The sequence below is a fragment of the Panthera onca genome, chromosome C1 (assembly GCF_046562875.1).
Source record: "Panthera onca isolate mPanOnc1 chromosome C1, mPanOnc1 haplotype 2, whole genome shotgun sequence".
In the NCBI taxonomy this organism is placed as follows: Eukaryota; Metazoa; Chordata; class Mammalia; order Carnivora; family Felidae; genus Panthera; species Panthera onca.
Window position 1 is genome coordinate 201,614,170 of NC_138346.1, and position 70,324 is coordinate 201,684,493.

The 70,324-nt window shown below is 51.8% G+C and overlaps 1 protein-coding gene across 7 annotated transcripts; it reads right to left on the bottom strand.

Moving 5' to 3' along the window:
• Positions 1–1,328: 1,328 nt before the first annotated feature.
• RPS6KA1 (ribosomal protein S6 kinase A1) lies at positions 1,329–57,595 on the bottom strand. 7 transcript variants are annotated; one of them, XM_060622618.3, is made up of 22 exons: positions 57,371–57,595; positions 36,750–36,794; positions 28,241–28,357; positions 27,894–27,975; positions 25,858–25,938; positions 25,586–25,665; positions 23,700–23,806; positions 22,932–22,969; positions 22,494–22,636; positions 22,015–22,085; positions 21,611–21,699; positions 20,534–20,598; positions 20,182–20,284; positions 18,595–18,725; positions 17,461–17,586; positions 17,147–17,236; positions 16,596–16,754; positions 6,852–7,013; positions 6,284–6,360; positions 5,908–6,025; positions 4,855–4,992; positions 1,329–4,516 (listed from the first exon to the last, which is right to left on the bottom strand). In XM_060622618.3, exons 1-22 carry the CDS (start codon positions 57,419–57,421, stop codon positions 4,394–4,396), a joined length of 2,196 nt encoding a protein of 731 aa, XP_060478601.3. In that variant the 5' UTR covers positions 57,422–57,595; the 3' UTR covers positions 1,329–4,393. The 7 variants fall into 7 exon arrangements, with proteins under 7 accessions (XP_060478601.3, XP_060478600.1, XP_060478605.1 ...); XM_060622617.3 differs by lacking the exon at positions 57,371–57,595 and adding an exon at positions 42,994–43,235; XM_060622622.3 differs by lacking the exons at positions 36,750–36,794; positions 57,371–57,595 and adding exons at positions 30,532–30,614; positions 31,075–31,098.
• Between the last annotated feature and the right edge of the window lie 12,729 nt (positions 57,596–70,324).

Below are 70,324 nucleotides of genomic sequence, written 5' to 3' on the forward strand. Positions count from 1 at the left end.
ACGTATGGATTCACAGTTTGTTCCCCCCAAGCCAGGTTATTTCTATCAGTGGGCTTTGCCCAGGGAGTCAGCACCTCAGAGAAGCAAATTCCTGGCTGAGATGCTGCTGGTGGCGAACTGTGTTTCTGGAATCCAGAGGTCCTGGGGAGCTGTCTTGACTTTGTGAACATTAGAACAAGCTTAATGGTACAAGCTGCACTTTCAATTTCCTAAACGTATGCATATTCATTTGCTCATTGATCTTCAGGTGACATGGTGAGATGGACATGAATTATGTCCCATTTAGCAAGTGGGGAAACTGAGGCTCAGAGAGGCGAGTTATTTTGTGCTTTAGAGTTTAGCTGCTAAGTAAACACCTATGGGCTCCCATCCCACCCATCACCGATTCCTGGTTCTTGATTCTTCCCTTTGGTGCCTGGGGCCAATACGGACTGTTTTGGGCCTCAGAGCACCAGCTTCTCTTCCTCCTCCCCAGATGCAGTTCCAGTCTCCTGCAACTCTGAGGGTATAGTTTCTTTCTTTCTTTCTTTCTTTTTTTAAGTTTATTTATTTATTTGGAGAGAGAGAGCGAGCAGGGGAGGGGCAAAGAGGGAGAGAGAGAGAGAGAGAGAGAAAATCCCAAGCAGGCTCTGCACCAACAGCACGGAGCCCGACGTGGGGCTCTAACCCATGAAGTGTGAGATCATGACCTGAGCTGAAACCAAGAGTCAGGCATTTAACCGACCGGCCGCGCCACTCAGGCGCCCCAAGGACATAGGTTCTATGCTTCCCCCAGTCCCACCATCAAGTCCCTATTCCTGTTTTCTCTTGTGCTCACCCATTCAACAAATGCTAGCTAAGGACCAAAATATTGTGGGCCAGCCCTGATGCTTGGTGCTTGGGGTACAGAAATGAACAAAACACGTCCACATCCTCAAGTTCACAGTCTGATGTGTGTGTCTGGTGGGGGGAAGACATCATCAGCTTTTTCCAAACAGTGTGATGTACAAAGAAATGGAGCATGAGCGTGTCTGGGGATCCCAAAGGAGGATTACCGGAGTCTGTGGGGTTCTTGGAAGTGTCATTCAAATTTTCCTAAAGAATGAGTATGAGTCAACCAGAACATGTCACAGCGGAATCCAGGGGAGGCAGGAGCATGGCAAGTTCAGGTTCTGTGAGCAGCCGAAGGGCAGGTTCTGAGAGCTGATGCTCAGCAGGGGCCAGATCCCACAGGACACTGTCAGCCTGATCTCCATCTTGTGGACGATGAGGAGCCAATCCAGGCAGTTGCTGGGTCAGATTTGTCATTCTAATTGTTATTTTTTAAATGTTTGTTTATTCTTGAGAGAGAGAGAGAGAGAGAGAGAGAATAAGCAAGGGAGGGGCAGAGAGGGAGACAGAGGATCTGAAGCAGGCTCTGTGCTGCGGTGCTCAGACCCAAAAACCAGGAGATCGCGACTTGAGCCGAAGTTGGATGGTTAACCGACTGAGCCACCCAGGTGCCCCCAGATTTGTAATTCTGAATGGAGGGTGTTGGGGACACAAAAGACTGGAGGGAATTAGTAGGTTGTGGCAAAGAACAAAAATATGAGGACGGGGAGGATGGAGACGGGGAGATAAATCCCCCCCAATATTTAGGAGAGAGAATTGATGGGGTGAGGATGCAGATTGGATGGGAAGTGGGGGAAGGAGTCAGGGATGATGCCCAGGATTCCAGGTGGGGCGAGGGGGTCCAGGGTGAACAACCCCGGGTGGTGGGCAGGACAGGGAATGTTGGTTTCACTGCACAGTTGGGGGAAACTGAGTCTTAGGGGAGTGGAACATACCCAGGTCAGGGGCTCAGCACTGTGTGCGTCAGTGGGTGCTCAGGAGGGTTCCTCAGCCCCTGGGACTCCACTACTGCCTTCCCTGCTCCTATGGGGAGGTGGCTAGCTCAGAATCCGCATGCTTAGGCCAATTCTGAAGCTGGGCTGCTAGGGTCAGAAACTCCTTCTATCCTAACAGGATTGATTCACTTCATGGCCCTGGTTTTCTAACCTGCAGAGTGGGAAGGCTGAGACATAACAGGAGCAAAAGCCCTGGTTCGTAAGGCTTCGAATCTTGCCAGACTGGCAGGTCTCGCTCGCTGGCTGTCTCCTCTGCTGGCTCTCCCTTCTCTGTGCCGCCCCGAAGTGCTAGCATGCTCCAGGGCTCAGTGGCGGTCCCTTTTCTTCTCTGCTCTCAGTCCCCAGAACAGCACTTCTCAAACTTCGCTGTGCACACAAACCATATGCGGATCTCGTTAAAATGTAGAATCTGACTCAGTAGGTCTGGGGATGGGCCTGGGATCCTGCCTTTCTAACAAGTTCCCAGACGCCGCCGCTGCTGGTCCGTGAGCCACTCTTGGAAAAGCCCGGCCTCTTGGCTCTACAAGTTTCTTCCAAGCTAATGACTCCCAGATTTATAATTCCAATCCAGACCTCTCTCCAGAACTCCGACTTCTGGTTACGACTCTTAGTTGACATTTCTATTTGGAGATTTAAAAGATATCTCCCACAGGCGTCTCAAGCCTCTGCCTCCACAACTTTCCCCTCAGTATTCAACTGCTCCAGTCAGAAATCTGGAAGATCTCACGAATCTCCGTTTTCTCTTAGCCTCTCTACCCAAACCGCCAGCAAATGCTGTCTACTTTCCCTACAAAGCATATCCTACCTGCCCACCTCCTCCCCATCGCCGCTCTCACCGTCCTAGTCCAGGCCACCTCATCTCTTATCGGAGCCACTGTAGTGGCCACTGACCTGCTTCCTCTTGGAACTAAACCCTGACTCCTTACCCTGGGCCACAAAGCCCAGCATGACCGGCCCCACCTTCCTTTCCAGCCTCATCTCATGCAAACCTCCGGCCCTGATAGCACAGCCATATCGCCTTTTCTTTGGTCCTTCCCTGAACATGCTCGGGCTGTTTCCCCCTTGGGGCGTTTGTCCCGACACTACCCTGTCTCCCGGTCTTGGACAGCCCCTTATCATTCGATCTCAGCTTCTGGGTCACCTCAGAAGACCCCAGGGAGGTCTTCCTGATCATGCCATCTCGCATCTCAATTTAATTCTGCATACGTCTTATTCATAGCTGACCTCAGTTTGCCCATTTCCCCTGTTAGGAGAGAAGACCCATGAAAGCAACGAATGACCTTATTTTCTACCTGGTTCGCCAGTGTCTGGAGCAGGGCCAGGGCAGGTGCTCAGAAAATACTTATTGTGGAGAAAATGTCATTCTCCTCTCTCGGCCCGTTTCCCCATCTATAAATGGAGATAATAAAAGAAGAGCATTGACCTCACAACATTAAGATCAAATGAAATATACATGTGAGACCCAGGCCCAGTGCCTGACACTTGGTCACTGGTGGCTAATAACACCGTCACTATCACCAATACCATAACGGGAACCCCCAGTGGGAGTCCCACCTGCTCCCCAAGTGACCTGAGCTCTAAGCAGCTGGGCTCGCTGGCCCTGGCCCATTGTGGCTGCAAAGTCCTCAACACCCAACAGCAGAGAGGGCAAATTCAGGGATGAGAAGAGAGGCAAGTGTGCTTCAACTCAACTGAAAGTTTATTAGGAAGGCCATGGACAGGTGAACCCTGAGATACCAGCTGAGGAAGAAATGAAAAAGAGCCCCTGCCTCTCTTGGCCAGCCCCACAGGCCTCCTGCGAACTCTGTCCTGTAGCAGACTCCAACACAAGTCGGCCAAAAAGTGCTTTCTCGATCCTCCTCCTGGGGCTGCCCAATCTCACTGCAGGGAACCCACTGGCAGGGCCGGTGTGGATGCTGGTGCCTGGAGCTGGGAGCCACGGAGTCTCGGTCCTCTCTTCTAGCAGGAAGAGGTTTAGACCCTTCCCCTGCCCCAGCAGAACAGAACGGAAAAGGAGCTGACTGCGGATAGAGCAAATTCTGCTAAACAGCCAAGGGCTTTGGAAGGTGGTGCTGGACTGCCTTGGAGGTATGTGCAGATGGCTACAGATGGCCAATCGTGGGGTTCCCCGGGGGAGGATGCCAAAGCTCTAAGGAGTCTCAGCCACAGAGAGCCCTAGTATGACTCAGTGCCCCTCCTGGGGCCTCACTGGCTATTTCTGCTCCCAGAAAGGCAAATGGATCTTGTAAAAATCCATGGCAGTTTGATGCCATTTTTCCCTTAAAAAAAAGGTAAGAGTCTGTACAGTGAATTGATTTCAACCGGCAGAGCATGAGCCGAGAAGAGTCCATCCCGGGGAAGGAGAAGGCACTTCTCACACCCTCATTGGGGGTGATCCGGGCTGGCTGCTTCCTGGGTCCCTCGGGGGCTCCGCTTCCTCTGGCCCCGTGACTCAGGCCTGCTCCCTCTGGGAAGTATGCTGCCTCCATCGAGCTAGCACCGCCCTGCGGCCTGGACGCCCTGGCCTCTCACAGGGTGGTGGACGGAAGCTTCCTCACCCGCCGCTGGGCCAGAATAGAGGACTCGATGGGCTTCAGCTGGGGGGTGGGCTTGTTGCTGTTGAGAGCAGAGTACGTAGCTGCCATGGCTCCCTGGGAGAGAGGGTGGGAGGTCAGATCACAACGGTGGGAGGTATAGGCGGGAGGGGGGACGCGTGCTCCCCAGCCTCTCTGTGTTCCACACCCGCCCAGCCATCTCTTAATTCAGCCTTGGCGTTCCTTCGTGGTCATTAGTCCTGCCTCCTCCACCACACTGGAGGCTTCAGAGTCGGAGCCTATGTCCCCCAGAGGACAGTTGACACTCTTGCATGTTAGACTGGGGCTCCCTGAGGACAGACAGATATGACACCTCCTGGCTCTGCCACCCAAGTTCTTACCCATGGAACCCTGGCCTGGACCACCAGATGCCCAGCAGCCCGGAGTGGCCATACCTTCACGAGCTGCAGGTCTTGGTGGGACAGCTGGCTCTGCGGGAGCTTGTCTTTCTGGGTGATCCATGGGTGCTGCAGCACCTGCTTAGCTGTGAGGCGCTGGTGGGGGTCCACATGCAGCATCTTGGACACCAGGTCCTGGGGGGCACAGCAAACAAGAGGGCTGGTGGGAGGAGCTGGCAGGGGAGCCCAGGCTGTGTCCCACTGGTGAGAAATGGACAAGGCGGCCATCTCCCACCATCTCCTGCCTGAACCCTTGCAGGAGCCCCTGCGATCCATGTTCCAGATCATTCCAAGGCCTCCCCAAGCACATGCCCTTCTTTGGGACTTCCTGGAACATCCTTTCCTTTCTCTTTCACCTTCTAGAAGCCACGCAGGAAGGTGGGGAGAACCTAAGACTGGGATCAGGTAGGCTCAGGTTCAAAACTTGATTCTTCTGCTGATCAACTGAGTATCCTGGGCAAATTACTTCAACCCTCCGAGCCTCAGTTTCCCCTCTGAGAAAGAGGGATAACAAATATCTGCCTCATAAGTTTGATGTGAGGTACTATTGAGTAAGGCCTTAACCCATTGCCTGGCACAGAGGCTCCCTTAACTGGAAACTTGCTAATACGGAGAGCTCAAATGTTCCCTCCTCTGAGAAGGCCTCTGTGCTTCGCATGGTCAGTAACTCTGCTCCATGCCTTTAATGCCTGCACCCCTGGAGGAGGGCCTGCCTTTCTCTGCTGCCAGACATCTCCGCTCCTTGTGTGCAAGCCCGTATCTCTCCGCACACCAGGTTCCCACAAGGCAGGGGCTGCGATTATGCAGCCTTCTGTCCCCCACAGGGCTCAGAACATGGGAAGGGCCACTGATGATCACCAAGGTGTCCAAACAAGGCAGGAGGGCAGTCCTTCTGGGAGTCTTCCACTTGGAGAAATACGGCAACAGGGATTTATGGAACATTCCACTTGGAGAAACCAGGTTGCAGGCCATCTGTTCATGAACTGCTAAAACACCCTAGGATGGGACCCTGCCTCCCCATCCCAGATGAGCTGGGCCTCACAGACTTACCTTGGCTGTCTCTGAAACTGTGTTCCAGTTTCCGCCACTCAGCGTGAACCTCCCACTGCCGATCCGGGACAGGATTTCCTCTGGTGTGTCACTGGGTCCATTGGCAAATGGAGTGTATCTGGAGGAAGGTCCACCCAGTTTGGGTCTAGCCTCTGGCCCCCATCCTGGGGCTAAGGGTGGGATGGGGGGGCTGTGTCTCCCCCCCAGGCTGAGTATTCCCCAGGGCGGTATCTTCCCCGTCCCGGTGAGGCTCCCGAAGGCAGGGCTACATCTGAATCTTCAGACCTTCCTGAGCAGAGCTGAGTCTCTCCCATCAGACCACCCCAGCCCGTGCACTAGGGCTGGAGGAATGGGCTGGGGGGAAGGGGACACTCACCCCGCCAGCATGGTGTACAGCAGAACGCCCAGGCTCCAGATGTCACAGCCTTCATCGTAGCCCTGGCGTTTCAGCACCTGGCAGGAAGGTAGGGGAGGGTGGTTAGTCAGACGTGCAGCACCAAGTGGCCCCGAACACTTGCGTGGTCCCCACAGAGGGTAAGACAAGGATCCCAACCATGGGCTGGATCCTCTCTCTCTCTCTCTCCCTCTTTTTTTTTTAAAGTTTTGTTTATTTATTTTTGAGAGACAGACAGAGAGAGTGAATGGGGGAGGGGCAGAGAGAGAGGGAGAGAGAGGGAATCCCTAGCAGGCTCTGCGCTGTCAGCACGGAGCCCGATGCGGGGCTCGAACTCACACGCCGCGATATCGTGACCTGAGCCGAAACCAAGAGTCGGACTCTTAACCAACTAAGCCACCCAGGCGCCCCAAGGCTGGATCCTCTCTTGGTACCTAGGCCAAGACCATACAGACTAGAATCGTGGATAGCGTGGGGCCTCTGTAAAGGGCACGAGGCTTCCTGTGCCAGGGCGCCTCACTCTCGCAGGTGAGGAGGCTGGAGCGCTCACCTCGGGTGCCACAAAGTTGGCAGTGTAGCAAGGTGTCATGAGGAGTCCGTTCTCAGCCCGCAGCTGCTTGGCAAAGCCAAAGTCACAGATGCGCAGGCACTCAGGGTTCCCAGACTCGTCCACGTACAGGATGTTGCTGGGCTTGAGGTCCCTATGAACAACCTAGGGGCAGAGGGTCCGGTCAGTTCTCCATGTGGGCAGGCTGCCAGGGGCCCAGGTCAACTGCCAGAGGTGAGAGAGTTGAGAGTTACGAAGACGGGCCCAGAAAGGGATAGAAGGACCCAGAATTTGGAAGGAAGGGGCTGGAATGGGGCCCTTAGTGCTGCTGGTACTGCTGACTTGAATTTCATGTCAGTGTCCGCGAGGCAGCCCTCGTTTCACCTGTCCACCCCCGAACTCTCCTTATTTCTCCCTTCAGATCCGCTCATCACAGTTTATCCTAAAGACAGTTCCATTGAAACTTCCCATTGCTTGGGTCGAAATCCTAAGAGTCATTCCCAATTCCTCTTTTTTTTCTTATATTCCTCAATCAAGGCATCAGCAAATTCTGCTGTCTCTACCATTAAAATGTATCCAGAGCTGAACCACTTCTCAACCCCTCTACTGGCAGCAGTGATCCCAACCAGGGACCCTATCGTCCCTCCCTTGTATGATAGCAAACACCTCCTCACTGGTCTCCCTGCTTCTGTCCTGCCTCCTACAGTCTGTTCTAAATACAGCAGCCACAGTGAGCCTGTTGAATATAAGTCATATCACGTCATTCTGGCTGCAACCCCTCCAAGGTTTATCGTCTTAAGAGGCAAAGTCCTTACAATGGCCTAAGTGGCCCCACCTGATCTCCCGTGCCCCTCACCCACGTCTCTTGCACTCTGTTGTCCTCTAAGCACCCTCCTCCTTGCTCAATCTGCTTCAGCCACACCGGCCTCTTTGCACATCCTTCAACATGCCAAGCACACTCCTGTCTCAGGGCCCTTGCACTTACTGTTCCAGCTTTTAGGAACATTCTTTCCTCAGGCATCTGTCTCGCTTATTCTCTTGTTTCTTTCAGGTCTCAGCTCAAATGTCACCTTATCAGTGAGGCCTTCCTTGGACCATTCCATATAAAATAGGAATCACCAACCAGTACTCCTTAGTCTCCTCACCCTACTTTCTTTTTATCCATAGCATTTACCACCATTTGACATATTTATTTAATTGTTTTTCTGAATCTACCCTCTGGAATATAAGTTCCACAAGTGTTTTTGCTCACTGCTATATCTCAACATTGAGAATAGTTCCTAGCACACAGTTGGTATTCAAGGAGTATCTGTTGAGTGGATGAATGACATTTTTTTTTTTTACTTTTTTTTAAATGTTTATTTATTTTTGAGAGAGAGAGAGAGAAAGAGAGAGAGAGAGAGAGAGAGCGAGCATGAGCAGGGGAGGAGTAGAGAGAGGGAGACACAGAACCTGAAGCAGGGTCCAGGCTCTGAGCTGTCAGCACAGAGCCCGACATGGGGCTTGAACCCGCAAACCACGAGATCATGACCTGAGCTGAAGTCAGACGCTCAACCGACTGAGCCACCCAGGCGCCCCGAATGACACTTACTTCTGAGACCTGAAGCAAATGAGACCTCCGGCTCCCACCTGCTCCTCTGTAATCTGAGGGGGCTGAACCACACTCCACTTTTCATCCTCCCCCCTCCCTCGGTATGGTTCTACGTATAGCCACTCTCTCAGATCGCTGACCCTAGCCCAGAACTTTCCTGAGTCCAGGCTCATATAACTGCTTATCAGATAGAAACCACTGAATGTTCCACAGACCTTCAAACCCAACACATCCCAGACTAAACTTGGTCTTACTCTCGTGCTCCTCCTCCCATAAGCTAACAGGGCATTGTCAAAAACCTTCAATGGCTCCCTACGACCTGCAAGATAAAGCCCAAAGTCCCCTTCCTGGTGTGGGAGGCTCAGCTATCCCTTTCAGCCTCATCGTCCACGACATCTCCTCAAGTGTTCTGAGCTCAGGCCAGCAGAGGATCCTTCAGCCACAAATAACTGCATCTATCTATGGAACGTCTGCTCACCTCCAGCACCCAGCACGGAGCGAGTGTTAAGTGAACTTTGTGCAATGAATAAACAAATCACACCTCTGAAACACACAGAGATCTCGCAGGTTACATTAGTTGACTCTCACGGATTAGTTGGCTTTATGAGACGATGCTTCCATAGTCCCACTTGAGTCCCAAGCCCTCCAGCAGGTGCCTGTGGGGCGGGTAGGTTGGAGGGTAGACATGGCCCAGGATAGTCCATTTCCCCAGAGGGAACAGCGCTAGATGAGGAGGAGAGCGCTGTGCTGGTAGGGTGGTCCCAGCTACGTGCTGCAAAGTGTATCCAAACCCATGGGAAGCCCCTTCCTGGGCAGTGCCTGACCAGCTCCTAGGGCTCTCCTTCCTAATACAAGTCTGTGACCCCAAAGACAGGGCCCGGCCTCAAGGATGTAGACTCTCTTCCCTGTGGAGGGCCCAGCCAAGCTTCCCAGAGGTCAGGGAGGCTCAGCTTGGCTGAGGACACGGACTATCCTGTACAAGTGATCTTCCTGGTTCACAAAGCACTTTCCTGACCATGATCTCACGGGGGCTGTTACGTAGGTTACACCTACGTAAGTGGGCAGGGCAGGGACTGCTGGCTTCTCTTTTACAGAGAAGGAAACCGGGGCTATGAGAAGAAACTTGACTTGCTCATGTAGGTAAGAAGCAGAGGTGAGACTTGAGCCCGGTTCTGACCTTCATTCCACAGCCTTTTCAGTTTAGTGTGACACAGATGACACTTTCGGGAAACAGGGATAGGGAAGTTTTCAATCTTTATCCCGCTCTAACACAACACAGAGAAACAACAAACTCCTTCAGGTGACCGTGGCTCACTATGGCAGGTAGCCCCACCGGTGACTCTGACACCTGTCCCCTAGGCGTTTGTGCAGCGGAAGGGGTAGTGGATGCTCGCATCTCTCTGCACTGAAGAGCACAACAGGCTGGGCAAGCAATGAGCGAAGCCAGGCTGAGACGGAGCCATGCCAACCCGTCTAAAGGGGCACCTGCTACTTACTCCAGCTGACAGTCACCCACGTAGCAACCCGGGCCCAGGTTTCAAAAGCAGCCAAACTACCCAACTCAACCAAACCCCAAACAAAAAACCACCCGACATCTTGCAGGCCAAACAGAACATGTATTCAGGTCAGATGCAGCCCCCGAGTAACAGGCTGTGGCCTGTGGCAGAGTTGTGATTTCAGTCGGGCCGGAGTGTGAATCCTGGCTCTACCGGCAGTAGCTGTGTGACTTGGGGCATGTCACTTAACCTCTCGAGCCTTTGGTTTTCTCACCTGGGGTTCAGAAATGGGGTTGGTGACAGTGCTGAGGCAGGAAGGAGCACATGAGTTACATACCAGGGATATTTAGCGCAGGGCCTGGGAGATGACAGCTGCTGTCATAGTAACTCCAGCACTCGCTGGGCTGAACCCACCAGCATGCCGGACATTAAGATGCAGTGAGTGCTTAAAAAAAAAAAAAAAAAAAAAAAAAAGATGCAGTGAGTGCTTGTTGAGAAGCACTTACAGGGGCGCCTGGGTGGCTCAGTCGACCGAGCATCTGACTTCGGCTCAGGTCACGATCTCCCAGTTCGCGGGTTCGAGCCCCACGCTGGGCTCTGTTTCGACAGCTGAGAGCCCGGAGCCTGCTTCGGATTCTGTGTCTCCTTCTCTCTCTGCCTCTCCCCCCACTCGCAGTCTCACTCCCAAAAATAATATGTAAATGGGGCGCCTGGGTGGCTCAGTCGGTTAAGCGTCCGACTTCAGCTCAGGTCATGATCTCGCGGTCCGTGAGTTCGAGCCCCGCGTCGGGCTCTGGGCTGATGGCTCGGAGCCTGGAGCCTGCTTCCCATTCTGTGTCTCCCTCTCTCTCTGTCCCTCCCCCCATTCATATTCTGTCTCTCTCTGTCTCAAAAATAAACTTTAAAAAAAAAATTAAAAAAAAATAAAAATAATATGTAAACATTTTTTAAAAATTAAAAAAAAAAGAAGCCCTTACAGATCAGAGGACGTCAATAACAGGATAGGGAAGCCAGGTTAGCTGTGAGACTTTTACTTACTTCCCGAGCCTCAGTTCCCTCACTTGCAGAGTGGGCACAGCAACAATACCCACTTCCGACTGTTGGAACAGCTAAGTGAGTTGACCTATAAAGGGCTTGGACGTGTCTGGCCTGTGGGAAGTGCTGTGTGGTGCTGGCTACCAGAGCAGCAGCCCCCTTTTGTTTTCATCACCATCACTGGAGGATGTGCATTTCGGTGCCTCTGACCAACCACAAAAAAAAAAAAAGCTTTTCTGTGTAAATCATCTGGTTAAACACAGAAGCCAAAGTGTGACTCCCTACTGAGTTCTCAAACAGGGTGACAACACGAGGGAAGCTAGGCTTAAAAGCGCTCCGTGTGTGAAACAAAGAACGCTGGCCAAATAAGATGAAAAAGGCAGACAACCCGATTTTTAAAAATAAACATAAGACTCGAACAGGCATGTCACGGAAGAAGCTGCCCAAATGGCAAGAACCACGCGAAGAGGTGCTCCACTTCGCTGGCCCTCAGGGAAAGGCAATTTAAAACCACCGTGGGGCGCCTGGGTGGCTCAGTCGGTTAAGCGTCCGACTTCGGCGCAGGTCATGATCTCACGGCTCATGGGTTCAAGCCCCACGTCGGGCTCTGTGCTGACAGCTCAGAGCCTGGAGCCTGCTTCGGATTCTGTGTCTTCCTCTCCCTCTCCCACTCCCTGTCCACTCTCTGTCTCTCTCTCCTTCAAAAATAAACAAACATTAAAAAAATTTTAAAAATAAAACCATTATGAGAAAAAACGCCACATCTATCAGAATGGCTAGATTAAAACGACACAAAAGCCCATGCTCTGGAGGGGTGTAAGCTGGCAGAACAGCTTTGGAGAACTGTTTGGCATCACCCGCTAAAGATGAACACACACACACACACACACACACACACACACACACACCCAGAGCAACCTGGCGGGTCACTGCACACAGTGTTAAAACGCGGTCACATGTCACAGCAGCATTATTTGTCAGAGTCAAAAACTGGTAACAACCTAAACGTCCATTAGCAGTAGAATAGACAATTAAAGTATTGCCTGTTCATACAGCAGAAATGACCCAGCGATGAGGATGCACGAACTGTAGCCACACAACGCCGTGGATGAACCCCGGAGAGCCTGTGGCATGGCAGAGGCCACATATAACAGAGTATGTTGATATACGATTCAAAAACAGGCAAAACCAATCTAAGCTATTAGCAGTTAGCTTAGAATGGTTATGCTTGGGAGGGGGCAGGGAGTAGAAGGGATTCTTGGTCTGGGTGCTGATCACCTGGCTATATCCACTTTCTGAAAATTTACTGACTTGTACGTTATGATTTGTGTTTATATAATACTTCACTAAAAAGGCAACATTAAAACAAACAGGAGGTCCCAGTGGACCCTGCTCCTGGTCACCCCCTTCCCATCCCTCTATGAGATTCCCAGCTTCTAGACCACAGATACTGCAATTCGTAATTAGCCCAAACAATCTCCCTCCAAATACCTCAGTGAGAGTTTCCCATTTCCTCATCATCTCCCCTGGTATTTGGAAAGGGTCAGAAACTTTATTTAAAAAAAAAAAAAAATTTTTTTTTTTAACATTTATTCATTTTTGAGAGCTGGAGAGAGACAGAGCGTGAGAGGGGGAGGGGCAGAGAGAGAGAGGGAGACACAAAATCCAAAGCAGGCCCCAGGCTCTGAGCTGTTGGCACAGGGCCCGACGCAGGGCTGGAAGCCACAAACCGTGAGATCAGACCTGAGCTGAAGTCGGATGCTTAACCAACTGAGCCACCGAGGCGCTGAGGCGCCCTTAAAAGGGTCAGAAACTTTAGAGACCCATGGACTCCTGGCTTTGGGGAAGAGACAACTTTCACCCATCACAGTACCACCAAGTGGTTGTCTGTATTTGGAACTTCTTTGTCCCTAGTAGAGGGGGCAGTTCTTACTCTAGAAAGTCCTTCCTCGCTCTGAGCCTTAGGTGACCCACTGGAAACTCATTGCTTTGGCTCTGTCTTCTAAACCTTCTTGGAGGGTAACTTTAACAAGCACTCACTTGAGAACAAAGCAGGAAAAGGAAACATTTACTATCTGGCCTGACATATTTAAATATTAGTCTATTTGCACTGGCCATTTCAAAAACCAAAACCACTTCAAACAGACCATTAAAAACGGTACATGTGGTAATCAAATTGAGGCTCTGGTTCTTTTTTACAAAAGAATCCTCCCTAATAAATCCTCCCTAGTAAATCCTCCCTAATGTCTGATTAGACAGAACCAGACATTGCCATTTTTGCAAACCCTAATGAAACGATTGATTCAGGCAAAGATCCTGAAAGGATGAAGTCATTACCCATCCCTAGACTCTTACCGCCTGAGAGGACTAATGACCAAGGGGGGCACAGGGACACTGTGCCTGGGGATGTGATGTCATATGAAGTACACTGCACCTCCCATGAAATGGTTTTTTGTTGTTTTTAAAAAATGTCTATTTAATTTTGAGCACGGTGGGGGGGGGGGGTGGCTGGGGAGGGGCAGACTGAGAGGAAGAGAGAGAACCCCATACAGGCTCCGTGCTCTCAGTGCAGAGCCCGCCACAGGGCTTGATCTCATGAACCCTGAGATCATGACCTGAGCCGAAATCAAGAGTCAGGTGCTTAACCAACTGAATCGGGTGCCCCCGCCCCATGAAGTCTTTTCTAACTCCCCGCTCCCAAAAATAAGTTGAAGCAGAATATAATTAAGACTTTAGAAATACAGGCACCAGAGAAACAACTAAAACGATGCCCCAAGAAAGCAGACACATTCCGAATGTGGGGCATTCCAGTGGCACAGAAAAGGGAAGCTGGGGTGCCTGGGTGGCTCAGTCGATTAAGTGTTCTGCTCTTGGTTTTGGCTCAGGTCAGGATCTCACTGTTTGTGAGTTCGAATCCCACATTGGGCTCTATGCTGACAGCATGGAACCTGCTTGGGATTCTCTCTCCTCTCTCTCTCTCTGCCCCTTCCCTGTTCTCTCTCTCAAAATACATAAATAGAACAAAAAAAGAAAAAAGAAAAGGGAGGTTTTACTATGGAGGTTATGTAGATGTACACATGTAACAAAAAAACTCATCAGACTATACACTTAAGATCTACTGTATGCAAATTTTATATCAGTATTTTTTTTTTTTTTTTTTGAGAGGGCGAGAGTGTGCATACGAGCGAGCTGGAGGAAAGGGGGCAGAGAGAGGGTGAGAATCTTTTTTTTTAAAGTTTATTTACTTATTTTGAGAGAGAGAGGGCGAGCATGAGTGGGGGAGGGGCAGAGAGAGAGGGAGAGAGAAAGACTCCCAAGCAAGTTCTGCACTCTTAGTGCAGAGCCGGGCACAGGGCTCGAATTCACGAACCATGAGACCATGACCTGAGCTCAAATCAAGATCATCTAGACGCTCAGCCAACTGAGCCACATGCCCCTGAGAGGGGGAGAGGATCTTAACAAGTTCCACGCTCAGTGCAGACCCGATGTGGGGCTCGATCCAACAACTCTGGGATCACGATCTGAGCTGAGATCAAGAGTTCGAAGCTCAGCTGACTGAGCCACCCAGGCGCCCCTTATCTCAGTTTTTGAAAAGAGACTTGAGGGACTTAACAAGTGACTGAAAGGAGTAAATCCTGCAGAGACTGGGATTCCAATACACTGATGGCAAAAAGATTTTTTGAAAGGACAACAGGGAAATGTGTCTGTTGATTGGGTACTATGTGAACACAAGTAATTGTTAATTCTGTTAGTTGTTACAAAAGAATGTCTTTTATAGAGTTACAGATACACAGCTAAGATTATGTGAGGTCTGAGATATGCTGTAAGATGCTTTAGGGGTTGTGAGATGGGGACGTGAAGCCTGCCTGGAATTCTCTCTCCCTCGGCCCCTCCCCGGCTCGTGCTCATTCTTGCTCTCATTCTTTCCCTCTCTCTATAAAACCCTTTAATTAGAGGCATTTATGGGTCAAGGGTCATAATGTCTGCAACGCTTCTCAGTTGCACCCATAAAAAATATATATTTATATGTAGACAAGGGTATAGAGATAGAGGCAAAGACCGAGAGAGAGAAAGCAAATGTGGCAAACTGCTAAGATTTGGTGAATTCGGAAGGGGAAATCATTTTCATTGTAATATTCTTTTAACTTTTCTATAGATTTGAATGTCTTCCTCAGTAAAAAGTTGGGAGAGATACTTCAGCAACAACAAAAAAAAAAAAAAAAAAAGAAAGAGAGGGAGAGAGGGGACAGAAGAAAGAAGGAGAGAAGGAAGGAAGGAAACGGGGGAAGAAAAGGAAAAGAGAAGGAAAGAAAGAGAAGGACGAAGGGAGATAAAAATCTCAACAATTCTTTAATCTGGGAGATGGGTGTCTGAAGGTTCATTATACTTTTCTCATAGCTTTCCATATGTTTAGCATTTTTGATAAAAAGTTAATTTAAAAAAAAAGGCACACCGGGGGCACCTGGGTGGCTCAGTTGGGTAAGCTTCCGACTTTGGCTCAGGTCATGATCTCACAGTTCGTAGGTTCGAACCCCTCGTCGGGCTCTGTGCTGACCGCTCAGAGCCTGGAGCCGGCTTCGGATTCTGTGTCTCCCTCTCTCTCCCTCTCTGCCCCTCCCCTGCTCATGCTCTCTCTCTCTCTCTCTCTCAAAAATAAATAAACATTAAAAAAAAAAAAAAAAAAGGCACAGCAATGATCTGGCCCTATTTCCCTTGAAGTTTGTGCACCATTTTCCACGGGGCTGCCCCGGCCCACAGTGCCCTCCCGGAGCGGCGCCTTGCTTCAACCCAATCCACCCTGCGAGGTAGCAGCTCCCTCGATCCCGAGTGTGCAGACGAGGAAATAGCTCAGAGGTGAGAGCCCTTCCCAACCATATACACAGAACTTGGACACAGCCAGTCGGATTCCAGAGCCTGGATTCTTAACCCCCACAACCGTCTGACTGGAAGCGCCCCAAAACATCATCTCGTCCAGAGAGAAACTCATGCTAACTCTGTTTCCAGCTTCTATACACCATCAGGAAGTTTTCCATCTCCATCCCAGGCAATGATAAAGGCCACGTCCTCTCATTTGGACAAATACCTCTTCTGTAGCACCTGCTGTGTCTTCAGCAACATTTACTCCTGCATTCACTCCCTCTGTCCCGGCAGCTGAACCCACAACCAGATTCACCTCCCTGCTGACCCTGCTGCTTCCCAGCTCAAAAACCCACTCCCTGTCTGCAGCTCCCCAACCACATCCCTCAGTGTGACCTTGGGCAAGTGACCTCACATCTCTGAGCCTTGGTCTTCTTGCCTGTAAAGGGGGGGGCCCATAACAGCACCTACCTCGTAGGGTTGTTGTGAAAATCAATTGAGGTAACGTAAGGAAACAAGTTGGCACGGTGCAGGGCATACAGTAAGCACGGTGTAGACACTCCGTGTCACAATCCGGCCTCATCTCTCGCCGTTTCCCTTCCTCGTATCCGTCTGCTCACCCACCCGCCATCCCTAGTCTCCCTAGGGATGGTCTGGCTGGTTGAAGACCGCTACTGCCTGGGCCAGCCCACGGTTCGTGCACTCTACTGCTGGTATGACCCCTGGCGGCCCGCCATCCCCACCGGGCGCCCCCTACCCCAGACTTACCCCCTGGGAGTGCAGGTACTCCACGGTCTTGCTGATGGTGTGTAGGACAAAGCTGGCCTCCCGCTCTGAGAAGAATTTCTGCCGCAGGATCTTGTCCAGAAGCTCCCCGCCCCGCATCAGCTCTGTCACCAGGTACACATGTTTGCCATCATCATACACCTGCCAGAGACCTCACCGTCAGGTCCCTCCCCTCCGTGCCAGGCCGGGGCCCCTCAGTTACCGGTTCACTGGGCCAGGAAAGAATAACATGAGCCTTGGACGTGGGTTCTGCTCTGTGCTTCCGTGGTCCTGGCGGGGCCTTCACCTATCTGGGCCTCTGTCCCACCCCTAGACGGGAGGAGATTGGCACTGGTCCCCCGAGGGTAGGGGAAGCTGTCAGAGGATGCCTGAGTCTGAAGTGGACGGCCTTGGGGCATCGCCAGACCCGAGGCACAGAGATCCTTCGCTCCCAGGAGCAGAGGAAAATCAGAAATCAAAGGAATGACAGTCCTGAGACAGATCCCGGAGTCAAGTTCCCAGCCCCCATCTCAGTCTCAAGGACCCCCACTCACATCTTTCAGAGTGATGATGTTGGGGTGCTGCCCATACCGCAGAAGAATCTCAATCTCTTCTGAGGGATCCCGCTTGCTCTTGTCGATGACCTGAGGAAAGGGGGTACATGGGAGATATCAGGGGGACAGCCTCCAGAGTCCCTCCCTGCCACGGAGCCCACACTGCAGGGCTTGGGGGTCTTAGCCACATGCCTTCCACCCACCCACAGAGCCTAGGGCACCAACCCATCCCCCAACTCCCACCGAAGGACTGAGGCTACAGTGGCCTCCCCCTGGCCCAGCAGCCTAGGCCGAGACGTGGTCGAGAGGCCCACCTTGACAGCATACTCCATGTTGGTGGCCTTATGGACACAGCGCTTGCACACAGAGTAGGACCCCACACCGATCGTCTCCTTTACCACGTAGCCATCGCTAAAAACCAGGTTCTTCCCATGGAGTTGCTGCAGAAGACCAACAGGTGGGGCTGGCCCTCTGCTCTAGAATGCAGGGCTCGTCCCCCAGTACCCAAGGCCTTGGCTTCTGGGCCTCAATTTTCTACTCTATACGGGCACACTCACTGGCTCCCGCACTGTGGTCAACAGAAACACAACACACGCATCGAGGGGTCTGTGGCTCTGAGAAAGCTGGGTAGGCCTGAGAGACACGGGAGCCCTGAGCTGGGTCCCGGCTCTGCCACATCCTGTGAACTTAGACGAGTTGCCTTCCCCCTTCTGGGGCGTCACAGCCCACGTCATGACATGTCTTAAAGTTCTGAGACATTAACAACAGCAAATGCTTCTGTGGTGCTTATGTGCGGCAGGCACTGCTCTCAGCACTTTACGGCAGGTGACCACACGCCATATGACAGCCCTGGTTTACGCCTGTTGTCCTTATATCCGGTCTGGTTTAATATTTGTCCCAGACAAAGACGTCCCAGTTGTAGAATAAATTACACAGTCACCTTAATTTTACACATGCAACAACCTATGGAGAAAAGTTCTATCATCACCCCCATTTACAGATGAAGAAACTGAGGCACTGGGAAGGTAAGTGTCTCGCCCAAAGTCCCTTACCTTGGACAATGGGCTCCAGAGTCTACCATCATGCCTCTGAATTCTAAATCTCCCACGGAAAGTGTACTAATGGGGGACAAGTGTGAGGACACACGAGCCCTCTGCCACCCGTCCCCGTCAGGGATCTGACAGCCACCCCACAGCACCACCACCCTGGGCACCGCCTTGCATTTATTTATCCAGGCTCCACAACGTCCCTGGCTCTGTGCTAGGAAATCTGTTACATCCATGTTGCCATCCCCGTTTTACAAACGGAAAAAGGGGGGCCCAAGGAGGTTTGGAGGTCCAATGGGCTACACGGTGGCAATCAGAGGTTGAACTCTAGAGCCTGTGTTCTCTGCCTTTGTGGCTTCTGGGTAGAAAAGACAACGGAGTAGCAGTCTCCTGCCCCCTCACCTGTACCACGGAGTGCAGGGGTGCCTGCGTGGGCCGAGGCTTGCCATCATCCTCCATCAGGCCAGTGGCCACGAAGCTGAAGCCACGGAACAGCTGATGGGCGCCAGCGCTGGGAGGGATGCCTGGGGAGTCTGCAGGGGTGGGAGGGGGATGTGACCCTGAGAAGGTGCCCTTGACTCTGAGGCAGCCCAGAAAAGGGAGACCAGGGCTGTGGAGAGGGCTTGGGCAGGCCTCTCGTGCCAGACCTCAATTAGGCCATCTGTTCGTGTGCGTTTAGACCAGCCCAGGCCTGACACACAAGAAACATAAAAGACACCCCACGATGGGCATTCGGCCCAGGCCAAGACACTTCATCCCTTTCTGGAAGCTTCCCCCTTGCTTCACTGCCTCGGGTCTGCCCCTTCAGGTCCATCTTCTGCCCAGGCAGCGGGAGGGATGGTCCCAGCTGCAAATCTACCCCCTGCCAGAACCCTTCAAGTGCTCCTCTCTGCCCCAGAAGAAAGCCCAAAAGCCCAACTTCTCAGCCTGGTGACTGAGGTCCTTATGATCTTAGCCTCCTCTCTTCCCACTCTACAGCTCAGCCACGCCAGACTTCCCAGATCCTTAAAGGAGACCCTGAGCCACCGCACATGCCGTTCCCTCTGACCAGATACTCTACTGTTTGTCTGTCCTTCACAGTTCAACTGGCACACCCTCCTCTGAGAAGCCTTGCCTGAGCCTGCTCCTCCAACTCCTCACCCCTATGATGCTGCACTTGCCACACCGCCCAGTAGAGTTTTCACACCTCTCCCCCGACCACAGTCTAGGCCATAGGAGGCGGGGCAATCCCCTCATGGCTGATCAGGGGCACACAGTAGGAAGCTGGTATGTACTGATCCGGTAAGCGAATAAAGATGAGACCAACTGCTTGCGAAGTGCTAAGCTCCCTGTCAGCAGAGCTGTGCAACCCGCAGTGAGAAGAGCAGCCCCTCTGCTAAAACCCATCCATCCGGGAAGCCTTCCAGAACTAACACTAACCCCCGATATCTGACCAGGATATTGGGATTTACCAAACTCCCTCCCAGAAGCCCCCTCCTTGGCTTCTTGCAATAACCCCAGGGACCGAGTGGGTCTGTGACCGAGCCCATGTTCTAGATGAACACACTGAGGTCCAGTGATCAGAGCAGCCAAAGGCGTTTCCCACACTTGCCCCTGACCTGTGGGCGCTGTCACCTCTGCTCTGACAGACTGTCTCCACCTCATGTTTTTGCTGGGTCAGATTCTTTAGCCCTGACGTGAGTGTGAGCCCGATGTGTTTGGTCTTCCCAGTGGGCTGGAAGATGCCTGGGGCAGGGGGCCTGACTTTTCTATTGTGGCCTTAACCACCCACTCCCCCCACCCCCTCACTCACGTACAAAGAGGCCCATAGAGCCCTGGAGTGGGAGAGTCAGGCAGAATGAGATGGGGACAAAGAGTCAGAGACCCACCCTTCAGTCTGCCCACACACCTGGGCCTGCCAGAGTCCCTGACCACCCTACATCCCAAGGGGCCCCTGACTCCCTGCTTCCCTCCTGTGCCAGCCCAAGACAAGCCAGACAACCAACATACCCTTGGGTGTGCGGGACGTGAATTCAGTGTCAAAGTAGAAAGTGTCATCAGGTTGTGCCACGGCTGGCTTGAAGGGTGGCTTGATCTCGCGACGGTACAGCTTCTGCAAGGTGAGGTGGCCACTCCGGTCACCATGGCCCATCCTCAACAACCCACCAGGAGCCTCAGGCAGGAGAAGGTAACTAGCCCTGCCTATGCAGGCTGTACAGACGGGGGCATAATTGCTTGCCCGGGGGAGGCCAGCCCTTGCTTCCAAGGCCATGCTGTCACCCTCTGCTCCACATTGGAGGAAGCCCCCTCCCACCACCGGTGAAGCCCTGACTGAGGCTGTGGGGTGGACAGACACACTCACATTCCAGTCAATGGTAGAGTAGAAGATATGCCGCTTGATTTCCTCTGCCCCATCAGGGCCGGAGCCTGAAAGAGCCCAGATGAGGGGTCTGCCCCTGGATGGTCCAACTCCCAGACACCCACCCTGTCTGCTGAGTGACCTCACCGTGGTCTGGGACCAGCGGCTGCAGCTGTCTACTGGGAGCAGGGAGGGACGATAGGCTCTCCCCGCCCCAAAGCCACCCAGCCGTCACCCCAGAGGCCTATTGCCCACTCAGCGTTTTCCACTTTCTGGAGACCGTTATGATCAAGCTCCAAATGTACTCATGGAAGAAGAAAGGCCCAGAGAGGTCAGGCAACTTGTCCAAGGCCACAGAGAACAGAAATCAGACTTATTCTGACATCTGCAGGGGACTCCCATCTCCCTCTCAACCCAGGCCTCATCTCCATTGCTTTTATCCATCCCATTGCCCTTCTCAGCCACCAGGCAGACTCTCACTCCATTCGACCCCAGGGACCTGAACTGGGACCTTACAAAGCTAGTCATGGTCCAGATGAACCCAGGATCCAAGGGGCCAAGACATACTGAAAAGCTACTACATGCCAGGCATGTTCATGCAACTTCATTCAGTCAAGAGGGATCTGGATCATCATCTCCCGTGGAGACGAGGACCCAGAGCTCTGGGAGGTGAAGTCAACTGCCTTGGGTCACTTAGCTCATAAATGGCACTCACTCAACAAATATTTATGGAGGAACCACTGTGTGCAGGGCGGTGAGGACCTGCCATGGGGACAGGATTGGGACCTGAGCCTTCTGACTCCTGAGCTCATGCCTTCTCTTGTGCCAGCAGCCTTGGCGGACCTGTGTGGGGGCCTCTGTCCTTGTCCCCAGGGGGAGTAGGGATGACTCAGTTCCTGCCTTCCCCCTATACACAGGTCACCCCCCCGCCCCAAACACCACACATGGAGCCAGAAAGCAGGGTGGCCGGCGGCATTGTCTGCCCACACAAAGGACAACGGCCCCTTTCAGCCCCAGATGTGACGCTGTGGCCTAGGCTGCAGCTGTACCCCGCTCCCCTCCCAAGCTGGAGCTGCTTACCGAGACGGTTGGCAGGATTCCGCTTGAACAGGGCCCGCAGGAGGCTCTGGGCTTCCGTGCTCAGAAACTGGGGCATGCCTAGCTTCGCCCTAAAACAGCCCCCAGGTCTCATCAGGGCTGAGCCCGCCCCAGAGGCCCATCTCCCCTCCCCGCTCTGTCCAGGTCTAATTTCCAGCTCAATCCAGACAAACCATCCACTAACTCACCTCCCAAAGACTTCAGGGATTCCCCACCCACAGGCCCTGATGGATGAAAAGGGGGCCCCAGAAAGCATAATGCTTAGCTCAGAGGAGGGTCTCATTGATGGGGAAATCTGAGGCAGGTACAGGATATTATTCTGGCCCCCAAACTGGGGCCAGACATCAGGGGAGACCCTGAGGTGTCAGGACAGGGCTAGTGCTTACTTTAGAATCAGTGTCATGGTCTCTTTCCGGTCCTTCCCCTGGAAGGGCAGGGAGCCCGTCAGCATCTCAAACTGTACAAGACAAGGGTCTGTTAGGCTCTGGTCTCCATCTCCCATGTCCCCCACCTCCTCCCACCCAAACCACTCAGCTTCACTCCCAGGATTCCTGCTGGCCTGTGGCAGGACCACCTGGATCGAGAATTGTGACTGTCTCTGGTTCCTTTGTCAATCAGAACACCGAAAGCAGCACTAGGGGCCCAAGGCTGAGGAGAGGCCCAGTCCTGGGGCGGGGGCAGCCCAGGTGGGGCCAAGCCTGGAATCTTCCTAAGGAAGGAAACTGCAGCTGGGTGGACGTTGAGGCAGCTTGGCTGGGAGAAGACAGGAGGAAGTCTTAGAGACTATCAACCCCCTCACTGTTCAGATGAGAAAACTGAGGCCTGAGGCATGGGCTGAATGCTTTTCCCCTGTCTGGCCACTCACCATCAACACCCCATAGGACCACCAGTCTGCACTGTGGGTGTGGCCCTGGCGGTTGACGACCTCGGGGGCCATGTACTCCACGGTCCCGCAGAAGGAATAGGCTTTCTTCTCATGGTCAATGGCCTCCTTGCTCAGGCCAAAGTCTGTGGCAAGGAGGGCAAGAGGACACATCTTTAGGAACCCCCCCCCCCCTTGCCTTCCTCCCTGCCAACCCCTGCACACCCAAAGCCCCCTGCCCACAGGCCTGAGGGCACCACTCCCATGGGGCTGGGGTTCACACCCACGCCATCCCAAGTCTAGGGTCTGGGGTTTTGACCACTTCCGAGTACCTGGCACAGCCTCTCGGGAAGAATGGATCCGCTAGCGCTCAGCCCAGGCCCATCAAGAGCCCATCCTGACCTCCCCTGGGAATTGAGGGGGCAGGTGCCTTCTACTCACCGGTGAGTTTGATGTGGCCCTCCTCATCCAGAAGGATGCTGTAATGGAGAGATGGGAGTTGGGGCCCCTCAGCTGTGGCCCCTTGGGTTCTGGTGACACCAAGGGGGCTGTGGGGGTTGGGCCCAGCCCAGAGAAGGCGATCCACCCAGATCCATCCGGTGAATGGCAGGTGGAGCAGGGTGGTGGTGGTGCCATGCAGATGTGTGGCCTGTGTTCTTTGCTAATCCTCGGAACAACTGGATGAGGTAGGTACTATTATGGCCCTATTTTAACAACGAGGAAACTAAAGCTCAGGGAAGTCAAGCAACACCCCACGGTCACAGAGCTAAAAGGTGATGGAGACAAGATTTGAATTCAGGTCTGCCTAACTCTAAAGTCAGATCTCATTTCAGCCCAGCACCTGCCCCTGGCTGTCAAGTTACCATTTGAGGATGTTTAGATATTCAGGAAAATTCTAGAGAGGACCGTATCAAACAAAGAATGACCTTTAGTGGTGGCATCTCAGACATCGCACTGGATTAGCAAAAAAAAAAAAAAAAAAATGTAGGCAACGTACCTGCAAGGAGGTGTCCAGCCCTTTTAACGGACACTGGTAATTAGGCAGACCCCTAAGAGGGCCCTGCTGCCACCACCACCCGTCCCACCCACCTATCCACGGGGCAGCCACACACAGGGAGACTTTGTTGGGGAGAGTTACACCCACCCCTGTCAGGAGAGACCCCAAGGCCTACCTCTGCCCTGGCTAGGGAGAGCTGGGGCTTCACTCACTTTTCAGGTTTGAGGTCTCTGTAAATGATGCCCAGGCTGTGCAGGTGGTCGAGGCCCAAAGCTAGCTCAGCCAGGTAAAACTTCACATCCTCCTCTGTGAACATAACCTACGACAGGCGGGAGGGGACGCCAGCTGCGACTGCCTCTTCCTCAGGAGCTCAGGTACTGCAGTCAGCAGCTTCCTGGTCTCGGCGGCCCACCTCGGGGAGGACCCTTAGACACCCCAGGGCCATACACCATGCTCTGTATAAAGGGGTACGAGTGGCACCTGGGTGGCTCAGTCGGTTAAGTGCCCGACTTCAGTTCAGGTCATGGTCTCGCGGTTCGTGGGTTCAAGCCCCGCGTCAGGCTCTGTGCTGACAGCTCAGAGCCCGGAGCCTGCTTCAGATTCTGGGTCTCCCTCTCTCTCTCTGCCCCTCCCCCACTCGCACTCTGTCTCTCTTTAAAAATAAACGTTAAAACAATGAAAAAATAAATAAAAATTAAAACAATATGTAAAGGGGTTTGAGGTATGACATGATTAACATATGAGTCACTCATTGTGGCGTTGTTTGGAAATAGCAAAAGGGTTGGGCAGAAGACTGGGATAAACCATCTCTCCCATGTGTAATGGAGTGCTATGCAGCCATAAACTAGAACAAGGAAACTTCCATGTTCTGATATGGATCCATCTCCATGATCTGCTATCTTGAATAAGGCAAGATATAGAACAGATACATAGATTAGTACTTTTTATGTAAGGAAATGGGGGTTGGAATTCAGAACATGTATCAGAATGGGTTGTATTACCAAAGAAACATGGGGCGCTTAAACAAGAAATCAGTAAAAGTGTTTACCTATGGCGGGTAGAGGGACTGGGGTGGGAGGAAGATTTCTCAATGACATTTTTCTTTTCTTTTTTTTTTAACATTTTATTTATTTTTGAGACAGAGAGAGAGAGAGCATGAACAGAGGAGGGTCAGAGAAAGAGGGAGACATAGAATCCGAAACAGGCTCCAGGCTCTGAGCTGTCAGCACAGAGCCCGACGTGGGGCTCGAACTCACAGACCTCGAGATCATGACCTGAGCCGAAGCCGGACGCTCAACCGACTGAGCCACCCAGGCGCCCCGACATTTTTCTTTTCAATCATGTGAGTGTATTGCCTATTCAAACATTAAAATAACATTTAAAAAATTTTTAGGGGTGCCTGGGTTGCTCAGTGGGTTGAGCGTCTGACTTTGGCTCAGGTCATGATCTCACAGTTTGTGAGTGCGAGCCCCACGTCAGGCTCTCTGTGCTGACAGCTCAGAGCCTGGAGCCTGCTTCAGAGTCTGTGTCTCCATCTCTCTCTGTCCCTTCCCGCTTGCACTCTGTCTCTCTCTCCCAAAAATAAATAAACATTAAAAAAAATTTTTAAAAATTTTTTTCTTTTAAAGTTTGTTTCTCTTCTGAAGTTTGACTTGTATTAATGGTCCCATTTTTATATCTGGCTCGAATTCTTTTATGTCAGTTAAAATCCTTTTGATTAACACATGGGACATAATGTTAAAATATTTAGCTTTCTGGGTGGATTTAAGCTTCTGCCCATCTTCACAGCCCTGCCCAGGGCAGCCTTAGAAGAATGGAGGCAGAGAGACGAAAGATCCCTTAGCTCCTAGGAATCAAGGAGACCCAGGGCCTGATCCTCCTCACCCATCTTGGGAGGAACGAAGGCTTTGCCAAGCTGTACACTTTGTCCCAGCGTGACACTGGGTATCAGTTCCTGGGCCAGGGACTGCTAGGCAGGCCTGGGTGGTCCCAGGTCCAAGCCACACCAGACAGGTTGTTCACAGGGCTCTGGGATGGGATGCCTCATTGTCCCTCCAGCTCCATCTCGGGGCCCCGGGGCAGTGGGGTGTTAGCTCACCTCTTTAGAGAGCCGTGTGAAGAGGTCCCCGCCTCGCAGGAAGTCCAGAATAAGATAGAGCTTTCCCTCAGTCTGGAAGGCTGGGGAGAGGGGAAAAGGCGATGGTGGAGCCAGCTGGGTCTTGGGCCCTGCCCCTTTACTCTAAGCTCCCTTGGCCTGCTGGGGGTGGGGGCAACATACGGGGAAGGCAGTGGCCCACAGGCAAAGGCAAAGGCTGGCAGGCAGGGTGCGAACTCAAGTAGGCTGCGAACTCAAGTGGACTGCGGTCTCACCATAGTGGAGCTTCACCACAAACGGGTGGTTTACATCAGCTAGGATGTCTCTCTCCATCTTGGTCCGAACACGGTCACGCACTGGCCAGAAGAGAAAGACAGTCACTAGGAGTCTAGCCCCTCCCCCTAAAGAGTCAGCCCCAAGCCCTGTCTAAGAAGGGCTCTTCTTTTCCACGAGTTCCTCACATTACATGGCAGTACTCAGGGCTGGGCCCTTAGCCCCCTGCCCATCCCTCTCGCCCTCTCTCTCCCCCCAGCCCCCATCAAGGGCCATCCAATCCAGCCAATCTCAGCAACCTGTTTTGTCCTGTGTGCCCTTAGCCTCTGCCCCTGAGGCTCCCCCTGGGATGCCTTTACCAGACCCTTCCTCACCTGGCACAAAAATCCCTAGTTCCAGTCTGGGGGGATGGAGAGAACAGTCACTTGGGAGCTAGTTAGGCAGAGTCATTGGGCCTAAAAATCAGACTCGTGTGTCTGAGCAGACACCCCCACATACTCTTTTTTTTTTTTTTTTTTAACGAATGAAAGTCCCTAGGCATTCTTTTATTTTTTTTTTTTTTTTTTTTTTTTAATTTATTTTTGGGACAGAGAGAGACAGAGCACGAACGGGGGAGGGGCAGAGAGAGAGGGAGACACAGAATCTGAAACAGGCTCCAGGCTCCGAGCCATCAGCCCAGAGCCTGACGCGGGGCTCGAACTCACGGACCGCGAGATCGTGACCTGGCTGAAGTCAGATGCTTAACCGACTGCGCCACCCAGGCGCCCCCCTAGGCATTCTGATCACCAGCAGGTTCTTCTTTGACTCAGCTTAGGCCTCATCTCCTCCAGGAAGTCTTCCTTAAACTGCCAAGCTAAATTAGGGCCCTCTCTCCTGCAGGGCTTGTGCTTTGCTCCTTCAGAGCACTTTTTGCCTTCGATTTTAATTTTTTCGTTTCCCTTACCAGGTGTGGCATGGACCATGCTGGAGTTAACTATTCCTGCCGCTGTTGGCCAAATATACCTTACATTTTTTACACTTTTGCTCGGGCCAACAGCTCCTCCTTCCCGGGGAACCCTCCCTCTACTATTTTCATTCTGGAGAACTCCTAACTGATCCTTCTCAAGGCACAGCTCAAATGGCTACTCCTTCTGTGAGGCTGCAACCCACTCTCCCCTGGGCTTCTCACTCACAGCACCAAGTGCACCACGCTGCAGGGTCGACACAGCCACTCCCGCCCCAGCCTGGGGACCTTCACAGCAGCGACCAAGTCCTTCATCCTTTTCCATCATGGCTCCCATCACCCCTGCTGGGGAATGACTTCTACCCCTACAGCCTGGCCTTAGGGCACCAAAACCACAGTACCCCACAGACAGCACTTTATGGGCCACATGACCCCTAAAGTCCCTAAGGCCAACACTTCTGATCCTCCCTCCCTCCCCTCAGCCAGGGCCTACTCCACCTGGTCAGGGTCACTGCCAGCCCAGAGTCCACTACCAACCACAGCAATACACTTTGTGAGCCGTGGAATTCTAGACCTGGCCTTGGGCTCCCTTCTGAACCTCCCTGCTGTCCATCTCTGTGGCCCTGCCTCAACTCACTCTCTCCTGCCTGCCCTAGCTGCTTGCCTGGACTCCCTGCCTCTTCCCCAACACCTTTCTCCACCCTGAGAGGTCTCCCTCATGAAGCAACTCTGCCCAAGTAACCTGAGTATCAGGGGTGTGAAGGCCCCTGCCACAAACATACTGCACTCACCCCCTGCCTCCTTCTAGACATTCACCTTCAGCTATGGTAATTGGTGGCTGGCTTGGGGGTGGGGGAGGGGAAGGATGCGGTTATTCCCCAGAAGTCTTTTCTTCGAAAGGGACCCCGTCTTTGCAATGGGGTGGGATAGGGAGTAAGGGGTGGCTGAGGACAGGCCTGTTTCTCTACCTTCAGACCAGGTACTGCTGGAGATAGAACTGCCTTCTCTGTCAGACCCAACACCTTGAGAGCTGGGCTGTCTCCCACAATCTGGGGCCCAGTCTGGGCTCTGCATGGGGAGGGGACCTCCACTCACCTTTCAGCGTTGCCTTCTTTAGTACCTTCATGGCATACAGGTGCCCACTGTCAGGTCGGGTGATCTTCCGCACCAGGAAGACCTGAGAAAGCAGTGGGGAAAAAGCAGAGGAGAAGCTGGGGAGGGGGGCCGAGCCCATCAGCTTCCATCCTCCAGGGCACAGGCTGACCTCTGACGTCCCCGAGTCCCAGGTTGACCTTTTGCCCTCCCTGGGTGCCAAGGTGACCTCCTGTCCCCCCCTCAGACCCAGCAACCCTTGCCCTCAGATCCTGAGCCCCAGGGTGACCCCTCATCCCCACCTCTGACATGATCAGTGTTGCCCTCCCAGTTGTGGGCTCAGAACTCACTTTGCCAAAGGATCCCTGGCCCAGAACCTTGAGCAGCTCAAAATGGGATGGGTCGGCCTTCTCAGAGCCAGCCTTGACGTGGTGCGTGATGGAGATCTCCTTGAGGATGCCCTCATCCTGATAGAGGGATAGAGCTGGTGGGCATGGTGGGTTTCATCCGGGCCGGCCGGGGGAATGGTCCCCATCCAAGCCCGCTCCCACTAGACCTCAGCAGACAGGGCCCTGCCAGCAGCACCAGACAGCTATGCTGAAGGGGCCAGCCTCCTGGCTCATCAATACCAAAAGGGCCTCAAGGGCCAGGGAGGGTCAAACTACCAAGGTGCTGAGTCAGGTGAGGCACTGCTCCTCTTGCTCCAGCTGTGCTGGCCTGGAGAGGCCCAAAGGGATGCCCAGGCACAGCCAGGTGGAGCCAACCCCAGGCTCTGGCTGAGGCCCAAAGCTCTGCGCAGGCCCTCCCTGTGGGGCTCCCCTCCCCTGCTGCAAAGGTTTTGGTTCTGCCACAATAGGAAGTAGAGTTTGTGCTCAGACTGGGGAGGTAGAGCTGGGCTTTTGTTCCTGGTCAGAATGGACGACAGGACCCTTCTGGCCAGAGGGACAGGGCTGAGATGCACAGGGACCCAAAAGTCACCAGAGGCTCCCCCGGCCAACCCAAGTGCCAGTCTGGGGTAGAAAGGAGCAGAGGCCTAGAGACTCCACGATCCACCCATAGAAACTTCCGTCATAGAAGTCTACTAAAAACCCCTTGCCCGGTCTTAGCTGTTCTAGGACCCTTCTGCCCTCCCTCCAATCTGCTGGTATTGCTCTAGAGCCCCGAAGTGCCTCCTCACTTCCCTAGGAAGCAAACCTGGGCAGGGTCCAGTCATCCAGCAGGGCCAGGCCTGGGCTTGGAGAGTCCACAGCCAACTGAGGCCAAACTGGCTGCCCAGGCACCTGCTCCAAGGGCCATAGCCAGGCCAAGACCAGACATCTGGGCACACTCACCGAGTCCTGCCTGGGGCCAGAGCCAGGGCCAGGGGCAGGCAGAGAGGTTTGGCTGATCCTGGGCCGCTGCTTCCTGGGCAGCCAGGGGAGCAGGGCCCAGAGCCGCAAGCGGGGCGGCTTGGGATCCTGCTCCATTCGCCCGGCAGGGCCGAGGCACCATGGCAGGAGCAGGCAGCGTCAGGGGCTGCCTCGGAGGTGGCCAGGCCCAAGGCGGATGTGCAGGGTGAGGGCGGGGGCTGGGCCCTGCTCAGGGCCGCCAATCACTCAGGGCCTGTGGTTTCCCAGCTCCAGGCCTACAATCTCACCACGTTCCCTTCCTCTCTTTTCCCCCCTCCCCACTGCCTGAGGGCTGCCCTCAGGCCCTTCCCCCCAACCCTCCTTGTGGGTCCCAAAGGGAAAGCCCCAGGCCAACCCAGCTGCTGAGGGGTAGACAGGTACCCAACAGGCAAAGACAGACACCCAACATGTAGAGGCAGATAAAGAGGGTCACCCAACAGGCAGAGGCAGGCATCAATAGGTAAAGACAGATGAAGATGGGCATCTAACAGGCAGAGACGCATGCCCCCAAATCAGGGATGGATAGGGATACATGTCCAGCAAGGGGAGGTAGGAAGAATACATATCCAACAAGTACCCCATAAGCAGAGGCAGGAGGGAACTCATATTTAACAAGCAGAGGTGCATGGGGACACATATCCAACAGGCAGGGACAGAAGGGGATACAAACTCAACAGGCAGAGACAGATGGGGACCCAACAGGCAGAGGCAGATGGGGGCTTGCATCCAACAGGTGGAGACAGATGGGACACGTACTCAACAGGCAGAGACAGAAGGGGACACAACCCAACAGGCACCCGACATGTGAGATGTACCCAACAGGTGAAGATAGGCACTCATCAAATGGAGACAGAAACAGGAACAGAAGCAGGTGGGTGGCAGAAAGAGACAGTGAGGCCCAAGTAGACTGACAGATACCCAAGCCATACACACAGGCAGGAAAGACATGCAGACAGTCAGACCCTGGACTCAATGGCAGAGCTCTGGGTTCTTGCTGGTCTGCCAGGGGGTGGGAAAAGAGGTGCAGAGACATCACCTGCAAACACCCAGCGCTGGGGGGGGGACAGTCCAGCATTTGTGGCAGACACACCTCTGAGGTCTCTTCCTATGCCAGGGCCCTGGACTAAGATAGTGGACTGAGAGGAACATCTCCTGAATGCAATCTGATGGCTTTGACTCTGATCCAAATTTCCCAAAAGCTGTTATCCCCATTTCAGAAACAGGAAACCGAGGCCCAGAGGACAGTGACTCACCCAGGCTGAAAGTGAACCAGTGGCAGAGCAGGCTTAAACTCAAATCCTTCCTCCAGTTACTGCCTGGCCTGGGGTCAGCGGGCCTCAAGTGGCCAGGAAAGGGTGGGCAGGTAAGTCAGTCAGAGCCCTGCCCTGCCCATCCAAGCCCACCCCCTCCCTCAGTACTGGGGTGGGTCCAGGGACTTCCCATTCTAGGTCTAGACCCTGACAGACACAGCCCCATCTTCAGGGGACCTTGAACAGTCACAAAAGCTGCAGCTCTAAGAAGCTGCATGCTAATCAGGCCCCTGAGTATCACCCTGTGTGGGACAGGCAGAAAGCCGGGCTCAGAGAGGGGCTGAGGTGAGCCAAAGCCACACAGCAACCCTTGCCCACCCCGCCCTGAGGTTTGAGCCTCCACTTGCCTGTCTGCCTCCGAGAACACTCCCTCGGGACAGAAGCAGTCACCCGGAAACCCCAGGGGACAAAGCCACTCCCAAACCCATTCTTTGCCCAGGGTCATGGTGACAGACGCTGCTGGAGGCAGGCCAACCCTCTGCTCACCTTTCTGGGACAGGGGAGTGAGTCTCTCTCAACCCTGGGGAAATCTGCCGGGGTCTGCATGGTGGGGCTCAAGCCGGTGGCCAGAGGGCCCTGTTACTCGTCTACTTCTGCTTTTTCAGCCTTCCCGGCCCAGAAGGCAGGGTCCCTGACCCCCTCCTTCTCACTTCCCCCTCTGCAGGGAGGAGGGACAGAAGATGGGTCAGGCTCCCCTGCTGAGGAGGGGACATTGTAGACCCCAAGCCCATGACTCCGGGGGGGCCCAGGGATAAATCCTTCCTCGACTCCTCTGATCCTAAGGAGGGGAGACTAGAACACAGATAAAAGTCACAAAGCAATGAGGCAGTGACACATTGGGCATCCCAGCACCTGCAAACATCCCTTTGAGAGAATGTGCGGCAGAAGTCAGCAAGGCCACAGACTCTGAATGCCCCAGCTCAGAGTGCAGGAGCTTCTTCCCCCCATAGTGACCTTCCTATGGCTGGGCCCACCCAAAATGGCAGCCCATAGCACAGGCAGCACCGCCCCCAGCCCTGCCTTGCAGAAGCCCGCCAGTCCAGGGCCCTGGGATGGGTGGGGGGGTGGGGGGTGGGGTGGGGGGGTGGGGGGGGTGGGGGGGGTGGGGGGGGGTGGGGGGCAAAAGGGCCTAGCAAGGACCTCACAGAAGTCTGAGAGAAGGAGCAGGTAGCAGTAGGGCAGGGGTTGACCAGGCCCAGCCCCCTTCCACGTGGCCTGGCCGCACCAGTCCCACCAGTACACCCACAGGAACTGGCACGCCCACAAATATAAACAGGCTGATGATCGGAAACCATTTCCACAGACATGTGGAAACACACGCTCCCACGTACACACGGACTTCCCCTTCCAGTCCTCAAAGGGGCTCCAACGACAGCCTGATGACGGCCTGCCGCGGGTTGTGAAAGACGTCTCCTTAGACAGACAGCTCGTTGTACCCAGCTTCTGCAGGCAGGGATCTGGAGGATGGGACGGCCCTGGGAGCCCCAAAGTGCTCTGGGCCAGAGCCAGTTGGGCCCCCCACCAACCCTCAAATCCCTCAGAAGCAAAGGAAGACTCTGTGGCCAGCAGGGTACAGGAAGGGGCAACAGGAAGGAAACAGTCTCAGAGCTGCCTTCGCTGAAGGGTATGTGCTGGGGCTGTGAGGCCTCTGGTGGCAGGAGTGGGGGAGGACAGGCACCAGACCACATCCCTTGGTCCCTGCCCCATTCCCCCCTATAGATACTTCCTCTTATCTACTTCCTCCCACAGGGCAGCTGGGAGAGAAGCCCAGAGCCCCCTGGCCTGATCCCTGGTCCCTAGGGTCCCCACCCCAGGCCTCCCTCCACCAGCTGGAGCCCAGCTGCCAATCCTGGCTGTAACGGACACCCACAGCCCCTTCCCCGGCTGGCAGTATAGGCAGGGCCTCCCAGGCCCACCCCCTCTGGGAGGACAGATAGCTCTGGCTATGTCTCCTAGCAGGCCTCTGGGGAGGTGAGGAGGGGGCCACAGTTCCCAGGTGGCCTTGCTGCACTGGGCCAGGCCTGGCATGAGTGACAAGAACTGTGCTCCTTACAAACTGAGCAAATACTGCACCAGAGTCATCCTTTCCTTCAGCCTCTACCGGCATGGGTTCTACCAGGTCCTGTGCCTTAGCTCCGAGGCAGATACTGTCACCCCATTCCAGAGATGCGAAAACTGGACTCAGAAAGTGACTTGCCCAAGGCCACATAGCTAGAAAGGGGGACTGAAGCCTACACTCAAGCGTTTCATTATCACCCTCCCTGCGAGCCTATTTCCCCTTTGGGCATCGCTCACAGATACTGGGGTCCTGCTCGGTCCCCAAGCCAGGAAGCCAATCAGAGGAGGGGCACAGACTCAAGCCTTGTTCTCAGGCAGCTCTTGAAAATATATAACAAAACACAACTCTCAGGCTGCAGTGGAGGTGCTGTAGGTGCCCAGAGGCAGTAACTATCTGCCTAGGGTGAGGTCCCAAAGTACCTTCCACAGAGAGGGCGGTCCAGCTAAACCCTGAGAATGAATAGGAGTTGGCCAGGCAGAAAAGAGGAAAAAAAGACACTCCATGTAGAGAGGGACCAGCATGAAGAGGCTGAGGCCAGGAGTACAGGGTAGGAAGTTAAGAACTGTCCACTCATTAGCTGAGTGCTACCAGGCAAATTCACTTCCCTGTCTGAGCCTCAGTCTCCCCCTCTGTAAAGCAGAGGTTAAAACTAAATGTTCAACCCTCGGAAGGCTGTTGCAAATAAAGCGGGCCACAAAGACAAAGGGATGTTGTAAACAGGACTTCTCCCTTGATAAGATGGGCAGTCTTCCTGCTGCAGAGTTCCCTTGGGCAGTCCGAAGGGACACAGCCCAGCCACGTGGTTCCAGGACCTGGGAGGGTGGGCTAGCTTACCCTGGCCAATCCAAGGGAAGTTCCCCCCCAACACCTGAGGCTTCCAAGGCTCCCCGAAGTCCACAGTCACATCCTGCTTGTGCTCCGGCCAGGGTAGCATGAGGGATCCGGGATGGATCAGGGTTTCATAAACAGGAAGAGAGGAGGGGAGGGGGGAAATGCTCAGCTCTCAAAATAGACCTGCAGGCGCTTCAAAGGGGTCCAGCTCCGGAGATAGCCGGGGGAGGGGGCCTGGGATGCCTGGTCCACTGTCATGGAGGGAGGGAGGGTGAGCGGAGCCCCAGCGTGCCTGAGGGCACCAGGTGCGCAAGGGCGCGGAAGGGATCTGGGAGCTCTTGCCCTAGGCTGCTGTCTATACTATGGCTGCGAAAACCCCAATCCCCCTTTCTGCCTAAAATAAATAAAATAAACACGCATTACGCCAAACTTGGGGGGCCTGGCTGGCTCAGTTGGTGCAGCGGGGAACTCTTGATCTCGGGGTTGTGAGTGAGAGCCCCACACTGGGTGTAGAGATTACTTAAAAATAAAATCTTTAAGGAAAAAAACAATCACACCAAACTTTGTGGGATTAATTTATGCCATGTCACATTCCCTCCTCCAGATGGCCCTGAGGGGTGGACCCTATTCTTCTCTTACAGGAAAAGCACCTGACCCTCAGAAGGGCAAATCACTTGCCCAAGTTCTGCGGCAAACAAGAAAGAGGGGCAGGATTCTGACTTCAGAACGCCTGACTCCCAAGTGCCTCTTCTTGTCTCCTCTCTGCCTGGAAGGCCCAATTCTCTCTGGAGCTGCCGAATCCTGCTTTTCGAGGCCCAGCCAAGTGCCAGTTCTGCAGAGAAGGTGGCCTGGTGCCCTACAGCCCACCACAACTCTCCTTCCTCTGCCACACACAGCAGTGACCATCCATGTGGTCCATGCTCAGCCCTGAGCGCAGATGCCCCTGGCTGGGCTCCCCAGGACGTGCTCATCTTACCATGTCACCGGGAGAAATGTGGGTACCTGGAAAGTGCCCAAAATGGGGCCTGGCACAGAATGGAGATTCTCTGTGCCTACAGTCATGTTCTTCCCCATCACAGTGCCCACCATACAGCTTTCCTGTCTCCACCCTCTCCCTAAGTCTGCAAGCTCCCTGGGGCTGGGGGTATTGACCTCATTTCAGGGTCCCCTAGTGCTGCTGCAAGGTGCACCAAAAGTCTGATGAAGCAAAGGATAAACTGGCCTGCTGCCCCTTCATTCCACTGCACAAAGCGATGAGGTCCTGACCACGGGCTGAGCGCCCCCTGGTGTGTGGAGCCCAGAAGTGGGCAATGGGGATACTGTGAGGTTCTAGGGGCAACAGAAAAGATAGATGAAGCAGATGCCTGGAAATGGTGGAACCTGGGATCACAGGGATCCGATATGCCCCCTCTTCAGCACGCAGCGTTCTCTGGGCTGGGAGAAGTGTGAGCTCTGTGGTCAAGCAAGACCTGACTCCATTGCTCACCAGCTATGTGACCTTGGGCCTCAATTTTCTCATCTGTAAAATGGGGACGGTAACAATTTCTGTATCAGGGGTGTTGTAAAAACTAAACGCAAAGCTCCTGGTATGGGTTAAGCTCTTTCTATCCCTAAAAGTGGCATTCAAAGCTCTCCTTGCCTATCCATCTCCAGCCTTGTCTCTCTTCCCATCCCAGGGTCTTCTGCCAGAGAGCAAGGGTCATAGGCTTGGGATCAAATGTAGGTTACCTGGCGGGGTAAGCTCTCACTCTTTCCCAACAAGTCCCTCTAGCTCCTGAGGTGAGAAGCTGTACTTACTCCCTGCTCCCCCAAAGCTGCAAGCTCTTCTGCAACCCCCAGAACTTAAGCCCCAAGATCTGAACATCCTGGTTCTTCTTTGAACCCCTTCATTTTGTTACTAAGCAACTAGCAAGCGCTACTTTGTGGGAGGAGATTCTCCAGACGTGGGGCCGAGGCAAACCAAGGGACCCAGTCCCCTACCACTTGGTCTGGCCTCTGGTGGCCAAGGTGGCCACAGTAACCATCAGAGGAGGGGGAAGGAGCCTACTGATCTTACCTTGCCCTATCCTGGGAAGCTCAGCTCCCTTATCTTAGGAGGATGAGATAAGACAAACATCAGGACCAGCCCTGAGTCTATTTCAAAGGTCAAGTTTATGGCAGGTGTAGTGCCCAGGCCAACCCAGATGTAGAGGGTGTGGCCACGGGAGGGAACTGAAGCTGAGTGCTCACACTGCTGGTGCTGAAGTCAGTGTGCCAGGCAGTTACTACCTCATCTGTCCTCCCATCACTCTTGTGAGGTAGATACCATTATCCCCAATTTACAGATTGGAAATTTACACAGGAAATGGAGACTCAGAAGGGAGAAGACCTCTGGCCAAATGGTGAGGGTGGAACCAGGACTTGAACGGTCTGCTCTACTGCCAGAACCCATCCTCTGTCCTGCCCAAGCAACTTCCTAAGCACCCCTACCCCAGCCAGTAGTTCTGGAAACTCACAGCTCCTGAAAACTGGGCACAGAGATGAGAAAGCCCAGCCCAGAAAGCACAAAGGACCCACCCAAGGTCACACAACTGTCACCCAGCCCCTGGTGCTTTTGTCAACACACAAAACCAGGAACAGGGGTTGAAGGGCTAAAGGGAGGTGCCCAGGGAAGCAAAGATAGTAGGGGTGAGGGAACCAGCCTAGGGCTGGGATATGGGAACCCAGAGAAATGGCCGATGGGCCACAGGCCAGGCACTGGGCCCTGGTTAGACATGAGAGGCCACCAGATTCCCTTCCTTCATGCACCAGCACCATATACCCAGATGATTCCAGGCCTGCATGAAAGCCCAGCTGATCTGAGCCTCTCCCATCACCCCTTCAGCCCTTTCCTTACTTCTGTGAGTGAATAAACCAAGGAAGTGGCCTGAGTAATGAGAAGCCAGAGTTCTAGCCTGGGTTCTGCTCCTGACCCTGTCTGGGCCGCAGTCCCCTCACCTAAGAAATAGGAAGGTTGAGGGGCACCTGGCTGGCTCAGTCGGTAGAGCATGTGACTCTTAATCTTGAAATTGTAAGTTCAAGCCCCACGGTGGGTGTGAGATTACTTAAAAAAATAAAGTCTTAAAAAAAAAGAAAGACAGAAATAGGAAGGTTGGAACAAGTGATCTCTGTGCACAGGGTCACCTCGAGGATTCCGTGGGACCAGAGAGGAAGGCTGAGCTGGGCAGGCCTCCCTCCTCCTCCAAAGCCATGCAAATGGTCCCTTGCTCAGGGTGCCTGCCTCGGTCCTCACCTTGGATGGCTGCAGTCTAGCTTCTTCCCCCGAGGTCTGTCCATTCTGGAAAAGAAAAGGGAGATAGGGAAACATTACCAGGACTTACCAGTGTGGGACAGAGCGAAAACAGACCCTGCCAGAACCCATGCCCATGGCTGCCCCCAGTAGCTAGGGAGGCCATGTAGGCAGGGGCCCTCTACCTCCATTTTCACTGTAAGGGCATAGGTATCAAAGTGCCCTCCTGGGCCAGTCCCTCACCAGCATTTCCCAATCCTCCCTCCCTTGTGCTCTCAGCCTAGCAAACCCCTCATCTTTGAAGACTGAGCTTAAATGTCATCTCCCCCCAGTGAGAAGGAAAGGACGTGTGTGGCTCCCAGCTCTGCCGGAGACAAACTGCGTGATTCTGTACCAAATAACCAACAGCAAGAGGCCTCAGTCCCCTGACCTGTAACATGGGGATAGTCATACCCACCTCCCAGAATTGCTGCAGGGATGTAAGGGGACAAAGTCTGGGAAAGTCCAGCCTGGAGATGGTGGCTACCCTGTCCTTGCCCCACTCTGGGACCCCTTCCCTGTCTTTGCCAGGCAGAATTGCTGCTGCCCCACTGTGCCCCTGCGTCCCTTCACTGTACCATGTGTCACGCTGCAGGGACTATTTACACATAGGCTCGCCCTTTCTAATAAACGGGGAGTCCTGGGAGGACAGAGATTAGGACTTGGTGCTAACAGCTGCTCTCTTCTAAGCCCCTGCCACATGCCAGGCCCTGGGCTCGCTGCCTCACACCTGTGGTACCGTTAAATCCTCATGATCTGGTAGGTAGGCCCCGGCCCCATTTGGCAGAAGAAGAAACTGAGGTTCAGAGGGGCGTATGATGGCACCTAAGGTCTCATAACTTGTAAGTGGGGATTCAAAATCTGGTCTCTGACACCCAGGAGGTGCTCAAAAAAAAAAAAAAAGGTCTGCTGAAAAGGAGCCCACACCCCAGCGGGGGAACTACCTGTAGAGAGGCAGGCAATGGGCCATTCTCTAGGTAGTCCTGCTTTCTCCATCCCCTAGACTTCGCCCTCAGGGGTACACCAAACCCAGCCCATCCCTTTCCTGTGTGATATGAGGTGAGTAACCAGGCCTTGGGAAGCAGAAAGGAGCTGTCCCCACCCCTCTTGGCAAGCAGAAGTGTGGTGAGGCAGACAGAGGCTCCTACCGGTAGCAAGACCCAGCCTAGGGCAGGTCAGGACTTTGGAGCCAGGGGCTGGGTCCACAGGGCAGCTGTGGCTTTGCTTGGCAGAAGCAGGCACAGCTGTGCTCTGCCCATTACATAATCTCCCTGCTCCTGGAGCAGCTCCTCCCTGCCGCTCCCAGGACATCCTGCCCCCGTGAGCCTCTTTAATGCCCCCAGTCCTCCCCAGGGACCACTGTTCTGCAGGCCCCTCCACACACACATACATATACGTGCTGTCCTCTCTCAGCGACCTGGGGAGAGGGCTGGGTTGATCAGGGCCAGGGAGGAGGGGTGGGGTGCACGGTACATTTATATATTGAGTTCCATTTCACCCAGCATTCTAGACTCTTGACATAATTCCACAATTATGGAAATGTGGAATCCACAGATGGTCACAACAGCCTCCATGCACACCAGCCCCCTGCCTTCCCCATTCCAAACCCCTATCCTTCCTAAAACTCAACTGTGACCCTTGCACTTGAGCAATCAACTCTCTTGGTGATTCACTCCTTATTGAGAATCTTCTATGTACCAGGCCCCAAACCCTTCCATGACTTCTCACTGTCTATAGAATAAAGACCCAGCTTCTTGGCATGACATCCAAGGCCATCATCCCAACTGCTCAACACAGGTGATTAGTATGTGGGTTCTAGAACCTGACCTTCTGAGTTCAAATTCTGGCTTCTACTGCTGCATGACCCTGAGGTTATTTCATTTCTCAGGGCTTCAGTTTCCTCATCTGTGAAATGGGGATAAAAGTAATGTATCTCACTGGGTGGCTATAAGAAGCAAACAAAATAATGCCTATAAATATCTACACCTGACACATAACTGGTTCACAAACAATAGCCATTATTATTACTGGGCCCTCTTCTTGAGCTTAACTGAATGACCTGGGACCTTCAGAAGACCAGCTTGTTTCATATCCCCAAGCTATCTTCATGGTGGCTCCTAATACCAAGAAAACCCTTCCTGTCTTGTCCCTTTGGCAAATTCCTGGTCTTCTTTCAGGACTCACTTCCAATGTCCTCTTCTCTGTTCACAAAGCCTCAAGTCCTTTCCTCCCTCCTCTGGGCCCCACAGTACCGAGCAAGCCATAGGTTAACTCAGGAAGAAGCATAGCTTATCCATCATTACCTCCCTAGCACCCAGCTCAGGGTCCAGAGCATGGTTTGTCAAATGAAAGCTCGGCTCAGTAAAGAGAGCAAGAAGGCCAGAGCAGGGTCTATTACTCCTATTTTTCAGATGAAGCTCAGAGAGTTAAGGGACTTACATGAGGTCCCTCGGCTAGCATGTGACAGACATGGGGCTAAAACCCAAAGTCACATGGCTGCAAGCCTAAATCCCCAATGAGGGGTGTGATGAGGTCATGGATGTACCCAGAAGTGTGGGCTTACTGAGCAGTATCCTGCATGATTCAAGGAACCACACAGGCCCTGTTTGGCTGCCTCCAGCCCCAGGGTCTCTGGCCTGGGTGTCATCCTCATGGAACCCCATGCCTGTAACAGCTGATGCACAAGTCTTCTAGAAGGGGATAGGCAGCCCTGGAGAAAGGACTGGGAGTGCAAAGAGACCACAGGTGAGTATCCCCCCCCAGAGCCAGGGTCCTGAGAAGGCAGGGTCCAAGTGCCTCTCTGGCCTTACTACTGCACAGACGGTGGAGAGAACACAGTTCTGCAGCAACGAAGACATACTGCTAATCCCAGCTCTGCCAGCCACACACTCTGACCTTGGGTCTGTCATATCACTTCTCTGACCCTCAGTTTTCTCATCTGTATTACGAAGCCAGGTCTGTCTTGTTCACAGCTGCACTGTTGCTTAGCATAGAACTTGTCACGTGACAGTACTCAATAAATATTTGCTGAATGAATGAGTAAATGAATGAAAGGGGACAATGATCTTGACCTTGCAGTATACTAATGAAAGACCTTGTCTAAAACATCTGGTATAGGAAGGGTTCTCTGACCTCTCCCACTCTCCCTGCTCTTCCTCAGACAGCACTGCTCATAGGAGTGCTCTAAGGCCCCCAGACCACTGTGCCCCCTCCCCAGAACTCAGAGATGGATTCCAAAAGGCATCCTTCCTTCCCACCCAAGCAGCTCTGCCTTGAGAAGAGGGGCCCAGGGCAGCGTCTGGAGAGGCCGGGCAGCAGATGGACAAAGACAGCACGTGCCCCACAGGCAGGAAGCAGCCCCAGGGGCTGGGTTCAGAGCCCAGCACTGGCAGCCCTGCACGCTGCTGGAGGCTGGGGGCCAGGTGCCAGGGCTGGCTGGCACCACCAGCCCTCTGAAAAGGCTGGACAGAGGCCCTGCGGGACATGGAGAGTCTGCCAACATCCGGAGCCTCTCCTGGAGTACCTTCCACCTGGGCCAGTGTGATCCCAGCCCTTCCCCAACTTTGCCACCCCCACCTCCACCCCCACCCAAAAAAACTTGGTGGAAGACAGTGAGAGATCTGGGTTCCCAGTCTGTCTCTGCATTAATTCACAGGCAAGTTCTTCTCCGAGTTTAGCTGTTCCATATGAACACGGGGGTAATAATCCCTTTTTTTTTTTTTTTTTTTTTTTTTTTAAGAGGCTCTTCACCTAACACGAGGCTTGAACTCACAACCCTGAGATCAAGAGTCGCATGCTCTACTGACTGAGCCAGCCAGGCCCGGCAATAATCCCTACTTTGAGAAGTTGTTTCAAGAATTATTTTATTTTAATGAGGTGACATAAGTGAAGCAGGGTAGGTGGCATACACGGAAGCTCTGTGCACAGCAGGGCTGGGCCTAAACACAAGGTTACTGCTTTCAGCAGGGCCAGGGAAGGCCCAGGCAGAATCCTCACCCACACTTCCACCTGGGCCCAGGCCCTGCCTCCCAGCAGCCCATTTTCGGCAGCGTCATGGGGAGGACAGGGCAGTCTAGATCCCAAGCCTCGGCCAAATGCCCCCACCGGCCCCTTGCCTGCCTCATTCCTGGCCGGGAGCTGGTGGCAGCGTCTGTACCTGTAGGTCAGGCTACTATATCGCTTACATGTCACCTGGCTAAGAACAGCGAGGCCCTGTTCTCCAGTGAGAACAGTCCAACCGGTGCCCTGGCTGCCCCATGGCTCCTATTACCCAAACAATAACACCCAGTCGCCTGGCACTTCCATGGAGTGGGGGAGGGGGAGAAGAGGCAGCAGCGCCCAGGGCTCTGCACCTCTCAGGCCCAGGAAGCATGAAGCTAGAACCCAGCCCTGGCCACTGGAGGAACAGAGGTGCAGAGAAGCTAAGGACCGACTGAGGGTCACACAGTCTTCCCAAGGTGAAACTCTGAGAAATCATGACCCCCCCCCACCCCCCAATCCTAGGAAGCAAACCAGGCTTCACCTCTCACAGAGCTCAGGTACAGTAGTACTCAAAACTGAGTTGAGTTTCCTGTTTAATCCTGGTTAAGCTGGCCCCTGCCCCAGGATTCCCCAAAGGGAAGCAGGAAGTAGTGCCCTGCGCTGGGAATCAAGCTCCTGGGTGTCTGTCTTCCTACTAGTATAACCCAAGGTAAGTCCTTGGGTTAAGTCCTTCCCGGCCTACCTTCCTCTAGGGAGGCCTAAGTCTCAGGGGCATGCCAGGGCAAAGGAATCCACCTCGGAGCGCCCCCCCCCAACCTGGCCCTTATACCCCAGGGCTGCAGGGTGGGGGGGGGGGGGGTACTGCAGAGGGCAGTTTTCCTCACCTCAGAGGGTGAGTCAGCGAGAGAACCTCCGAGAGTCGTGCAGGGCCTGTAAAAACCCCATGGCAGGGATCCCAGAGCAATTTACTCCAAATTGCACCTTCAGGTTGGTTACCTAATCCTGCCGCGCCCACCCTCCAATAGCCAGTGTCAGCCATGACCGTCCCTTTAAAGGGGTAGCACACCTGGGGTGCTGGGGACCTGGGGTCCTCAGTCTGATCACAACCTGTGGCCCTGAGAGGCAGGGTACCTGGTGGTTGCCCCAGGTAAGAGAAGGCAGAGGAGTGGAGCTAGGCAGGGGCTAGGGACCAAAGCCAGGAGAAAATCACCTTGGCTCCTGGGCTCACTGAGGTCTTCACACCCTCCCAGTATACCCCCCACATCCCCTCTGGAAAAGGAGTGTCGCCTGCCTCCTTCCCAGCATGAGGCTGAGGGGAAAGTTTTCTCAATCTGCTGGTTCAGGGTCTTGACCTTGACCCTGAGGGTCAATGGGCACAGGAAGCACTGGCCTTCTGCATCCCAGGGCCTGGCACCACAGAATCCTCAGAGGAGGGCAGGAGCTGCTTCTGGTAGAGGTTAGGTGATAGAGGCCAAATGCCCCAGGGGCCCAGCCCTTCCTAAGCAAGGGCTCCCAAGAAAGGAGGCAGGCACTGAGGTCCTCCCTGACTCCAGGAATAATCTTCACAAGGTCTAAGGGGTTTTCCCCACTCTCTTCACAGCCTGGGGTAGGGGATACAGGTGTCCTCTGGCCCTAGCCTCGGGGCAAAGAAAACCAAGTTTCAGCCCTAGACGGGCGGTGTCACCCCACATTCCACAACTGCCAAGGGTCAAGAGGGGTAATCCTGCCAGGGTCAGCAGCGGAGACGCGGGAGCTCTTGGGGTAGGACACTGGGAGACGTCAAGGAGAAGTGGGGTTCCCATGACCCTCTTCTCTTGGAGAATCCCAGACATCTGGCACCTCAGCCCTGCCCATCTGCTCTGATAGTGGAAGCTCCGACAGTTCCCGGTACGGGTCCTAGGTGTGTGGGGTGAGGTGGGCAGATCTCACGGCCCCGCGGGATCTTCTCTCCAGGCTAAAGGGGTCCTGGGCGCTTGGAGGAACTGTCCCTCGCACACACACACGCACGCACACACACACACACACACACACACACACACACACAGACACGCGCGCGCGCGATATGGAGGGGGCGGGTGGAGCCGAAGAGAAGGCAAGTGATCGGAGTGCACTCGCGCCCTCGCGGGCGCCCGCCAGGCTGCAGCGGCTCCGCAAGCCGCCCCGCCCCTGTGGGGACCCAGGCTCGCCGGCCGCCCGCCGGCGCCCATCCTCCGCCCCGCTCACTCACCTCCGGGTCCAGCGGCACCAGCTCCATGAGCGGCCAGGGCTCCTTGAGCTGGGCGAGCGGCATCGCGCCGCCGCCGGGCCGCCCGCGCTCCTCCCGCGGCCCGGGCCGCACCGCCTCCCGGGTCCCAGGGTCCCTGGCTCTGCGCCCTCGCGCCCCCCGCCCCCCAGCGAGACCCTCACGCTCGGGCAGGGCCGCCCGCCGCCGCTGCCGCCGCGGCACTCGCACTTCGGCTCCCTCCGTCACCCGGCACCGCCGCGCCCATTGGCTACCTGCGCGAGGGGCGGGGCCGCCGAAGCCCCGCCCCAGCCCCCGCGGCGCGGCTTTCCCGGAGCGGACCCCCGCCCCCGGCGCGCGGGAGCGTTGGCCCCGCCTCTACCGCGAGCCCCTGGCCGGTGCTCTGCTACGCCTTAGAAGAGGCCTTCCTGACTCCTCCCTCCCAAACCTTGTCCTTCCTTACGGACCACGCCAGGGTCATCTGTTTCCCCTCATCTGTTAGTTTGGGATCATGCCCCAGATATTCCTTCTCCCTCCTGAGGAAGAGAAACCCCCTGTTCCCCTAGCCCTCATCCACCCCCTCCCCCCCCACGCACTCATTCACACACAATGTCCCCGGGCCTGACCCAGGCAGAGGCTTGAAAAGAGCCCGGGCCCCACTCTCCTCAGGCCCTCACCTCATGAGGCCCTAGAGATCCCCCTACACGGAAGCCAACACTGGATGCCCTGGGGATCTTAGCGCCCCAGCTCCAGGTAGGTTCCTATTCTTCTGTTGCCACCATCAGTACCCACAGCCTCCCCGGGGTGATTTCTTAATACGCATTTTTTGTAATCTGTGCTTGAGGGGGCCTCTTTCAAGCCATGTCTCCCCAGAATCTCTCCAGCTTCAGGCCCAGCTCCGCGTTGATTTGTGTTTGTGCCCACTCTGAGGAGGGCAGGGACCAGACTCCCAGGGTTGACAGACACTTGGGCTGCACCTGGAGTAAAAGGCCAGGGAGAAGGATTCCTCTTGGAGAGATTCAGCCTCCACCTAAAGAGCTGTTAGGGGTCCAGGTGTGATGAGATTTATTCACAGGTGGGGCCGTGGAGGGATGGGCTTGCAGGTTTCATGGGTGGGGAAGAATGGCCAGTTCTTTGCAAAGCTCTTCTAAGGCAGGGGGATGGAAATGATTGTTTATCCAAAACCTGTGAACCAGCTCTATCGACCTGTGATTTCTTTGAATTGTCACCACCACCTAGTTTACAAACCATAAAACAGCCTCCCAAAGATGAGGTGATTTACCCAAGGTCACACCACTGGTCAAGAACAGATTAGGCAGGGGCGCCTGGGTGGCTCGGTCGGTTGAGCGTCTGACTTCGGCTCAGGTCATGATCTCACGGTCAGTGAGTTCGAGCCCCGCGTCAGGCTCTGTGCTGACCCCTCAGAGCCTGGAGCCTGTTTCGGATTCTGTGTCTCCCTCTCTCTCTGCCCCTCCCCTGTTCATGCTCTGTCTCTCTCTGTCTCAAAAATAAATAAACGTTAAAAAAATTTTTTTTTAAATAAAAAAAATAACAGATTAGGCAGATTAGGAATTTTTTCCTTTTTTTGAAAGAGAGAGAGAGAGAGAGAGGGAGAGAGAATAGCAAGCAGGCTCTGAGCTCTGTGCTGAGTCCGAGATGGGGCTCGATCCCATGACCGAGAGATCATGACCTGAGCCCAAATCAAGAGTTTGACGCTTAACCAACTGAGCCACCCAGGCACCTCTACACTCTGGCATTTTTAAAGTCCTGATCTGTTCTTGGGGTGCTGGGTGGCTCAGTTGGTTAAGCGTCCAACTCGATTTCGGCTCAGGTCCTGATCTCTGGGTTGGTGAGATGGAGCCCCAAGTCAGGCTCTCGCTGGCAGTGAGGGGTGTCTCCCCCTCTGTCTGCCCCTACCCCGTGGTCGCTCGCTCTCTCTAAAATAAATAAACTTAAAAAAAAAATCAAAGTGTATGAGGATTTCTCCTAAATCCAGATGTTCCCCTTATTCCATGACTTTCCCAGGGTAGCAAGTTAATTGAGTTTTCAGTGGAAAAGACTATGGAACCCAACAAATTTGTTTTGAAGTAGCCCCACACCCAACATGGGGCTCGCACTCATGACCCGGAGATCAAGGCTCACATGTTCTACAGACTGAGCCAGCCAGTTGCTCCAGAACCCAACAGATCTTGATTTGAATCCTAGCCCTATCACCTGCTTAACATTGGGAAACCAACTCACTTTATGTCTCTAAACCACAGTTTCCTTATCTGTGAAAGAATTATAATGCAAATCTTTCAGGTATATGCTGAGGACTACATTCATTTTAATTCAATAAATATGTATGGCCATACATTACATGCCAGGCCCTCTTCCTGAGCATATATTGTATACCAGGACTGCTTCTAGATGCTGAGGATATAGCAATGAACAAAACAAAGTCCCCGTTCTCGTGGATTTTACATTCAGTCTGGTGTGATTAAATAGATTATCACAGCTAACATGAACCTCTTACTATGGACCAGGCACTGTTCTAAGCACTTTACCTGTCTAAACTCATTTATTTAAAAAAAATTTTTTTTAACATTTTATTTATTTTTGAGACAGGGAGAGACAGAGCATGAACAGGGGAGGGTCAGAGAGAGGGAGACACAGAATCTGAAACAGGCTCCAGGCTCTGAGCTGTCAGCACAGAACCCGACGCGGGGGTTGAACTCACGGACCGTGAGATCATGACCAGAGCCGAAGTCGGCCACTTAACCAACTGAGCCACCCAGGCGCCCACTGTCTAAACTCATTTAATCCTCACGACAACATTATGAGGTAGGTGCTGTTACTGTCTCCAGTGTACAGATGAGGAAACTGAGGACAGAAGTTAAGCATCTCAGACCCGGAGAAGGGGTCTCTCTGAGGTTGCATAGCTAGAAAATGGCAGAGCTGAGAGACAACTCTGGCAGCGTGGGCCCAGACTTTGTTCTCTTGTTCACTCACTCTCCACCTCCCCGATGAGAAAAGGCTGGGGCTAAACCAGAGGCAGCTTGGACCAGGGGATGGCAGCCATTATTAACATCGGTGTAGGTGTCAGTTCAGTTGCCTGGAACCAGTTTGCAATGCCCCAGGACCTGCTGCTCTGGGCTAACATTGTAAAATGTGGACTTACCTAGACTAAAAAATTGTTGCTGTTTATCTGAAATTCAAATTTAACTGAGCGTCCCGTATTTTGATTTGCTACAGCTAGTAGTCCTACTCAGGGTAGAGAACAGATGACACACAGGTGCCAAATATCTGACCGCAAGCCGGGAAGAGACACTGAGACCCAGAGCATTAGGGCAAAAGACTGGGTGAGGGAGATGGAGTAGATGGGCGGGGTAGAGGAGGTGAGGGGAAATCAGGAGTCATTTTGTCTTCTGTCTGCCCCTTTCCCGGGACCCCTGGCCCTCTTCCTTTCCCTTCTTAGAGGAAAGGATTCCCTATCAAGTGCATCATCTCCACTTGAGGACTGAGTAGTGATCGTGCTTTTCTGTGAATAAGTTTCACTTCCTGTGTCCCTCTCCCAAGGGTATTGGAAAGGCAGTGGTGGGTCATTCTGGAAAAGGGAAGCCCGGAAGACACCCGGGTCCTGCCTGGGCAGCTTGGGCAGGTCGGCTTGCCTATCTACGTTCTAGTGAAGCAGTCACTCAGCACAGAGCTATGGAGATCTAACCAGCACCTACAAGGCGGTGATCCTGCCACAGCCTCGGCTCACAGTTGTCACTGTTTCCCTCTAGACTCCAACCACACTGACTTTCCTTCAGTTCTCTTGCCACAGGGCCTTGGAACATGCTGCTCCTTGCTCTTTTTCAGACCAGCTTGTCTCCACAATCGCTTCCTCCAGGACATCTTCCTTTAGCTTCCTGTTACACACACTCATAGCAATGGATACTTCTCAAGGTTGTACCTTTACATGTGTTTTTGTGATTATTTGCTTAGCACTTGGCTCTTTGGTTAGTAAGCTCTGAGGGGGCAGGAGTCACGTTTTCTTGGTTCTTCATGGTCTTCCTGGCACCTGGCACACTATGTGGCACATAGTAGGTACTCTGAGAGGCTAAGTGATACTCTGGAATCATCTAGGTATGAAACGGTAAATGCAGGACTCAGACCCAGGCAATGCAACCCCATGCTCTGAAATGCTGCACTCTGAGTAGTGGATAAATGCTAGCTATTATTATTAATAATAATAATAATGGGGTTAGAACAGGCTGTTCTGGGCGGTCACTTGAGGTGTTTGTTAAATGAATGACTCATGAGAGGGCTTTGCTGGACACAAGTGAGGTTATTATTCTGTATCCTGTTGAAGAGATTTTTCTGGCATGGAGCAGGGGGGTGAACTACAGGGGCTGAGGACTGGGTTTTGGGTCTTTCGAATGCACCCTTGCACATATAGCATGTGTTTGCTCCAATGTTCAAGAGCAGAGCACAGGGCAATGCCGCAGGAGGACAGTCTGTCCATATTCTTTCTTAGCCTTTCAGTAGAGGAGGGTCTTGGCATACGTGTCTCCTGGCAGCAGGTGGAACACAATGAGAGGGATAATCATAATGGTAGTTGTCTTTAACAAGTGATTACAAAAGGCCAGAGCTTGGCTAAGAATTTAAATAATAATCACCAGCCATGAGGGCTTATTGAGAGAGTACCGTATGGCCTGCCTGGAGCTGTTTTATGGACGAGAGCTCACGCAGTCATCCCAACACCACCGAGAGATAGAAATTATTATCCCTATTTTCCAGATGAGAAAACTGAGACTCACAGAGGGACAGGATTGCCGGTGGTCAGATAGCTGGTAAGTATTGCAGCGGGTCTGGGAACCCAGTGCTCAGACTCAAAGCCAGTGCTCTTGATCATTTCACTACACTGTAAGCCCAGAAAGGGGCCCAGGGGTGGACGGGGCACAGGCAGTGGGTAGTGGAGAACAGGTGAGGGGGTGGAGTCTCTAGTCTCCCTCATCCAGGTCTGGGGGACGGGGGTGGCATCACTCCCCTGCTTGAAACGCTCCTGTGGCTCCCCAATCACATTTTGAACAAAACCCAAAGATTGCTGGGCCCCCCAGGACCCAGCCCCCTGCTCCCTCGGGCATCTCCTCTCCTACCATTTGCTCACTGCCTTCCTGCCACCAGGCATCCTGACTGCTCACTGACATGCCAGGTAGCTCCCATCTCAGGCTTTTGTTCCTGCCATCCCCTCCACACGGAATGTTCTTTTTCCAGCTCTCAGAGTTCGCTCCCTCACTACACTCACACCTCCGCTCAAATGTCACCTCTCCAGAGAGAACTGGCCCTATCTACACTAGCTCCCCATCAGTGGCATCACCTATGCTATCCTTGCTTAATGGCATGCCTCTACCAACAATCATATTGCCTATTACCTGTGTTATTGTTTCTCCCAGTAGAATAAAGCTCCATGAGGCAGGACTTGTCTGCGTTGTCTACTGCTGTATCCCTGGATACATCTGGCATATTGCAAGCCCTCAAAATATACTTTTGCATGGAGCCACACCAACCTGGGCTCTAATCCCAGCTCTCCCACCTCCTAGCTATGTAACTCTGAGCATTTAGTTAACCCCTATAGCCTCAGTTTCCGCATCTGTAAAAGGGGTGGCTGTGAGTATTAAGTTACATCGGGCAATAAAGATCTGTGTGGTGCTTGGCACAGGAAGGTGCTCAATAGAAATTAGCCCATCTCTCTTGCCCCCTAATTCTTGCCCTGGGCAAAGGAGGGGAGGGCAGGAGACTCGGACGTGGAGGATTCACTGGGGGGACTCTCTGTTGGCGTGAGAAGAGACTTCAGTTTAAAGGAAGTCGCATGACTGTGATCACAAGACTGGTAAAGAATGAGGCTAAAGATGTAGTGGTCAGAAAGGAAGAGGAGGGACAAGCGCCTGCAGATGGGACAGCCCCGGGGCTGCTGGAGAATTGGCCAGTAGTCTCCTCCACTGACCTGGAGTCTAGGGGGGATGCAGAAGCTTGTTCCTGTCTGTTAGAGAGTGTGGAAAAGGACTCGGAGGTCGAGGGACAGAAGAGGAAGCAGTGGTCATCAGTAGGTACTTATCGGGCACCAGCTATGTGGCAGGCACTGGGGATACAGCAAAGGAATAGACAGAGAGGGTGTCTGCCCTCTAGGACAGGGGTGGGTGAATTAGGGCCCATGGGCCAAGTCTGACCTACTTTTTTTTGACGTGTTATTATTTATTTTGAGAGAGAGAGCGCGAGCATGCATGCAGGAAGGGCAGAGAGAGAGGAAGAGAGAAAGAATCCCAAGCAGGCTCCGCACTGTCAGCACAGAGCCCGATGCGGGGCTAGAACTCACACACCTTGAGATCATGACCTGAGCCGAAACCAAGAGTCGGGTGCTCAACCAACTCAGCCACGCAGGCGCCCCCGATCTAGTACTTTTGCATGCCCGCGAGCTAAGAATGGTTTTTACATCTTTAAATGATTGAAAAAATTCAAGAGAAGAATATTTCATGACATGTGAGAATTATATGAAATTCAAATTTCAGGATCCACAAATAAAGTTTTATTGGCACACAGCCATGCTCCATTTACGCCATCTAGGCCTGCTTTGCACTACAACAACAGAGTCGAGTGGTTGCAACACAGACCATATGGCTTGGAAAGCCTAAAATGTTTACTAGCTGGCTCTTTAGGAAAAAGCTTTGTCAAGCCCTGCTCTAGGAACTTGCATTCTCTTGGGGGAGACAGTTAAACAAGCAGGTAAGCTAATTTGGGGATGCTTCTGAAGAGAAGAGCCAGCTGGCATAAGCATTTCCTCGTACTCTGCTTTTTCCTCAGCCACCTACCCCCTGAAGGGAAATGCTCCATCCAGCTGGGTTACGTGACAGGCACAGAGGAGCTGGGGTCATTGTGATCAGCTCTCTGCTGCTGGACCAAGAGGAGCGAGCCTTTTCCTAAAAGGAAAAAGTCACGCTCAATGATTTGCGAAGTTCAGCACCCACTGGATCCCCTTCCCCTCGCTCAGATCCTCACTGTAAGAACGACTTCTGCATAACTTCAGAGGAACGTCATCGCCTTTGTCATCAAGGCCTGCCACGGGTCCACCTGCCACCTATGTGCAGTCCTCCCTTTTTATAAAAAGGCTTCTTCCACCCTACCTCATGGAGCTCTTACAGGAGGGATAAGTCACAGGTGGGGGTTATTCCCATTTCACCGAGGAGGAAACTGAGACTTAGAGAAATTACCTGAATTACCCAGGGTCACACAGCTTGAAATAGCTTGCAGATCCAGAATTAGAAAGTAGCGGAGTGTCAGCTTTGCAAGGGCCTTTGGGACTGTCTTAGCGAGACATGGAAAACTGGTGGCCTGGGGCTGAGGTGAATCAGGTAAGGGTGGTGGCGAATCTTCCATGTGCAAGAAATAAGGCATGCATTGTCTGTGAAGAATTTAAAAACATTAATGAAACCGGGTAGGTCTGCTTTTTATTGCTATCACCATGCCTTGGCAACTCTACACAACGTTGGTGATAAAATCCTCCCTCCTGAAGAGATCTTTCTGTCAGTCTAAGTTCTAAATAATTGCTGTGCTTATTACGAGTTTTTTTTTTTTAATTTTTTTTAAAATGTTTTTTATTTATTTTTGAGACAGAGAGAGACAGAGCATGAACGGGGGAGGGGCAGAGAGAGAGGGAGACACAGAATCGGAAGCAGGCTCCAGGCTCCGAGCCATCAGCCCAGAGCCCGACGCGGGGCTCGAACCCACGGACCGCGAGATGGCGACCTGAGCCGAAGTCGGACGCCTAACCGACTGAGCCACCCAGGCGCCCCTTATTACGAGTTTTAAGAGTATAATATATATGTAGGCTTCAGATTAGTACATTTCCGTTACCTCATCTTTGAGAAATCATCTATATTACGTGAAGGCTAAGTTGAAGAGCTCCCAACTACACAACTGGGCCCCAACATATGCCTTCCATTGGCAAGTTCATAGCAGGTCAGAGTCACTGGGGCTCACCTCAGGAGCCCCACATCCCTCCCCAACATATGCCTTCCATTGGCAAGTTCACAGCAGGTCAGAGTCACTGGGGCTCACCTCAGGAGCCCCACATCCCTGTGTGCAAACAGCAGATGTGAACCCAACAGTGGTGGTATAGTGATTGCAAAAACAAAGGAACGACACTCGAGTGACCACAATTCTCTCACTCTGTGCAAATCCTCCTCTGAACCCTGCCCGGCTGCCTCCTTTGGAGGCACTTCATGGGCACTGTGTGTGCGTGTTCCTTTTTGTAAAAAACAAAAAAGCTTTCTGTACCTAAAAACTATTGGTCCGTTACTTTTTTTCTCTTTTGTGTTGTAATTTTTATTTATTTTTTTTTAAGTCTTCATCAGTCTGAGTGTGTAATACGAAGTCCATAAAAGGAAATTTTTACTGTGTTTCTTTTCTGGTCATTATTGTTTGTTTTGTTTTAATTTTTCTTCATGTTTTATTTATTTTTGAGAGAGAGAGAGAGAGACAGAGCTCGAGTGGGGAAGGGGCAGAGAGGGAGAAGGAGACACAAAAGTGGAAGCAGACTCCAGGCTCTGAACTGTCAGCACAGAGCCTACAGCAGGGCTCAAACCCATGAACTGGGAGATCATATCCTGAGCTGAAGTCAGATGCTTAACTGACTGAGCCACCCAGGCGCCCCTATTATTTGTTTTATTTCATGATTATTATTGAAGATAATTCTGTCATGTTGGGGTTAAAAAATGATCCATTCTGGCTGTCAGATACATGAGCTTTACCACTGACCTGAAGACAGGACAAGACCCACAGACAATGACATTATCTTCTCAACCATAATCATCATTATTATTTTACTGAGCACCTACTTGGTGCCAGGCCCTGTTCTAAGCTTTGACATGTATCATCCCCTTCTTTGTGTGTGTGTGTGTGTGTGTGTGTGTGTGTGTGCGCGCGTGTGTGTGATTCAACAAATATCCTACCACATGTGAGGCACCATTGTAGGTGCTGGTCATATGTCAGTGAACAAAGTCAAATGCTTGCTGTCTCTTACCCTTGAACCACTGGGCCTGGCGGTGGGATAGGTTTTCTCCTTGTGTGCCATCTCATTTTAAAAATGAAGACAGGATGGGGCGCCTGGGTGGCTTAGTTGGTTGAGTGTCCGACATTGGCTCAGGTCATGATCTCACGGTTCGTGAGTTCGAGCCCCACATCAGGCTCTGGGCTGACAGCTCAGAGCCTGGAGCCTGCTTCCAATTCTGTGTCTCCCCCTCTCTCTGCCCCTTCCCCACTTGAGCTCTGTCTCTCTTTCTCTCAAAAATAAACATTAAAGGTGCGCCTGGGTGGCTCAGTCGGTTGAGCAGCCGACTTCGGCTCAGGTCATGATCTCGCGGTCCGTGAGTTCAAGCCCCGCGTCGGGCTCTGTGCTGACCGCTCAGAGCCTGGAGCCTGTTTCAGATTCTGTGTCTCCCTCTCTCTCTGACCTTCCCCCGTTCATGCTCTGTCTCTCTCTGTCTCAAAAATAAATAAACGTTAAAAAAAACTTAAAAAAAAACATTAAAAACAATTTTTTTTAATATTGGGTCTCTTAATTGTTGAGTTTTTTTTGGTGTCCCCCTTAAAGTTTGTACCCAAGGTGATTCCTCATTAACTTTACCCTATTCCCATCTTTGCTCATCTCACCCTCACTGCCATTGAGTGAAGACGGTGCAATAACCCTCCCCATCTTACAGATAAGAAAAGTGAGGCACAGAGAGGCTAAATGATTTGTTCAAGGACACACAGATATTAAATGGTGGGACTGGCACACGAACATCTCTTACCGTAGAGCCCATGTTCTTAACCCTGCTTTACATCTCTGTTTGGTCCACCCAGGTTGCTGAATAACTCCAATAACTTGCCATAGCTTTAATTTAAAGTTAAAAATATAGCTGTCCAGCCTTTTTAAAAGTCTGGCAACCTGGGCTCACATTCGTGTTTTGTAACCATCAGCAGGGGGAGTGGCAGCCCTTCTGAAATAAGGCAAGCTCATTAGATAGCCACAGCCCCCACCAAACCCTATTGTCTCAGCTTCTCGCCCACTTCACTCTGTTTACCAGCCTGCTCCTGGGGACATCTGGAGTGGGACCCCTGATCTAGCCATTTCACAAGTGGAGGAATCCAGGCTCCAGAGAGGAAGAGGCTTACCCAACTCAACATTGCACTTTTAGGACAAAGCTGGGCTCCAAGCCACGCCTCACATAGCCCCTCAGTGACAGGAGACAATTCGTGAGTGACTTTACATTTAAGGGAAGTTCAGAAAGGGAGCTCCTAGACTCAGATCCGGCTACCACTCCTTCCCTGAGCACCTCCCAATGGCTGGCACTGAGGTGGGCGTGCCCATGTCCACACACATGACTCCCAGCAACTCTGGCAGGTTGACCTTGATAATGTCCATCTTGCAGAAGAGAAACTGTGGCTTGGGAGGTCAAGTGACTTTCTCAGGATCTCACTGCAAGTTTGTGGCAGATCTGCCTAACTTCAGTTCACTAGCTCTTGACATAAAACCAGAGGAACTTACTTCCTGCTCCCTCCCTGCAGCCCCCTCTCTCACTCTTGCTGAGATTTTCTTGGGCTGAGGCTGTAATCACCCTGACTAACTTTACTGTCTTCCAAGCGGATGTTACCACGGAGCCCCTGAGAAGCAATCCTGAGTTGTCAAAAACACCTGCTATATGGGGGCACCTGACTGGCTCAGTTGGTAGAGCATGCAACTCTTGATCTTGGGGTCATGGGTTCGAGCCTCACATTGGACATAGAGTTTACTTTAAAATTTTCTTTTAATTAAACCTTTAAAAAAAAAAAAAAAAAGACCTGCTAGGGGCGCCTGGGTGGCTCAGTCAGTTGAGCATCCAACTTCAGTTCAGGTCATGATCTCACAGTTCGTGGATTCCAGCCTTGTGTCAGGCTCTGTGCTGACAGCTCAGGGCCTGGAGCCTGCTTTGGATTCTGTAGCTCCCTCTTTCTCTCTCTGCCCCTCCCCTGTTCACGTTCTGTCTCTCCTTCAAAAATAAATATTTTTTTTTAACGTTTATTTATTTTTGAGACAGAGAGAGACAGAGCATGAACGGGGGAGGGGCAGAGAGAGAGGGAGACACAGAATCGGAAGCAGGCTCCAGGCTCTGAGCCATCAGCCCAGAGCCCGACGCGGGGCTCGAACTCACGGACCGCGAGATCGGAGATCGCGACCTGAGCTGAAGTCAGACGCTCAACCGACTGAGCCACCCAGGCGCCCCCAAAATAAATATTTTTTAAAAAGTTAAAAAAAAAACCCCAAAAGACCTGCTATATGCCAGGCATGTGCTTTTCACAAGGCTTATATTCCCTTCTTTGTGTTTATCTGCATCCTCCAAGCTTCCTACAATGAATACATTTTACTTCCGGTACAAGGAGTTGCTTGATCTAGGCCTGGAAATGATTCTACTAAAGATTTGGAGAAGTTAGAGATCAGAATCCCCAGTTTGCAATTAAGGAAACCGAGACTCAGAGGGATTGCCCAAGGTCACACAGGTTAACAAGTGATGGAATCACGATGCTGTCGGAGTCCAAGGCCTGGGCTCTTTCCACGCCACTGTTCTGCCTGCCTTTTTTTCCACACTTTGTTCCACAAAGGAGTTCAGGCAAATTATAAACATGCATAAGAGAAACCAAGCATTTATCCTGTCTTTCTTGTATAAACTGTATTTCAGGAATATCAAATAATGAATGAAGAAAATTTCTTTAGGGAAGAATTCCAAGTAATGAATGCAAAAAGGAATGACACACTTAGAAAATTACCTTTTGGGGGCACCTGGCTGGCTCGGGAGGTGGGGCAGAGCATGCAACTCTTAATCTTGGGGTGGTGAGTTTAAGCCCCACATTGGGTGTAGAGATTACTTAAAAATAAATAAAAGCTTTAAAAATATATTTTAAAAAAGAAAATTACCTCTTTGTACCATTTAAGGAAATGCTGGATCATCAGTGGATGCTCAAACTAATAGATTAAACGTTGATGGGGAATTTTGTAATGAAGAGAGCAGGCCAAGAGCCCTGACTGACAGATCAGTCAGTAACAACGTTTTAACTAAATATTATGTGCCTCCAGATGTGCCTTAATAATAAGTACACAGCACAAGGGTGCCTGGGTGCTCAGTCAGTTAAGCATCCGACTTCAGCTCAGGTCATTATTTCCCTGTCCGTGGGTTTGAGCCCCGCGTCGGGCTCTGTGCTGACAGCTCAGAGCCTGGAGCCTGCTTGGATTCTGTGTCTCTCTCTCTTTTTACCCTGCCCCCACTCGTGCTCTGTCTCTCTCCATCTCTCAAAAATGAATAAACGTTAAAAAACTTTTAAATGTAATAAGTACACAGCACCATTGCCAATAAGTTATTCCTGCCAAAACCATTAAACCTAATATAATCAAGCCACTAGAGCCAACTGTTAGTTTACTGGAATACAAGTGACAGAAGAACAAGTTAAACTACACCATCAGGAAGCAATCAGCCAAATCTTCTGTGACTTGGGAAACTTTATAGGACAAATGCGCTGGGGGTTTTTTGTTTGTTTGTTTTTACAAATAAATAGCAGTTTTTTAAAAAAGGGAAAGAAAGGTGGAACTGTTGCAGATTAAAAGTTACTTCAGAGATATATATCAACAAATGAAGTGTGAGGGCCACCTGGGTGGCTCAGTTGGTTGAGTGTCCAACTTCAGCTCTGGTCATGATCTCACGGTTCATGAATTTGAGCCCTGCATCGGGCTCTGTGCTCACAGCTCAGAGCCTGGAGCCTGCTTTGGATTCTGTGTCTCCCTCTCTCTGCCCACCCCCCCATGTTCTGTCTCTCTCTCTCTCAAAAAATAAACATTAAAAAAAAATTTTTTTTTAACACAAAAAACAAACAAGCAATAAATGGAATGTGTGAACCTTACTTGAATCCTGATTGGAACAAATCAACTATTAAAGTTTGAATATGAACTAGGCATTAAGTGACTTTAGGGAATTCATATTAGCTTTGTTAGCTATGATAGTTATGTTTGCAAAAGCCCTATCTGTTAAAGATACATGCTGAAATAATTTGGGTGAAGTGATATGATGTTTGGGATTTGCTTTATAATACTCCAGAGAGAGGGAAAAGCGAGGAAGTAATTGAAACAAAACTGGCAAGATATTGATAATTACTGAAGATGGGTGATAGGTACATAACAATTCATTTTATTCTATTTTTATGTATGTTTGAAGTGTTCCATAATAGAGAGGTTTTTTAAAGGCTGAAAGCAAATAATTAAGAAAATAGGGACAAAGAGAAAAGACAGATGAAGAAATAGAGAAGTTCTGAGCTTGTTAGCAGCCAAAGCAGAGAGAGAAACAAGAGTCATGCTAGCCAAGTATTGAGAAAGGCAACCTCTTGCCTGCAGTCTTTCGATCCCCACTCAGGCTCCATAAGAACGGGCCATAGGACTGGAACACTTCCTAACTAAGAGATAAAGAGCCCACACAGCTTGTTCTGGGTTTATCACCTTGTGTGGGATTATCTTTCCTTGTCTTAAGTGCAGTGAATATTCTTTTGTCTCTTCTTAGAGTGTGCACATCATATGGCGACTGGCCAACTGCACTGCTCTCTCTGTTCTCTGGAAGGGGACAAGCCCCTTCCACCACTGCACGAGAAGAGTGAGCATAGGCAAATTGCCCTGTGTCCACCGTTGGGAGAGATCCGCTGGCCATACGGGACTAAGGCCCCAGATTGAAGGTGATCTCACTCTACCTCTTCGCTATGTGAGTGAAGCATTGTTCCATCCAATGCTTGACTGCATGTGTTTACTTTGGTGACTCAAATACCAAGACTCAATGGGTTAGAGGGTTTAGAGTTCTCCCCTGGGATTCATAACAGGTGCACAGTACTCTGCTCTCTTGGGGTTGAGAACTGGTGCACCGTACTTTGGTCGACACCAAGAGATTTAGAAAACCACCAATCCAGCACAGTTTCTTACAATAAAAAAGATTCCAGTGGTGGCAAAATTGCCACTTAACATGGCCTACCAACCAGGTCATCAGTAGGGGGGCCGGTCACCTGTCCAGACTTTGGCTATAATGAGGGACTTGCAAAGGGGTGGGCCTTAGAGAATGAGGGAGATGGAGAAAGACAGGGGAGAGGCGGGGTATTCCAAGTGGAGGGCATACAGAGAGCAAGGGCAGACATGCTATTCCATTTTTGTAAAAGAAAAAAACATCATACAAAATGCATGTGAACCCAAATAAAGCTGGACTTGATTGTTCCCTCGTCACCCAAAAGAAATTGATCCAACTCCAAAAAGCAGTCAGGAAACAAAAGTCTTCACCAAAGGTCTGCAGAGGACATTGCAAAGGAATTACACATCACATACCTCACAGCAAGACAGCCTTTCAGAATCTCCAAAATCTCCCTTCCTCAACATTCCACGCTATCAGAGTAGCTCCCCAAACCTCTTCTTTCTTCTTTTTTCTTTTTTCCACATTCCTGACCACCCAAATTCTGCCAGCTCACTCCCTTCCCATCTCCCAGGAGCAGCTTTTCCTCAGTGGGATGGGAGGAAATTTCCCCAGGTTGCTCCACTCTTTTGCTTAGGTCTGTTCCTCTCTCTGCCCTCCTTACAAAGACTCCTTAGAACTAAGTCTGGGAAGGAGGAAAAGCCATGAATATTTACATGCAACTATTTTTGTCCTGTTGCATAGAAAAAAGGTTGGAAGGAAATTCACCCAAATGTGAACAGAGACCAGCAGAGCCTTGGAACCAGATAAAGTTGGGCCCAGGTCCTGGCTCTGCTGCTTGGTAGCTGTGTGACCTTGGGAAAGCCTCACTGGAGATATTTCTGCAACCCTCAGATTGCTGTTCTGTGAATTATTCACATGGTATCTGGCATATAGTAATTTTTCTGTAAAGTGTAGCTTACAAAGTAAAGGCGTTATTTCTACCTGGTAGGAATATGGGGAATTTCATTTTATCTTTATCACTATTTTTTTTTTTTGCCTTTATCGCTACTTTTTAAAAATTTAACTTTTACTTACTTTAATATTTATTTCTTTTCAAGAGGGGAGACAGAGCGTGAGCTGGGCAGGGGCAGAGAGAGGAAGACACAGGATCGGAAGCAGGCTCCAGGTTCTGGGCTGTCAGCACAGAGCCCTAAGCGGGGCTTGAACTCACAGACCGCGAGATCATGACTTGAACCCAAGTCGGATGCTTAACCGACTGAGCCACTCAGGCACCCCATATTTAAAAAAAATTTTAAATGAGCACATATTTGTAACTTATAAAACACCATCAAGATTATTATTAACATAGGGCGCCTGGTTGGCTCATTCGGTTAAGGGTCAGACTTTGGCTCGGGTCATGATTTCCCGGATTTCCAGCCCGTCGTCGTGGACATGACTCCAAGACTGTCCGCACCGCAGTCCTCTCGCTGTGCGGTGAGCTCCAGCCACTACTCGGTTGGCAAGAAGGGGTTAACGGCAGCACCCTGTCTTCAGCCCTCAAAGTCCACCCTAGCCAAAGTCCTCTTTTGCAAGGGCTGCAACCGAAAGGAGCCAGGTTGCTCCTTCCTTCCTCCCGATGGGGACCGCTCAATACCCCCGCTATGGCGGGTAAGATTTGGGGGAGCCGTGAAGAAGTCTGGAAGAAGAGAAGGCCCTGGGGCTTGTGGCCCCGGAGACTTCCGTCCTCCCTGAATCTCGTTGAAATTGAAGAAGGGGGAGGGCTCTGAAGGTACAGCAGGGCGTCGCTGGGTTCTCAGGGTAGGGCCCGCCCCTCAGCGTGTGAAGGGAGGGAGCCGCTAAGTCCTCAAACACTTGGGGGACATGCCTGAGCAGTTCCTGGAATGCAGGGGAAATGAGTGCGATGACACACTGGGGGGACCTTATCAGCAGGCTCTATAAAACCCTCGCCTCCAGATCTAGCCCCCAGATTGAGTCCCAGGATATCCTGGCTGTTTCCAAGAACCCGGCCCGGAAAGTGGGTGGGGTTCCTGCCTCCTCCACTCCCCCTTCTGGCCCTTCTTGCATTTGGGCCCCAAATCCAGTCCAACCCCACCGCCAGACCATTCACCTCCCAGTTCTACTCGACCTCGCGCTCCCTCAAATCACCACGGGTGCCCGCCCCGCCCGGGGCAGACCTCTGCCCCGCCCCCCAGTCCTGCACCTCCCCCCACAACCCCGCGCCTCATTTCCGCATAGTTCCCGCTCCCGGCACCCCGCGCGCGCCTCGCGGACTCCGAGGTCCGCTGGAACCTAAGCCCGCGGATCCCGCCCCGAGACCCCGCCCCCTACCAAGGCCCCGCCCCTCCACGTGCCCGCGCGTGCTCCGTCAGGTTCTCTGGCCTGCAAGGCGACCCCTTTGGAAGTCAATCCTTGTGTCTGTCAGTCCTCAGAGCCCCTGTTCGGCTGGTTGAGGAGGGCGTTCTGAGAAGCTCGGAGAATATGCGTGCCCCAGGCGGAAGCAGAGGGTGGAGTTGACCGAGGTCAGGACGGTGAGGGCCGCAGAGCTCGAGCCCACGCCCACCTCCTTCCCTACGGCCGGCTCAGTTGGGCCCGGCAGGCACGGGGCCCGGGTCTGAGCATGGATTGGCTTGGTCCCCGCCAGGTGCGCTGAGCGAGTTGGCAGCGAGGCGGGGCGGACCCCGGAACGCGGGTCAGGGTGGAGGGCGAGTCACGTGAGCTGGGAATGTCCGATCAAGGATATGGAACCCAGAGCCCTAAGGGAGGTATAGACGTGAGCTCAGGCCCAGCGGCTCTCTCATCGTGAATGCGGTGACCTGCCCTGGCGGGGATGGGGAACCGGGCCCAGGAGGCCCAACTGATGGGGCGCTGCCTCTCCAGCGCCTCCCAGGTATGGAGGAGCTCGGCTCTGCGCTGCCACCGTGTGGCCGCGGGGAGCAGCGCCCGCCTAGCACGCGGAGAGGACTCCAGGCTGAGAAAACCGACCCTGCTGACCAAGGAGCAGGCCGCCGTCGGGGGAGACCGGCTTTCGACACCCCGCCGGTCTCGAACCGGTTTCTGGGAATGGGGTTGAGGTTGCCTTGGCCGTCCTTCTTTCGGCCACTGTGAATCCGGATCAGGACCTCGTGGGACTTGGGTGTGGATACCCCAAGCCCGCCCCCATCCTGCTCACCGAGTATTTGTGAGGAAGAGCAGGATCCCTCCCAAAGGCAGCAACACCACCAACACCCAACCAGCTTTTCCTAAGCGCCTGCTATGTGAAAGACACACAAAAATAAATAATTAAAATAAGTAGAGGGGCGCCTCCGTGGCTCATTCGGTTAAGCCTCCGACCCTTGATCTTGGGTCAGGTCATGAGCTCACGGTTTGTGAAACAGCCCAGCGTGGGGCTCTCTGTGCTGCCGGTAGAAGCCTGCTTGGGATTCGCTCTCTTACTCTCTCTGCTCCTCCCCTGCTCTTGTGTGCTCTCTCTCTCCTTCACAAAATAAATAAACATTAAAAAAATAATAAGTAGAGAAAGCCCTCTCAAATTCGTGGCTCTCCATTCTCACGAAAATGAGCAGGTAACATTTAAGGAGGGCTTGCTGTGTGCTATGCCCTTACTGAGCACTTGTATATGCATGAGGACATTAAAATCTCACCACAGCCCTCTAAGGCTAAGCTATTTAACCGATGTTTCTATTTACCAGATGAGGAGTTTGGGGTTCAGAGAGGTCAAGTAATTTGTCCAAAGTCACACAGCTAGCTAACGTTTGAATTTCTGAGTCTTGGCTTTTTAAAAACAATTTTTTAATGTTTATTTATTTCTGAGAGAGAGAGAGACAGCACAAGTGGGGGAGGGACAGAGAGGGAGACACAGAATCCAAAGCAAGCTCCAGGCTCTGAGCTGTCAGCACAGAGCCCAACATGGGACTCGAACTCATGGATTGTGAGATCACGACCTGAGCCGAGATCAAGTCAGACGCTTAAGTAACTGAGCCACCCAGGGGCCCGCCCCCCATATTCTTTTTTAAGCAAAAATTAGACATACACATGGTTTAAAGAGGTTAACAAGTATTAATAAGGTTTTCTATGAAAACAGAAGGCAGCCCATCACACTCTTCCCCCATTTCTACTTTCCCTGAGGCACCTATTTTCAATTCTTTCAGCTGACTGTATTTTACATTTATCTCCATTATCTCTTAAGTAGCATGCTTGTTTTGCCTTTTTTTTTTTTTTGATGTTTCAGTTTTAAAGCACTATCTCTTGATTTTCTACCAAGGAAGATAAAGTTTTAACTCTTTCGCCATCACGTGCCTCACCATACACATAATCCAACATTTTGGTTGGTTCAGTAATCCCTGTGTACGTTAGTGTATGTAAGCTATGATTACTTTCCCTTTTTGTACAACTTGCTGTTCTCCCCAGTTAATAATTGTCCTGTTTTGTCACTTGCTTAAGTTTTTATGTATCCCAGTCTCCACCAGTTATCTAAATCTCTTCCCAAAATGTTCACACCCATCAGGTGCCTCAGGTTGGTATCTCTGGGGGCGGACGGGGAGATAGAGATGTTTATTCGGGATCAACAGCTGGGAAAGGAAGTGGGCGGAAGCAGGATTGGGCAGAGGGATATGTGGGACTTTGGTGAGGCCTGGTAAAGCCTCCCCCAAACTGGCAAGGAGCTTTGGAGCAAGTGTTGCCCATCAGAGTGTCCCAAGCCCGGCTGAAATGGTCAGGCCCTTAGACCCTGCGTGGCTCAGTCACATCGTGGGGGCTGCCCCAGGGAAGAATGCTGTCTTGGGCAAGGCTGCTCTGCATCTGGGGCTGACCTTGAAGGAGTTGACAGTTGAGAGTAGTCTGCTGTCCAAACCTCCTGCTGCTGGGCAGCAAGCCCTTCCTTGAAGTGGCCTCTGGGGACACATCTCTATCTCTATCTACCACTTCATGTATTCTGTTAAGTCCATCTCCTTGAGGAAACTTCTCTCAAAGTCTTCCTGGAACTTTCTGTTCCAATCTGGAGTGTTTTCTCTTTACACCTGGCGAACAGTTAGCACTCCGGTCAGGGAAAGATCTGGAATTTGTAGGGTTTCAAGTTTTAAAGCTTCTGCAAGCTGGGGACTCTTCGAAAACGAGAATACAAAATTAGATATAATTTATTTAGATTGATAAGATAAACCAATAAATCCCTGGAGCTTTGAATCCCTTAGACACTCGGGACCTTTTCTTCTGAGATCTCATCAGGCAATCTAGCAGAAATGCTTTCTGATTACAGCTTGGCTTCTGACCACCCAGAACACTCTACAACCCCCAGCCCTCACAGGGCCCCAGGGAAGTGCAGGAACCTGGAGCTTAGGGTATAGGAGCTTCTCAGGAAGTTCTCCTCTGACCCTGGGATCTTCACAATCATTCCAGGGACTGGGCTCACCTCACACCTATGTTGGGTTCTCCTGCAATCACTTCTTTCTTGATTTACTCCATCCTCTTGCTGGAACACCCATTCCAGTAGTTTCTTAGGAAAGAAAGAAATGTCACTTCTTGGGACCTTATATGTTTGCAAATACCTTCATTTTACTTTCACCCTTAATAATATGGCTGGGTACAGAATATATTAAAAAAAAAAAAAACACAACAACTCTTAGGGGCGCCTGGGTGGCTCAGTCGGTTAAGTGTCTGACTTTTGATTTTGGCTCAGGTTGTAATCTCACGGTTCGTGGGCTCGAGCCTCATGTTGGCCTCTGCACTGACAGCACAGAGCCTGCTTGGGATTCTCTCTCTGTCCCTCCCCAACTCGTGCTCTCTCACTTGCTCTCTCAAGATAAATAAACTTAAAAAAAAAAAAAAAACAAAAAACCTCTTAGAACAGGACCTGACACATAATAAGTACTATAGGAGTTTTGCTATCACTATTATAAAAAATTCTAGTTGGAGATTATTTTCTTTAAGTGTTGTTACTGAGAAGTTCAAAGGCATCCTGATTCCTGGTGCTTTGTATGGAATGTCTTTTCCACTTTGGAAGGTGTAGGATCTTCTTTTTTTCTCCAGGGTTCTGACAGGTCACAACAGTATCTTGATACTAGTCTGTTTTCATCCATGCACTGAGCACTTTGGAGATATCTTTCTTTTTTTTTTTTTTTTTTTTTTTCTTTTTATGTTTATTCATTTTTTTACAGAGAGAGACACACACAGAGAGCACAAGCAGGGGAGGGGCAGAGAGAGAGAGGGAGACACAGAATCCCAAACAGGCTCCAAGCTCCAAGCTCCTAGATCCTAGCTCCCAGCTGTCAGCACAGAGCCCGATGTGGGGCTTGAACTCACAAGCTGTGAGATCATGACCTGAGCTGAAGTGAGACACTTAACCAACTGAGCCACCCAGGCGCCCCTGTTCTTTTTAAATAACATCCTGCTCTTGCTTCATGGATGCACGATATTCTCTTCTCTCTCTGAAGATATTAACAGTAGGTCTTTTTGGCCTGGTCAGATTACCTTTGAGAAAACTTTTTCTGATCCCCTGCCTGGAGAGCAAAATCTTGGCTGCCAGCTTTCTGGGGGGGCCAGCTGGGAAACAGCATTGGGGGGTGTCCGGCATTCACAGCATATACATTCATGTCACCGCCTGACTTGGGGAGGACGCTCCCGCCCTCCCCTGCACCTGCGGTTTCCCCATTCCGGTGAACCTTTTTCATCCTTTCCAGAGTAAACCTCCAGTCTTCTGCCAGGATTCGGGAAGGAACCTGACAATTCTGATCTTTTTTTTTTTTCCAACTTTTAATTTAAATTCTAGTTTATTAATATATATGGTAGGAGTGGTTTCCGGTGTAGAATTCAGTGATTCATCACTTGCATATAACACCCAGTGCTCATCACAAGTGCCCTCCTTAATGCCCATCACCCATTTAGCCCACCCCCCACCCACCTCCCTTCCAGTAGCCCTCAGTTTGTCCTCTATAGTTTTATGAGTCACTTATGGTTTGCTTTCCTCCCCTCTTTTCTCCCCCTTCCCCACGTTCCTCTGTTTTGTTTCTTAAATTCCACATATAAGTGAAATCATATATTTGTCTTCCTCTGACAAACTTATTTCGCTTAGCATAATATACTCTAGCTCCATCCACGTCGTGGCAAATGGCAGGATTTCACTCCTTGATGGATGAGTAACATTCCATTGTATATATATATATACCACATCTTCTTTGTCCATTTACCAGTTGATGGACATTTGGGCTCTTAACATAATTTGACTATGATAGATAATGCTGCTATAAACATTGGGGTGCATTTGCCCCTTCAAATCAGCATTTTTGTATCCTTTTGTAAATACCTAGTAGTACAATTGCTGGGTCGTAAGGTAGTTCTATCTTTAACTTTTTGAGGAAACTCCATACTGTTTCTCGGAGTATCTGTACCAGTTTGCATTCCCACCAACAGTGTAAGAGGGTTCTCCTTTCTCCACATCCTCACCAACATCTGTTGTTTCCTGTGTTGTTGATTTTAGCCATTCTGACACGTGTGAGGCGGTACCTCACTGTGGTTTTGACAATTCTGACCTTAAAACGGTTTCCAAACTCTTTTTATTTCATACCCCGCTATATTTAAACAGGTACCTGTGGGGGGGGGGGTGGTGTCTGTGATCCTTCTTCCCCACGTCCAGCGTAGGCTAAGATTTCCTCGCATTTGCTGTGTAGTTATTCCCCAACCACCTGTTTTCCAACTTCCCGATGCTATGCTCTGGTCTCTTCCGTCATTCTCCTCGTCTTAGTGAGTTTGTGCCTTAAACAAAATCTCTTTACTGTAGTTTTGGCGGGGTTTTGGGAGGGCATGATGACATTAGGTCCACATGTTCAATCTGCCATAATTTTCAGAGCTTCCGTTTTTCCTAAACCAGTAAGCAGGTTAATAATTACAGACTGTGAAAGCTACCGAGGGAAACAAACCTGAGGCCAAGATGAACGCAGCAGGCAGGAGGACTCAGACTTAAGAAACACAGATTTGTGTCTTCAAACTACTTCCCTCGTTCCTGCGAAGAGAAGAGGCCATCCAGGAACACGTGTGCAGTCAGAGCAGGTGAGGAAGCCACCGTGAAGATCAAGGTGAATGCAGGGTGGTTTGCAATGGTGATGGCTATAGGGCTGGAAGGAGCCATTTGGGACAGGTGCCATGAGGGGAGACACTGCGTCTGTTTTGTGCCCTGCTGTGTGCATGTCCAGAGCTTACCAATGTCCCTAGCTACCAGAGACACTTTATACAATGTTTGTAAATGGACACAGTGGGGTGAGGGGGAGGTGAGGAAGGGAGGAGATGAGGACTAGCAGGTTTCTCCTGCTAGTGTAGACCTTGGAGGCCAACTGTGGGCTGTGCAGTGTGTGACCAAAGGGAGCCACAGAAGATGTGGGAGCAGGGGAATGACCGGGTGAGAGTGGGTCTCTACCTGCACACAGGACCAGTGTCACCATGCACCTTCCCCTTCCGGCCTGTTTTCCTTTACACCCTTTCTACTCTGATCACTCCTGCTGCTGCCTGACACATCCTCTCCCCAGCCTCACCTCTTCTGGCCACTCCTCACCTGCCCCTCCCGCCTCCCCCTTCTCCCCATCCCCGTTGGCCCCAGTCTGATCCTTCAACCATATTCTTCTTCTGCAGACTCTTACCTCAGTCTGCAATTGTGGCCATTGGTGGGATCCCGTTTAATGTCAGATTCCCCCATAGAGGGTGAGTTTGCAAGGGAGGGAATCTGCCTCTTTCGCTTGTCATTGTGCCCCCAGCACTAGGACTGGGCCTGGCATGCAGAAGTGGGCTCGGCAAATTTAAAAAAAAATTGTTCTGGTGTCTTATTGAGATACAATCGATTAGAACATCGGATTGTTTTTAAGTGTACAACATAATGATTCCATACTTACATATGTCACAAAATGACCGGGGCACCTGGGTGGCTCGGTTAAGTGTCTGACTTCGGCTCAGGTTGTGATCTCACAGTTCGTGAGTTTGAGCCCCGCCCTGGGCTGTGTGCTGACAGTTCAGAGCCAGAAGCCTGCTTCCGATTCTGTGTCTCCCTCCCTCTCTGCCCTTCCCCCATTCGTACTTTGACTCTCTCTCTCTCTCTCTCTCTCTCTCTCTCTCAAAATAAGTAAACATAAAAAAAAAATGATCACAATAGGTCTAGTTAACACCCATCACCACAACAGTTACAGTTTTGTTTTATTTTTTTGTGATGACAACTTTTACCATGTACTCTCTTGGCAACTTTCAAATGTACAGTACATTATCGTTACCTATAGTCACCTGCTGTACGAATAATTATTGAAAGAACCAGATGAAAACAGGTGTCATCTTGCAGAGATGGTGGGACAGAGAGGTTGAAGGGAGACCATGGACAAGGTATGTGACCTGGGAGGGAGAGGATACAGCCTGTGCACAGGCGAGGGACAGAAGTCCTGAGAGAGGAAGTGATAGGTCTCAAGGCCTGGTAGGGCTTCCGTTGAATGAAGCCGTCCCTGAGCCATTGCTTGGCGCTGGGCCCTGGGCCTGCCCCCGAGCTCTGCAGTCTTGGGGGCGTGTGAATGTCCGTTTGACTCTGGAGTGAAACAAGCTGTGAGCCGTGCTATGGGCAGGTCACACCTGGTGAGGGCATCAGGGAGGGCTTCCTGGAGGAAGATGCCCTGGAAATGGATTTTGAAAGCTGTGGGGGACACGGCCTGGATGGGGAGGAGTGATTTGAAGGCTGCCAAGGTTCTGAGTCTGATGAGTGGTTGACTAGTGGGGCCACAGGCAGAGGCAAGGGACATGGGTTTCAGATACACTGATCAGTCCAGGGTGTTGGAGGATGCTCAAGGACCTGTGAGGGGCCAGAGTAAGAGGCAGGGTGTGGCACGCACCTCAGGCTCACTCCAGGCCACTGAGGACACCAGGCCATGATGGTCTCATTCCCCACCTTACTCCCAGCCTCTCCCCGGGTGGCCTGCCCTCATCTTCACTCAGGAGTTTCTTCCCCTCAGTTCAGCTCCCCTGAAAGTCCTCTAGGAATTTTTTGTGCTGGGCACTTTTCCAGACCTCTCTCTTATCCCCTTGTATTTGGTCATATACCCCAAATTTTAAGGATAGGTGAACTGGGGCACTGGGTTGGCTCAGTTGGTAGAACATGCAATTCTTGATCTTGGGGTTGTGAGTTTGAGCCCCACATTGGGTGTACAGATTCACTTAAAAATAAATAAACAGGGGCGTCCAGGTAGTTCAGTCAGTTAATAGTCCGACTTCTGCTCAGGTCACGATCTCAGTTTGTGAGTTTGAGCCCCGCGTCAGGCTCTGTGCTGACAGCTCAGAGCTCGGAGCCTGCTTCAGATTCTGTGTCTCCTTCTCTCTCTGCCCAGTTATGTTCTCTCTCTCAAAAATAAATAAATAAGCATTTAAAACAAACAAACAGGGGTGCCTGGGTGGCTCAGTAGGTTAAGCATCTGACTTTGGCTCAGGTCATGATCTCACTGCTCATGAGTTCGAGCCCCGTGTCAGGCTCTGTGCTGACAACTCAGAGTCTGGAGCCTGCTTCCGATTCTGTCTCTGTCTCTCTGCCCCTCCTCTGCTCGCTCTCTCTCTGTCTCTCTCTCAAATATAAAAATAAAACAAAGTAATTTTAAAACAAACAAACAAAAAAACAAACAAAGTATAACTGAGCTCACAGAGGAGAAGTGACTGCCCACAATCAGTAGAACTGATCAGGGAGTTAAATCTGGGTCTGCCGATTCTGAAGCCTGCTCTCCTCATTGCACCCTAAAAGCCAGGCAGGCAGGAAGCCTTGGGGAGTAAGGGTGCTTCTCATAGCCAAAGCTCTGGGTGCCCTGTGTGTGTGTGTGTGGGGGGGGGTCATATTGTACTACACAGAAGAAGTAAGAGCTTGAGGGACAGTGTGGTACAGTGATTAGAAGCATAGACCTAAGGGCCAGAGTGCTTGGGTTCCAGTCAGATCTGCTGCCTCCTATACCTCAATTTTGCCTTCTGCAAAATGGGATGATAATAGTACTTACCTTATTTGGGTATAGGTAAGTGTTATTATCTCCTTTCCTGAACTCCCTCTGCCCAGTGGGGGTCTGCTGTTTCTCATACTCTGGTTGGTGGTGATCACCAGGGAGTGGGGGTTTCCTCTCTGCTCTAGCCTGGAGCAGGAGGAAGGATACTTTCTTATCTCCATTTTATTAATGAGGAAGCCAGGCCTCAGAGAGGTCATACAGTCAGGGACAGAGCCAGGATTAGAAACTGGGCCTGCCCAAACCCCAAGCCTGGCATTTTCCTGCTGCACCAGCTGCGTCCCCAGCATGTTGTTGACCCCTCTGCGGGCAGGATGGAAATGCTTTCTTCATTAGGAGACCCAGAATGCTCTTTTTCCAGATCTAAGGTATGCATAAAACTCCTTATCTTCAGGAGTGAGGTTCAACCCCTACCACATCTCCAGTGCTGGGCCAGAGCCCTGCCCACCACTGGAGCTCAGGAGCTACTGACAGACCTACCCCCAGCCCCATCCCAGTGGCCCCTGGGGATGTCCAGACATGGGCAGTCAGGGCACAGAAGGCAGGCCCAAGCTGATAAGAAGAGTGGACCGCGGGTGTAAATTCAGCTCTGTCACAAATTTACCGGGTGACTAGGCTAGATCACTTCATCTCCCTGAGCCCCATGTCATTCAGCTGTAAAATGGGTGAAATAAAACATCTTATTAGGGCTCTTGCAAGACTGTTGTCTTGAGGTTGGTGCCAGTAGGCGCTCAGTACATGTGTGTTGAGTGACCCAGCTGACTGATCAGATGCATATAAAAGGTTTGTTAGCGCAGGGCCTGGCTTGGAAACGGTGGCCTCTGAGGATCGGCTTCTCGGTACCTGGCCCTGTCCTGTGCTGCCCCTTACGTGCAGCCTCCTCTCCAGTCCTTTTGTCCTACCTTGTGTGGGTCCTCAGCCTGCCAGGCCACCCCGCATCCCCAAACCCTGTTTGTGGTCTCTTTCCAGACAACCCTTCCCCCAGCTTCTGAACTTGACAGCTCGGAGCCTGGAGCCTGCTTCGGATTCCGTGTCTCCCACTCTCTCTCTGCCCCTCGCCCAGTTGCAGGCCCTGCACATCTCTGACCCTGCTTATGACCTCAGACCTAAAGCTTGTCTCTTTCGGTTCCTACATAGCCCGCAGTGGTAAAGGCCAGGTTGAACAACTTACAATACATTAATACCGTACAATACCGGGTATCCATGGTTGTTCAGGCTGGTCGCACCTGTGGATGCACTCAGAATGCTTGAATTCAGATCCCACCTTGACCTCTTATTTGCTCTGAGACTTTGGGGAAGTTATTTAACTTTTCTCTCCCTCAGTTTCCTCATTTATAAAATGGGATAATAATTGTATGGGCCTGACAAAGTTATAAGAAATTAGCAAGCCAGCATGGAAGTTGGATAAGAGTGGGATTTGGGTCTGTTTTGTTCATTGCTGTATCACCAGTGCCTAGCCCAGTGCCTGACACATATATGCTATTTAACAAGTATTTGTTGAACAAATCTATGGAACAGTGAGATCATGCATATAAAGTAGCACTAGTGTCTGATAGAAATACAGTGCAAGCCACTTATAATTTTGAGATTTCTAGTAGCCATGTTAGAAAAAAGTCAAAAGAAAAAGGTGAAATTAATTTTAATAATATATATTTTATTTATTAAAAATATTTTAATGTTTATTTATTTTTGAGAGACAGGAGTGTGAGTGGGGGAGGGGCAGAGAGAGCAGGGGACACAGAATCCGAAGCAGGCTCCAGGCTCCAAGCTGTCAGCACAGAGCCCGACGTGGGGCTTGAACTCAGACCGCGAGATCATGACCTGAGCCCAAGTCGGACGCTTAACCGACTGAGCCACCCAGGTGCCCCAATAATATATATTTTAACATAATGTATCCAAAATATCGTTGCAACATGAAATCAATATAAAAATTATTACTGAGATTTTTTTTTTAATTTTTTTTTCAACGTTTTTTATTTATTTTTGGGACAGAGGGAGACAGAGCGTGAACGGGGGAGGCTCAGAGAGAGAGGGAGACACAGAATCGGAAACAGGCTCCAAGTCATCAGCCCAGAGCCTGACGCGGGGCTCGAACTCACGGACCGCGAGATCATGACCTGGCTGAAGTCGGACGCTTAACCGACTGCGCCACCCAGGCGCCCCTACTGAGATTTGTTTAAAGCAGTGTCTATGCCCAACGTTGGCTTAATTTCACGACTCTGAGATCAAGAGTCACATACTCTACCCACTGAGCTAGCCAGGCACCTCTAAGATATTTTGTTCTTTTTTTTTCCTACGAAGTCTTTTTTTCTTTTTAATTATTTTTTTTAATATATGAAATTTATTGTCAAATTGGTTTCCATACAACACCCAGTGCTCATC

Excerpts from the sequence above, each read along its gene's own strand:
- RPS6KA1 (XM_060622623.3), bottom strand. The coding sequence starts at position 29,381 with ATGGTGCCTCGGCCCTGCCGGGCGAATGGAGCAGGATCCCAAGCCGCC. Across the intron at positions 20,599-21,610 it reads GAATCCTGCCAACCGTCTCG|GCTCCGGCCCTGATGGGGCA; the intron begins GTAAGCAGCTCC and ends GGGCTCTTTCAG. Across the intron at positions 17,237-17,460 it reads ACATGGAGTATGCTGTCAAG|GTCATCGACAAGAGCAAGCG; the intron begins GTGGGCCTCTCG and ends CCCTTTCCTCAG.